Here is a 72,089-nt window from a genome sequence, read left to right as displayed (position 1 = left end):
TCAGGCTGAATTAAACACCTGAATTAATTAAGTCACCACCTGAATTAAGCATTACTAAAAAAGTGAGACAATCTGACACTATGTGGTTCTCCAGGTGATAAACAGTATGAAGTCTGTAATATCACTTATGGCTGGGCAAAAATCTGAAACAGAATACAATCAAGTCTTTAGATCTCACTTCTAGACAACAAACAGGACTACTGACTCACTTTCTACAAGACATAAATAAAATAAGCTTCAGCTACCAAGATAATCACTTACCCCAGCATAAGAGCCCTGAGTTCTTCAACAGCCATAGAATACTGTTCCTGCTTTAGCAACTCAAATACCACAACCCAAGAGTTGTTGAGTAGAAGCATAAAGGTCAGAACTGAACTAGGCAAATGCAGCAACCTCAATGTAAGGGGCCAATTTCGACAGGGTACCTGCACCTACTTCACAAACCTGGTGTGGGCAGATCTGACATAGGACACACAAAAATCCATGTTAATGGTACAGCAGATACCTTTGTAGAACAATTCTGTTTCCAAGAAGATCTGTCCATCATTGACAGAAATAACATTCACTGGACTGTAACCAGACACATCAACAGCTTGTGCTTCTGGTAAAGAAGTCAAGAAGCCACCAACAAAAGAATCCTTCATTATGTTTGCTCTCTCCGGGAGGTGGGAATGTAGATCTAACACATCACCAGGCTGGGTCTCAAGAGTAGTAGAGTGGCCTGCGTGTCAGCAGAGGCACCTGACAATAAGCAACAGCCTGTTTATAGGTAACTCATTCATGGACAATCAAAGTATGTTTGCCATTGTCCCTAAAATACTCCCCCCACCCCCATAGGATGGTAAGAATAAGCAATCAGGTACTAATGTGGAGCTGTGTTAGAAGCAGAAGCTGAAACCACATTAGTGTATTCATGTTCTCCATGGCATCCACATCTGTTAAGTGTCTTCACCAACTGGGCAACGATGGATCTCTTTTGACCAACAGCAGTGTAGATATGTAATAGTACAGCTTCCTCTTTTCATCAGAAGAAAGTGAAAGTTGCTCAGTCATGTCTGACTCTTTAAGACCCATGGACTGTGGCCCAACAGGCTCCTCTGTCCATGGAATTCACCAGGCAAGAATACTGGAGTGGGTTGCCATTCCCTTCTCCAGGGGATCTTCCCAACCCAGGGATCAAACCTAGGTCTCCCACATTACAGGCGGATTCTGTACCATCTGAGCCAAGGTATCCTCCATTCTTGGAGAGTACCTCTGAAGTGCCAGTCTTCTGAAGACAAGTGTTAGGGGCATGGAGGTTCCTTTTAGCAAAAAAGGATGATCTCAAATTTTGAACATCAGCCTGGCCTGCCAAGGGAGGGTGTACAAGCCACACAGCCCAAGGATGTGTGCACAAACAGCATCTTTGCAGCTCTCCTTGGATGCTTCCTCTGCAGCTGCTATCTCTAGACTGACTCCCAAACACTAACCAGAAGAAATCACACTAATATTTTAAGATAGTATATAAGGATTATGAGATAATTATATGAGAAAATATATTTTTAAGAAAAATCCTTATTGTAAAGTCATAACAAAAATAAATAAAAGTATAATTCACTACGAACATAAAATAATTCTTATATAATTTTTCTTATGAAATTTTAAAACATAGACAAAAGTAGGAAATGGTATTCTAAGATTCAACCATTGTTCACATTCTGTCATATCAGCTTTATGATCACACATCCCAAAGATAACACTAGCAAAAAAAATGTTAATTGATTTTTTTTATTGAGGTAAATTGACATACAGCATTACATGTTAGGTGTACAACATAATGATTTGATATCTGTGTACACTGTGAAATGATCACAATAAGTATAGTTAACATGCATCACCAGAGTTATAGAACGTTTTTCTTCTGATGTGAGCTTTGATGTTTCATTACCCTCAGCAATTTCAAACATGCAATACAGTATTATTAAATATAGTTGCCATACTATACATTACATCCTGACTTATTATCTTATAAATGGAAATTTGTAGCTTTTAACTCCCTTTATCCATTTTGCCCACCCTCCAACCCCCGCCTCTAGCAACCAACAGTCTGTTCTATCTACAAACTTGGTTTCTGTCTTTTAGATTCCACGTGTAAGTGAGATCATAACCAGCAAATTTGTTTTAAAACATACATACAAAGGTATTTCCTTCAGCACTATTTGTTACAGCATAAAAACTGGAAACCAAACATTTATTAAAAAAAGGACTGGTGGCATGAATAGCCACCATGAAGTTCTGTGCAATGTTGGAAAAAAACTGGAAGACCTCTTAAATACTACTATGAAGTGATCTCCAGAATATATTTTTAAATGTATAAACTATGTCACAGACAATGGGTATAAAATGCTACCTTTTATCTAAGAAATAACTGAAGAGCAAAGCAAAAACTAAATGAAAAGCAACAACATTACAAACCACACTAGATATTATTATTATCAACAACTTTAACCCAATAAACTTGAAAATGGACAAGAAAAAAAATAGAGAAAAGCCAACTTACTAAAACTCACACAAAAAGAAAAAGTAAATCTAAATAACCCTATACCTATTAAAGAAAATGAACCCATAATTAAAGACCTTCCCCCAAAGAAATCTCCAAGCCGTATCACTTCATTGGTGACTTCTAAATTAACAAAGAAATAACATCAATCTTATAATGCTCTTATAGAGAATACTCTTCAACTTGTCTTATGACACCAGAATAAACTCAACACGAAAACTGAAGGACTTACAAGGACAGAAAATTACAGATTAACTTTTCCATAAATCTATTGATTTAAAAATCCCTAAAACAAAATAGTAGCAACTGAATCCAATAACTTACAAAAGATATAATACATTACAAACTTGAATGCAATGTTGGCTTAATATTTGAAAATCAATCACTGCATTTCACCATACTAAAAGAATAAAGAAAAACATGCAAACTGACAGGAATATAAAATAGAAATTAAACACTGGTACCCGAGTTGTATAGTAAATCTAAAACAAATGTGTGTGTGTGTGTGTGTGTATGTATATATACACACACACATATAAAATTCTTCCCAGGGAAATAGGTAGCAACTTGGTTTAGAATATTGCCAAAGAGTTACTCTCTCCTCTTGGCTAGGCCTTATTCTGTTTATAAGCAGCAATGAGATAAGTTTGGGGACATAGACAGAGATGGGCCAAAGGGTCCCTTTATTCTCTGTTTTCAAGACAATGCTTTATCATCCCTTTGCTGGAAGAATTTACCTTTTTCTGGTGTATGCATGAGCAGTTCAGGAACCCTACTCACATGATTTTACCAGTTTGCTCCTAATCTACAACTAAGTTTTCTGGGCACAGTGGAGTAAATGTCCTCAAAGGAGTGAAGTGTTATGACTGTTCTATTACCTACCCTGAGCATGAGGAAGTGTGGAGATATCCAATCACACCGCTACCAGTGAGAATGCAAAAAGGCACAAACACTTTGAAAAAATAGTGCACTTCTTAATATACTTGCTATAGGATCCAGTAATGCTACTCCTAGGTATTTATCCAAAAGAAATGAAAATTTATGTCCACAAAAAAGAATGTTCACAGCAGTTTTATCATAACAGTCCCAAACTAGAAATAGCCCAAATGTTTACCAACAGAAGAAAATGTAATCTGTGTTATATGCATACAATGAAATACTACTCTACATTAAACAAATTACTGATGCATGCAACAACATAAATGAAAATCAAAAATACTTTTCACTTCACTATGACTGAAAGCAGCCAGACTGGTTCCACTTATATGAAATTCTAGAACGGGCAAAAGTAATCTATGGCGGAAAAAACTGCATTGGGGGGGGGGTGGGGGGTTGGGATTTAACTAGGAACAGTATAAGGGGTCTTTCAGGTGTGATTTTAGTGTCATATATTAACAGTTAACAGGCTAATGCATTTGTCAAAACTCAGCTAAAGTGTGTTAAAATATGTGTATTTTACTTTATATAAATTTTACATCCAGAGAAGAAATTTTAAACACTGAACTCTAGTTAATGACACAAATGTTAAAGCACTTAGCAAAAAGTGGGTGAAAACTGTAATTTGCTTCAGCGAACATAAAAAAAGAAAATGACTTAATGGGTAGATATGGCAGACTATAACAAAAAAAACTAACAGTAGAATCTGGATGGTGGACATATTCTTTCAACCTTGCTGTATGTCAGAAAGTTCTGTAATAAAAGACTGAAAATAAATTTAAAGCTCTGTTGCCTCCTCTGAAATAGGTTCAGTAAGAAAGCTTTTCTCAGGTGGACACAGTAAGTAGCAAGTAAGCATAATTTGAAGAAAGAAATTTGTTACAGGACTTTGAAAAATACAAATCTTCATTCCTTTTAAGCAGTATATATAACTTGTCTTCACAATACTTTTGAAAGAACAGTCTTTTGTTGTTTTTGGTCACTAAGTCGTGTCTGACTCCTTGCAACCTCCTGGAATACAGCACACCAGGCTTCCCTGACCCTCACTATCTTCCTGAGTTTGTTCAAATTCATGTTCATTGAGTCGGTGATGCCATCCAACCATCTCATCCTCTACTGCCCCCTTTACCTCCTGCTCTCATTTTTTCCCAGCATCAGGGTCTTTTCTAAAGAGTCAGTTCTTTGAATCAGGTGGCCCAAGTATGGAGCTTCAGCATCAGTCCTTCCAATGAATATTCACGGTTGACTTCTTTTAGGATCTCCTTGCAGTCCAAGGGACTCTCAGAGTCTTCTCCAGCACTGCAATTTGAAAGCATAAAATCTTCGGTGCTCAGCCTTCTTTATGGTCCACCTCTCACATCTATATATACTGGAAAAACCATAGCTTTGACTATATGCGCCATTGTCAGCAAAGTGACTTCTGTTTTTCAATACACTGTCTAGGTTCGTCATAGCTTTTCTTCTAAGGAGCAAGCATATTTTAATTTCATGGCTGCAGTCACCATCTGAAGTGATTTTGGAACCGAAGAAAATAGAATCTGTCACTGCTTCCACTTTTCCCCCCTTCTACTTGCCATGAAGTGATGGGATCAGATGCCATTATCTTCATTTTTTTTAAAGTTAAGTTTCAAGCTAGCTTTTTCACTCTCCTCTTTCACCTTCATCAAGAGCTCTTTCTCTTCACTTTGTGCCATTAGAGGGGTATTATCTGCATATCTGAGGTTGCTGGTATTTCTCTTGGCAATCTTGATTCCAGCTTGTGATTATCCAGCCTGGCATTTCGCATGATGTACTTTCCATATAAGTTAAATAAGCGGAGTGACAAAATATAGCCGAGAAGGGTAATGTCAAAGAATGTTCAAACTACCACACGGTACTTAGTGTGACTTAAAACTATTAGTTGATAGTCATATTTAGACAGTGCCATGTTTCCTATAAAAAATGAGAAATGATTAATTGCACAGTAAGGGTTAAGTCTATAAAGAAAAATTTAATCAAGGAGCTCCCAGAACATAACTTGAATTTATTAGTAAAGTAGGTGTATTTTAGTTTCTTCAACCAATCTGAAGGGAGATAAAAGTCCTACCTGGCTTGTCTGGTATAGAATTTTGTTACTCTCCTTGCTGCTGGTTCAGTTCAGTTCAGTTCAGTCGCTCAGTCATGTCCAAATCTTTGCGACCCCAGAGACTGAAGCATGCCAGGCCTCCCTGTACATAACCAACTCCCCGAGTTTACTCAAACTCATGTCCATTGATTTGGTGATGCCATCCAACCATCTCATCCTCTGTCATCCCTTTCTCCTCCTGCCTTCAATCTTTCCCAGTATCAGGGTCTTTTCAAATAAGTCAGTTCTTCGCATCAGGTGGCCAATGTATTGGAGTTTCAGCTTCAACATCAGTCCTTCCAATGAATATTCAGGACTGATTTCCTTTAGGATGGACTGGTTGGATCTCCTTGCAGTCCAAGGGACTCTCAAGAGTCTTTTCCAACACCACAGTTCAAAAGCATCAATTCCTTGGTGCTAAGCTTTCTTTATAATCCAACTCTCACATCCATATATGACCACTGGAAAAACCATAGCCTTGACTAGATGGACCTTTGTCGGCAAAGTAATGTCCCTGCTTTTTAATATGCTGCCTAGGTTGCTCATTACTTTTCTTCCAAGGAGTGTCTTTTCATTTCATGGCTGCAGTCACAATCTGCGGTGATTCTGGAGCCCAAAATATAAAGTCTGTCACTGTTTCTACTGTTTACCCATCTATTTGCCATGAAGTGACAGGACCAGATGGCATGATCTTAACTTTTCTGAATGTTGAGTTTTAGGCCAACTTTTTCACTCTCCTCTTTCACTTTCATCAAGAGACTCTTTAGTTCTTCTTTGCTTTCTGCCATAAGGGTGGTGTCATCTGCATATCTGAGGTTATTAATATTTCTTCCAGCAATCTTGATTCCAGCTTATGCTTCATCCAGCCCAGGGTTCCTCATGATGTATTCTGCATATGAGCTAAACAAGCAGGGTGACAATATACAGCTTTGACTGACTCCTTTCCCGATTTAGAACCAGTCTGTTGTTCAATGTCCAGTTCCAACTGTTGCCTCCTAACCTGCATACAGATTTCTCAAGAGGCAGGTCAGGTGGTCTGGTATTCCCATCTCTTGAAGAATTTTCCAGTTTGTGGTGATCTACCCAGTCAAAGGCTTTGGCATAATTAATAAAGCAGAAATAGATGTTTTTTCTGGAACTTTCTTGCTTTTTTGATGATCCAGTGGATGTTGGCAATTTGATCTCCAGTTCTTCTGCTTTCTCTAAAACTATCTTGAACATCTGGAATTTCACAGTTCACGTACTGTTGAAACCTGGCTTGGAGAATTCTGAGCTTTACTACTTAGCAGCAGCAGCAGCAGCAGCATGTGAGATGAGTGCAATTGTGCAGTACTTAGAGCATTCTTTGGCATTGCCTTTCTTGGGGATTGGAATGAAAACTGACCTTTTCCAGTCCTGTGGCCACTGCTGAATTTACCACATTTGCTGGCATATTGAGTGCAGCACTTTCACAGCATCATCTTTCAGGATTTGAAATAGCTCAACTAGAATTCCATCACCTCCACTAGCTTTGTTCGTAGTGATGCTTCCTAAGGACCATTTGACTTCGCATACCAGAATGTCTGGCTCTAGGTGAGTGATCACACCATCGTGATTATCTGGGTCATGAAGATCTTTTTTGTATAGTTCTTTTGTATATTCTTGCCACCTCTTCTTAATATCTTCTGCTTCTGTTAGGTCCCTACCATTTCTGTCCTTTATTGAGCCCATCTTTGCATGAAATGTTCCCTTGGTATCTCTAATTTTCTTGAAGAGATCTCTAGTCTTTCCCATTCTATACTTTTCCTCTATCTCTTTGCACTGATCACTTAGGAAGGCTTTCTTATCTCTCCTTGCTATTCTCTGGAACTCTGCATTCAAATGGGTATATCCTTCCTTTTCTCCTTTGCTTTTTTCGCTTCTTTTCTCTTCACAGCTATTTGTAAGGCCTCCTCAGACAGCCATTTTGCTTTTTTGCATTTTTCTTGGGAATGATCTTGGTCCCTGTCTCCTGTAGAACGTCATGAATCTCCGTCCATAGTTCATCAGGCACTCTATCTATCAGATCTAATCCCTTGAATCTATTTCTCACTTCCACTGTGCAATCATAAGCAATTTGATTTAGGTCATACCTGAATGGTCTAGTGGTTTTCCCTACTTTCTTCAATTTAAGTCTGAATTTGGCAATAAGGAGTTCATGATCTGAGCCACAGTCAGCTCCCGGTCTTGTTTTGCTGACTGTATAGAGCTTCTCCATCTTTCGCTGCAAAGAATAATTCATCTGATTATGGTGTTGACCATCTGGTGATATCCATGTGTAGAGTCTTCTCTTGTGTTGTTGGAAAAGGGTGTTTGCTATGACCAGTGCATTCTCTTGGCAAAACTCTACTAGCCTTTGCTCAGCTTCATTCTGTACTCCAAGGCCAAATTTGCCTGTTACTCATATGTTTCTTGACTTCCTGCTTTTGCATTCCAGTCCTCTATAATAAAAAGGACACCTTTTGGGGGTGTTAGTTATATAAAGTCTTGTAGGTCTTCATATAAACGTTCAATTTCAGCTTCTTCAGCATTACTGGTCAGGGCATAGACTCAGATTGCCGTGATATTGAATGGTTTGCCTTGGAAACAGATCATTCTGTCGTTTTTGAGATTGCATCCAAGTACTGCATTTCAGACTCTTTTGTTGATTATGATGGCTACTCCATCTCTTCTAAGGGATTCTTGCCCACAGTAGTAGATATAATGGTCATCTGAGTTAAATTCACCCATTCCAGTCCACTTTAGTTTGCTGATTCCTAAAATGTCAACATTTACTCTTGCCATCTCCTGTTTGACCACTTCCAATTTGCCTTGTGGCACATTCACAACTGGGTCCTGTTTTTGCTTTGGCTCCATCCCTTCATTCTTTCTGGAGTTATTTCTCCACTGATCTCCAGTAGCATATTGGGCACCTACCGACCTGGGGAGTTCATCTTTCAGTGTCGTATCTTTTTGCCTTTTCATACTGTTCATGGGGTTCTCAAGGCAAGAATAGTGAAGTGGTTTCCCATTCCCTTCTCCAGTGGACCACATTTGCTGCTAGTAGCAAATTATTAGAATTCTGTACATTATTTTTCTTCTTAAAGAAAAATGAAAACAGCTCTGCCAAAAGTCATACCATGAATGTAATAGAAGTTAAGAAACAGTTTTTATCAACTTCAAAAATGTAAAATATTTTTAATAGAATATTTTGAAAAATCAACTTCAAAATAGCATTTTTTTATATTAAAATACATAATGCCTTTTAACTGGGATTAAAAGTGTGATCATGTCCTATTTAACTTATATCCATCTATCATAATGTATTTGTTACATTAAATACCATTTAAAGATAAAAACATTTGTCTCCAAATCCCTAGAAAACAACTAACAGAAGACCATAGAGAATGAGGAAAACATGAAAAATCACTCCTATTTACTCGTATTACTATCCTTGAAACATACAGTGGCATCTCACAGGTTTCATCTACTACAAGGAGTTATCTTCCAGAAAATTTCTTAGTTCCTTACACAAATGGACATGGGTCACATCACCTCTGTTTTGAGATATGTCTCAATTCTTGGAGTTAGCAAAGTTTTTGTTCTTTTTATTTTTCTATATATTATCAGTAATAAAAATGAAATGTGGAAAGATACAACTCAACAGTATAAAACACACTATATTTAGTAATAAATATAACAAAACACATATAAAACCTCTCTGCAAGGCAACTTATAAAAGTTTACTGAGAAACATTAAAGAAAATCTTAATAAATTTTTAAGAGTTACCAAATTGTGGAAAGAAAGATTCAATTAAAGATTTCAGTTCCTTCCAAATCAATTTATAATTTGATCTTATTCTGAAAGCTTTTGTTTTTAAGCTGCAAATCATTACACGTTAAACTGAAATAACAGGACTTCTTCCCTGGTGGCTCAGCGGTAAAGAATTTGCCTGCCAAAGCAGGAGTCAACGAGTTTGATCCCTGGTCAGGGAAGATCTCACATGTAATAGAGCAACTAAACCCATGGGCCACAACTACTGGCCTGTGCTCTACAGCCCAGGAGCCGCAACTACTGAAGTCTATGTGCCCGAGAACCCCTGCTCCACAAGAGAAGTCCCTACAGTGAGAAGCCCATGCACTCCAACGAAGAGTAGCCCTGCTCACCACAACTACAGAGAAGCCGGAACAGCAATTTTAGACCCTGCCAGCCAAAAATAATAAAATTTAAAAAAAATAACATACAAATTCATTTGTAATTCATTTAATAAACATTTACTATGTACCAGCTACTGTGCTGGGAACTAGGAACCTGACGGTCTCTGAATATACAGAAAAGCCTCCTATTTTAGAATGGTAGTGAGAGAAGGTCTTTCTGTAGAAGTGGCTTTCAGTTAAGACTTAAAGAAAGAGAAGCCACTCGTGACAGCTGGGAGAAGGGAATCCGGAGGGAACAGTGTGAATGAAGGACTAAATGCATGAAGCAGGGACCACAAGTGATAACAGGATTCCAAAGAAAGGGGCAATCTCTTGAGGCTGGGAGTGGAAAGCCTGGAATACTAAGTAGGGAAAACCCGACAAAGATATTGGGGAAAAAAACTGTACTCAAACCAGAGAGAGTAAGGGGAAGGGTTTCCAAGAAAGCAAATAGAAAAGAACAAATCAGGACTACATGATATAAAACAGGGTAGTCAAAGCCTGACAGCAGAATTGTTTCGTAGTTGTGACTTCTTTAGGGCTGGGCTTCATCTGCTTGGAATCCCAATGTGACATTGTAAGATTGTAATGGGTCCCAGCCGTGCCTATTATCATGGGACGTTATTTCACGAAGCCAGCACTCATGCCTTATCATCAGCAAGAAATACTAGCTTTGCACAGGCAAAGAATACTTTCCATCTGGCCTTCTGGGTTGCGAAGAAATCAGTTCTCTCCACCTTGGCATCAGTATATGTGAAGTGAAGACTCCCTGGAGAAAGGTGTAAAAAGTAGAGCTTATTTATGTCCTCTCCAAGTTCATTATTTCCCTGATAAAGTTAACAGAGCCCTAATCGACAGGAAGAAAAACTTCCTCCTTTTAGAGCTGTGGCCTTGGCTTCCTTTTCAGCCTCAGGAAAAGTTTCTTTCTAGAAACAGAAGGCAGAGTGGCCACTTTTGCGGTCTCTGGGCCCCTAAGCTAACACTCTGTGTCAGAAGTCACTTGTTTTAATCAAAAAAAGAGCAACCTTTCTTCTGCTTTAACCATGGTTATTCAGCACTGTATTTAAACTTAACATTGTTTTTAGCACTTGATATTTAGGGGAAAAGATAAAAAGAATTAAGCCACGTAAAGAGAAAGCTATTTTTACTTGAAACTATCAATATTCATAGCAACTTCCTGGAAGAGTTTATTTCCAAGCACCATTTAGTTATTTCCCAAGGCAGAAAAAGTAGCAGCCTATAAAGAGAGAATAAACTACATAAATATGTCAATCCTCCAACCCCCAACTTCTGACTGCCTTTCTCCTCCAACTGTGTCTTTGCCTGGAAGCTAAAAGAAGGGCATTTTTAGCTAAAATGCACTGTTAAAGTTCACAACAAACATTCTTTACATTCATTCTACTTTTAAATACATCAAATTCAGGGGAAGGCCAGAGAACCCTTTTATTTATACAGGATGAGTACTAATGAAAATGCTAAAAAGATGAATTCTATGAAAAATTTTCCTCACTTCTCCATGGAGAGATTAATTCCAGGCTGGTAATCAGTGCAAGGACCATGTACAGTGAGCAGAAATCATCCAGAGACAGAAAACAGGTGGACTCAGAGCTTTTGCAATTTAAAATACTCTCAATAACTTCCTACATGGCTCAGTGGTAAAGAATCCGCCTGCCAAAGCAGGAGGATGCAGGTTCAATCCCTGGGTCAAGAAGATCCCCTGGAGAAGGAAACGGCAACCCACTCCAGTATTCTTGCCTGGCAAATCCAGGCAAAATTCTTGCATGGAGCCTGGTGGGCTACAGTCCTTGAGGTCGCAGAGTCGGACACGACCGAGCATGCACACACATACTAGATACTGATGGAGAAGTGCCCTAAATTCCATGCTGGACACACAAAAAATGGCCCTAACGGGAAGACTGAGCAGATTCTATTCACCCTAGAGAATATGCACCAAGTTGATTCCTCCCTTCTCTTTAGTCCAAGATGTGATGTAACAGCCGCTATCGTGACAGGCTTGTTCATAAGCTCCCAAATACTATGGTGTGTGTTCATCTCCCGTTATTCACAAATGGCCCAGTCATCCTGGGCCATCAGCCTGGGTCGGAGCTACCACCAATGCCTGGGAGCCCAGCACCTACTGTGTGATGCCTCTTTAGACTCTATGCACTTTGTTGACCCAGGCATTTGAGGACAGTGAGGAGCTCTCTCCTGGATCACAACAGAAAAGTCCGTAGGTCCAGGGGACAAGATAAGAGGAAGAAGGGAGAATGCTTGAGCTTACTTAAGCCAAGATTCGCAGAACAGCTGATAAGGCACAGTGACCAAGAGCACAGACCCTATAAACCAACCCTTCTAGGTCTGAATCTCTGCTGAACAGCATAAAAGATCTGTGACCAGAGCCCTCATATCCAGCTTCTCCATACCTTAGTCCCTCACCTACAAAATGGGGATTAACAGAACCTACCTCACAATGCTGTTTTGAAGATTAAAATAAGACATTGTACATGACGGCACAGTGCAGGGATCAGCCCTTAGTAGATGTTCAGTGTTACTGTAATGATATCATCACATGAGGGATATTATTAAAAATAAATTCTCCAAATCCTTCCTCCCAGAACACACTGTGGTTTTGAATAGTTTTAATACACAACGTGTAGAGCCTCTTTCAAGAGGCAGAGGCCAGTGGCCCTTTTTACCTGGCAGAGATCCCCTTTCTGGGCTCTCCTGCTTCAATTATCCACTCAAGGCTTCTGGCCTGAAACTCCCAATTCCAATCTCAAGAAAAGACTCAAAAGGGAATTTTTTTTTCCTCCTTTCAAACTCTGAAGATGCAAAAGCAAACAAAAAGCACATTTATCTCAAAATTGAACATAATCTGTTATGGGTAAATTTCCAAACACCAATGGTTCAAAATGTTTCCTCTCCTCAAACTTTGCTATTATACCTCACATCACCTTCCCATTTAAAGAGAATCCTCAGAACCAAAGTTTACTTCTTGGTCTGAAAAAAAAAAAATCAGTATTAACTATTAATGTCTAATTGATATGAAATAGTAAAGAAAGAGTGGGTGGATGACTGAATTAAACACTCCAAGAAAGCTAAATGAAAAATGATTTATTTAAATGAATAATGCTAATCAACACTCAAAAAGAAGCAACATGAAGTAACATTTGACCTAATAAAGACTTACTGGAAGCCCTAAATTCATTCTGGAAAGATGTCTGAAAGATACTGACACTAATAAAAAAAGATATATATATACATACACACACACACACACACACGCTTGAATATTACTCAGCCATTAAAAACAAAGAAATAATGCCATCTGCAGCAACATGGATGGACCTGAAGATTATGATCATACAAACTGAAGGAAGTCAGACAAAGGCAAAGACCGTATGATATTGCTTATATACAGAATCTAACAAAATGATAAAAATGAATTTATTTACAAAACAGAAATATACTCACAGACTTACAGCATAAGCTTATGGTTAACAGGAGGGAAGGGTAGAGGGGGAGGAATAGATTGGGAGTTCGGGATTGACATGTACACAGGGCTATGTTTAAAACAGATAATCAACAAGGACCTACTGTACAACACAGGGAACTCTGCTCGGTACTCTGTAATAACCTAATGAAGAAAGAATTTGAAAAAGAACAGACACGTGTATAACTGAATCCCTTTGCTGGATACCTGAAACTAACACAACACTGGTAATCAACTATGCTCCAATGTAAAATTAAAATTTAAAAAAAGACTCAACAGTAAACTTCAACTTGAGGGAACAAATCTAGGAACCACTTCCAATCACAAACCTCAGAATTCGTTCCCATCAATCCCCAAGTTCAGACTCTTCTAATCTGAATGAGGCAATCTTTCATTTTTCTCTTTTGAAACAGCTATTGGAAATTGATGGAATAAAACCCAAAATTATCTAAAATTCCTTTTAATCACTTACCATTTATTAAAAGAACAATCATCATTAAAGAAGAAAACTTATAACACTTTAAAGTACAAATAATACATTTTATTTCATCCCTGAAAACAAAAACAAAAAATGTACACATCTAATGAGAGACTGAACAACTATTCCAAACTTCACCTGGAAACGGTATGTAAATAATTTCTTCACATAATGGCAGGGTACAGGGAAGAGTTTGCAAAGATACCTTCAAGAAGTATTTTCTCATACTTACTTTAATAAACCAGTATAATTATTGCTACCACGTCTGGTAGCACATTGTAATAATGAACAATACAATTTCCAAAACTAAATACAATACAGTCTAAATCTAGAAGCTAGCTGCACTTAGAGAATAAATACTATGAAACATAGGGCACCATATGGCAATTAAATTTGCAACAAGGAAAATTTAAATAAAGGTGTACTTTGCTCTATACCAGAATTACCCAAGATTGAGCTCTCTTGTGCTATATATAGAATAGCTGTTTTCCTGAAAAGATAGTCCATCTTCATAATTTAAATTACATTTTAAATGCTCTTATTTTTAAATGGTCACTACATAAAATGAATATCTACTGTATATCATACAAATCCAACATTTCATAAAGAGTATATATTCTATATACTATAATGTTAACATTTTCCAAACAATTTAATGCAACACAAATACTTTTATTATACACATCTGGCTAAAGTCCTTAAGAGTTCCAGTCTCACAAATATCTCAGTTTCCCGCTTCCTTGTCAATATAATAAAAGCAAAAATTACCCAAATATGGAAATAATGTGCTTTCTTGACAGCATAATCAAAGTGTTATATTTTTAAATTAACATTCATCTATATGAAAAATCATGAATTAATATTTAATCTCATCATAAAAATATCTTTTACTCTTCAGAATACAAGTATATAAGAAAATGTTACATATGAGATTGGAGATTACTATTTTAATGTTATTTAATTGCCCCAATGTTTAGAATAGTTTACAAACAGTGGCTACTACCCATTTCAAGATTATACTCTTACAAATGTAATTTTTTTTAATATACAATAATTAACCTTCAGTTATTCTGAAGGGATAGTGCAAATGAAGACATTCTTTGGGTCATCATTTCAAAACACTATTTTCAATATTATACTTCCTTTCTCTCTGCTCATAATCTGAATAACAAAATATAGTAAGTACTGGAAGTAAGCACATTTTCTAATAGTATTAGTCCAACATTCACATCTATCCATAACAAATGACAAAACGATTCAATAACAATATTCCTCATTTGTCTAAAAAATGTTATATATTTAAATAAATATTTTGTAGAAATGAATCCGTCTTTCAGTGTTTTTGTTTCAACTTGGTCTCAAACACAAAGATTTATACAAAGATCACCTACCTGCTTACTACATCAACCATGTTACCAAATTCCCTTTAAGGCTATAGTACAGCATTGAAGAGATGTGCCTGAAAGCAAACTAATAACTTTTAAATTATATACAGAATTAAAGTTCCATGAATCCAGCATATTCCTTGAAAATGCGCAGAGCTTTTATTGTAAAGTATTACTCTATGCTAGCCAGTGATTTTCTGCCATAGGATATAATCCATGGTGAATGTAGCAGCACGAGGTGATCTTCCACTGCTATCTAATGCTGCCTGATGCTTTTACCCTTTTATTTGTGGTCAGTGGCACTGGGTTCCCACTAGTACCACTGGTAGTGCTAGCTGCTGAGCCGTTCACAACAATATAGTCGACTTTGTTCTCCAGCTTTACCAAACGTTGTAAAATGTCATCCAAAAGGACAGCAATTGTTCTTCTTAGATCCGCTAGGGGGAAAAAATGAGAATAAATCATAATAAACAGTGATAGAGCACTTAATATTTGTGCTTTCATAGTTTGACGGGAAACATGAACAATTATTGAATCATCTGAAATATACTAGAAAGAAGTACTCAAACCACAAACAGGAAAAGCCTCAGTATTTTAATCAATAGTATCACATACAGAGCTTCTTATAGGAATAATTTCAGTTATAAATGTGGGGAAATTCACTTTTCTAATGCAATAAAACAGATTTAAGGGCTAGTTTAAAATGTTAGTCCCTCTGTAAGAAATCCATTTACTTTGAGATTCTTAAGCAGTCTGTAAAGATGATGTGGGCTAGGCAGCTAAGGTAGAAAGCTAGCTAAGCAAGAAACTCAATGAAATGTAGAAATAAAAAAACCTAGAACCTCCACAGGCTGAAATGTGGGGGGAACCCAGGAACCAGAGCAGAGCCAGGAACCTGGTTAGTGCAGTACAGATAGTAGTTCTGACTAGCAAATGATAGGGGAACTATCTTCTAATCTCTCCGGGAGGTTACAATGATGTCAGCAGAATTTACCTGGCAAGAATGAAATTATGCGAAGTAAGTCAGAAAGAAAAACACCAATACAGTATATTAACGCATACATATGGAATTTAGAAAGATGGCAATGAAAAAAAAAAAAAAAAGAAAGATGGTAATGATGACCCTATATGCGAGACAACAAAAGAGATACAGATGTAAAGAACAGTCTTTTGGATTCTGTGGGAGAAGGCGAGGGTGGGATGATTTGACAGAATAGCATTGAAACATGTATATTAACATATGTGAAATAGATCGTCAGTCCAGGTTTGATGCATGAGACAGGGTGCTCAGGGCTGGTGCACTGGGATGACCCTGAGGGATGGGCTGGGGAGGGAGGTGGGAGGGAGGGTCAGGATGGGGAACACGTGCACACCCATGGCTGATTCATGTGAATGTATGGCAAAACCACCACAATATTGTAATTAGCCTCCAATTAAAATAAAAAGAAAAAAAAGAGAATGAAATTATGACCCTCTGCTTCATTTTAAGTCTTTTTACTCAGGATTCCCAATGGCACCTAGCACATATTAGGTATTCAGTCAGTGACATCTAATATTGTTACTTTTTGTTGACCCTGGACCAAAAATGGCACCTCAACCCCTATCTGTGATCAGAGAAAAAATCATTTCAACAACAGCTCATGAAATTGCTAATGGTTCTGTTAGTAAGTCATCAGAAAAAAAAAATAGGTAGAAGAAAAATAAAATAGGTAAATTGGACTTCATCAAAATTTAAAACTTTTGGAAATCAAAAGATACTATCCAGAAAGGGAGATGACAATCTACAAAATGGAAGAAAATATTTGCAAATCATGTATCTGATAAGGGCTTAATATCAAGAGCATATAAAGAACTCCTAAACCCAACAATAAAAAGATAAACAACTCAATTTTTAAAATCAGCAAAGAACTTGAAAAAAACATTTCTTCAAAGATATGCAACTGATCAGTAAGCATGTGAAACAATACCAAACATCACATGATACATCACTTTACACCTGCTAGGATGGCTATAATCAGAGAACGGGAAAATAACAAACACTGGCAAGAACATGAGGAAGTTAGAATCCACATATACGGCTAGTGGGACTATAAAATGGCATAGCCATCATGCAAAACAGCCAGGCAGTTTCTAAAAAACCTAAACATACCATGAAAAAAGTAAAAGTGAAAGCCGCTCAGTCGTGCCTGACTCTTTGCGACCTCACTGACTATATAGTCCATGGAATTCTCTGGCCAGAATACTGGAGTGGGTAGCCTTTCCCTTCTCCAGGAGATCTTCCCAACCCAGGGATCAAACCATATGACCCAGAAATTCCACTCCCAGGTACATACCTTTAAAAAGTGAAAGAGACTCCAAGAGGTACCTGTACACCAGTGTTTATTTCAGAATTATTCACAATAGCAAAAAGGTGGAAATAACCTAAGTGTCCATCAGTAGGCGACAAGATGAACAAAATGTGGTATTCACACACAAGAGAATATTATTTAGCCATAAAAAGGAACAATGATCTCTAATACACGATACAAAATGGATGAACCTTAAAGATATTATACAAAGTAAAATAAACTTCCATACCTATATGTCTCTATCTTGATTTATCTCTTTTTTATATCCCAATAGGTTTTACTATTTGTATAAATGTGAGGAGAGGCAGATACAAATAAAATTAATCATGTGTACACAAAAAAGAAACACAATTATAGTAAAATGCAAAAATGACTAATGAAAATAAAACACATTAAGTGTTTAAAATGTAAGTCAAAAACTTTTCCTTATTAATATTTTTCAAATTCAAATGAATATTTTACTGCCACTAAAATCTGCTTAATTGTACAAGGGAGAAAAGTTAGAAGTCACTTCTTGATCAAAGCAAATTACTCACTGTAAAGTTTTATTATGAAGCCAGCAACAAAACAAGAATGCTTCCTAAGAACTAAAAGCTAATTTAAATATCAGAGCAAATAGCTAGGTAAAAATCATTTCAAAAGCCTCATAAACTCTGTAATTAAGTGTACATTAATTGTTCAGTCTTTTACATTTTTAATACAGCTACCCTCTCCCACTGAGTGCTGAATAAATTATATCATTCAACAAATATTTTATTACTTCCCTACTTAAGAGTGCAAGGCACACTGTTTAGATCTCGTGAGTAGATCAAGAGATGTTCTCATCAAACTTCACATACAAATTAAATGCCTAGGTACATTAAAAAAGCCTAGTTTTTAAGCGAGAAAAGAAAAGCTATATAATGATCTAAGTGCAAGAAGTAACAAACACAAGATTCCAGTACCCTTTACCCAGTTTCCCCCAATAGTGACATCTTGCAAAATCACATAACACATCACTACTAGAGTCTATACTGGTACAGTCAAGATGCAGAGATTTCCTTCACCACAAGGATTTCTGGGTTGCTCTCTTACAGTAACCCTCTTTCTTTTCATTAACCTTCTACTATGATGGATTAAGCTGACTGCTTTTTGAAAATTAAAACAGACTTGCATCCCTGGAATAAATGCCACTTGGTAACAGTAATTAATTCTCTGTATATGTTGTTGAATTCCACTTGCTAAGTTTTTCCTAAGGACCTGCACATCTATACTCATGAGGGATACTGGTCTTTAGTTTTTATTACCAATGCAGTCTTTGGTTAAGTTAATACTAGCCTTATAAATGGACTGGGAAGTGTTCTCTCCTCTTCTATTTTCTGGAAATGACTCTGTAAGATTGATACTAATTGCTATTAAAATTTTTGATAGAATTCTCCAGTGCAACCACCTGGGCCTGAAGATTTCTTTTTGGAAGTTCTTATAGTCAATTTCCCTAACAGTTACAAACATTATCTCACTTTGTAAATACTGTGATTTTTTTTTTATACAAATTGACAGGTTGTGGCAACCCTGTGCCAGGGAAGTGTATCCGTGCCATTGTTCCAACAGCACTTGCTCTCTTCATGTCTCTGTGTCACATTTTGGTAATTGTCGCAATATTTCAAACTTTTTCATTATGGTATTTGTTATGGTGATCTGTGATCAGATGTGCAGGTATGTGAAAACAGTATGGGGACTGGAATTCGAAGTGGAGTCTGATGATTGTCACTGAGTTGATGCAATCTCATGACAGAAAAAAAAATTAGCAAACAAAAAAAACCCTTTAACAAATGAGGAGTTGCTTCTTTAAGGAATGAGTAAAGTAACTGGTTTACTGACATGGACTCTACTCCTAGTGAAGTTGCTATGAAGACTTGCAATGACAAAAAGAGAAAAAAAAAAATTAAGAATATTACATAAACTTAGTTGACAAGGCAGCAGCAGAGTTTGAGGACTTATTTCAACTCTGAAAGAAGTTCTACTGTGGGTAAAACACTATCAAACAGCATGGCGTACTAGAAAGAAATCATTTGTGAATCAGTCAACTGATGTGGCAAACGTCACTGCTGTTTTATGTTAAGAAATTGTCACAGCCTGCCAACCTCAGCAACACCACCCTGACCAGTCATCAGCCATTGACATCAAGGCAAGACCAGTTTAAAAAAAAAAAGTATGACTTGCTGAAGGCTCAGATAATGGTTAGCATTTTTTAGCAATAAAGTATTTTTAATTACAGTGTGTACATTTATTTGGTTTCTTGGATAATGCTATTCCTATTGTACACCTAATAAACTACAGTGTAAATGTAACTTTTACATGCACTGTGAAACCAAAAACTTGGAATGACTTGCTTTATCTCAGTGGTCTAGAACCAAGTACCTCTGAGCTATGCCTATACAGAGCTATTCGAATTACTTATTCCATACTGCGTGACTGTGCTAGTTCACAGTTTTAGAGGTACCAACCCCTTTCATATAAGTTCCTATGTTTATGGGTAGAGCTGTTCTTAGTCTCTTATTATTTTGATATTTGCAGTGTCTGTAGTGACACTGCAATTTTTCTGTCAGTCTTATTAGAAGTTTGCCAGTTTATTCCCCACTCTTTCAAAGGAAAAGCTCTTTGTTGCATTGATTTTCTCTACTGATTTTCTTTCAATTTCATTTATTTCTGTTCTTATTTTAATCATTTCCTTCTTTCTGCTCTGCTCTGGGTTTATTTAGCTCTTCTTTTTCTAGGTTCTTGAGGTGGGAGCTCAGATTATACATTTAAGACTTCTCTTTTCTAAAGTATGTACTTTTCTAAAGTAAACTTCTCTCTCAGCATGGCTGTAGCTGTGTCCCACAATTTTTTATGTTGCACTTTCATTTGGGGATTGTCCTATTACCACTCTTTTATTTCTATTTTGAGTTCACTGCAGTCACAGAATACACTTTATGATCCCAATTCTTATAAATTTGTTGAGGTCTGTTTTATGTCTTAGGATAACTATTTTTGTAAATGTTCTATGGACTGTTAAAACCCATGTATATCCCCTGTGTTGACTTCTATTTTGGAGTGTGGTAGCTATGTTAAAGATTAACTATTTGGTCTCATTGAAGCCAACACAATGCTCCTGTGTTTCTTCTTCAATGATAAATAAAATGCTTACAGAATTTGAAAAAAAAATGTTATCTTGCTGTTATTAATGGAGCTTCCAAATATGTAGGAGTCCATTGCTTAGACTGTGTTCTTCAGGTCTTTTATATCTTTGTAGATTTTCTGCCTAGTTTTATCAGTTTCTGAGAGAGCAGTGTTTAAATTCTCAACTATAATTGTGGATTTATGCATTTTTATTTTCAGTTCTATCATTTTTGTAGATACATTTAGGACTGTTATTTCTTCTGGGTAGATTGATCCCTTTATGATTATATAATGTCCTTCTCTAACACTGGTAGTTTTCTTTCCTCTGAAGTCTACTTGATCTGTTATTAATGTAGACATCCCTGCATTCCTTTGACAAATATTTGCATGAAATATCTTTTCCAATCCTTCTACTTACAGCCAGCCAGTATCATTAAGTTTGAAGTGAGTTTCTTGTAGACAGCACATACTTTGTCATGTTTTTTAACCCAATCTGCCAATGTCCTCAAACTAGTGTATTTATAACACTAATAATTAATGTAATTCTGGTATATTAGGACTTAAGTCTGAAATTTCATCTTTTGTTTGTTCTGTTTTTTCACTTCCCTGTTTTCCTTTTCCTGCCTTCCTATGGGGTACTTGAGTACTTTTTAGAATTTTTTTTTTATTTTTCTGAAGGGTTTTTAAATGTATCTCTCTGCAAGTTTTAGTTGTTCTGGATATTACACCTTATACACAATGTACGATAGTCATTTTACCAATCATAGTGATATACAGAAGCTTTACCTCTCTTAACCATCTGTGATCCAGCAGATCCAGCAAAGGGACTGAGAATCCCCAGGGAATTTGACTTTGAAGGTCAGTGGGATTTGATTATAGAACTTCCACAAGACTGGGGAAACAGACTCTTGGAGGGCACAACAAAAACCTTGTATGCACCAGGAAGCAGGAGAAAGGAACAGTGACCCCACAAGAGACTGAGCCAGATTTGCTGCTGAGTGTCCTGGAGCCTCCAGCACAGGTGTGGGTTGACAGTGGCCTACTGCGTAATCACGGGCACTGACTACAACAGTCATGGGAGCCACAGCATCCTGGCATAAATCCTTTTGCAAGAGGTCACCATTACCCCTAACATAGTTTGGCCTAAGGCCAAGATACAGGGAGGGAACACAGTCCCACCCATCAGCAGAAAATTGGATTAAAGATTTACTGAGCATGGCCTCCCCAAACAGAGTAAGGCCCAGTTTCCCCACAGCCAGTTCCTCCCATCAGGAAGCTTCCACAAGCCTCTTATTCTTACCCATCAGAAGGAAGACAGAATGAAAACCACAATCACAGAAAACAAACCAAACTTATCACATGGACCACAGCCTTGTCTAACTCAACGATACTATAAGCCATGCTGTGTAGGGCCACCCAAGATGGTGGGTCATGGTGGAGAGTTCTGACAAAATGTGGTCCACTGCAGAAGGGAATGGTAAATCACGTCAGTACTCTTGCCTTGAGAACCCAATGAACAGTATGAAAAATGCAAAATGATATGACACTGAAAGATGAACTCCCCAGGTTGGTTGGTGCTCAAAATGCTACCGGAGTAGAGCGGAGATATAGCTTCAAAAGGAATGAAGAGCCAGAGCCAAAGCTTAAAGAAGCCCCAGCTGTGGGTATGTCTGGTGGTGGAAGTAAAGTCTGATGCTGTAAAGAACAATACTGTATAGGAACATGGAATGTTAGGTCCATGAATCAAGCTAAACTGAAAGTGGTCAAACAGGAGATGGCAAGAGTGAATGTCAACATTTTAGGAATCAGTGAACTAAATGGACTGGAATGGGTGAATTTAATTCAGATGACCATTATATCTACTACTGTGGGCAAAAATCCCTTAGAAGAAATGGAGTAGCCCCCATAATCAGCAAGAGTCCAAAATGCAGTACTTGGGTGCAATCTTAAAAACGACAGAATGATCTCTGTTTGTTTCCAATGCAAGCCATTCAATATCACAGTAATCCAAGTCTATGCCCCAATCACTAACATTGAAGAAGCTGAACGGTTCTATGAAGACCTACAAGACGTTCTACAACTAACACCAAGAAAAAAAAATGTCCTTTTCATCACAGGGGACTGGAATGCAAAAGTAGAAGTCAAGAGATACCTGGAGTAACAGGCAAATTTGGCCTTGGAGTATAAAATGAAGCAGGGCAAAGGCTAACAGAGTTAAGCCAAGAGAATGCACTAGTCATAACAAACACTGTCTTCTAACAACACAAGAGACGACTCTACACATGGACATCACCAGATGGTGTGAAAACAGACTAATTATATCCTTTGCAGTGAAAGATGAAGAAGTCCTCACAGTCAACAAAATAATCCAAAATGCAGTACCTGGGTGTAATCTCAAAAATGACAGAATGGTCTTGGTTAGTTTCCAAGGCAAATCATTCAGTATCACAGTAATCCAAGTCTATGCTCCAACCACGAACGCAAAAGAAGCTGAAGTTGAACGGTTCTATGAAGACCTACAAGACCTTCTATAACTAACACCCAAAACAGATGTCCTTTTCATTATAGGGGACTGGAATGCAAAAGGAGGAAGTCAAGAGATACCTGGAGTAACGGGCAAGTGTGCCATTGGAGTACAAAATAAAGCAAAGCAAAAGCTAACAGAGTTTTGCGAAGAGAATGCACTGATCATAGCAAACAGCCTTTTCCAACAACCCAATATACATATACACACTACTAAATAGAAAATAGAAAATAAGGACCTACTGCATAGCACAGGGAACTCTATTCAGTAATCTCTAATGACCCACATGGGAAAAGAATATAAAAAAGAGTGGATATATGTATCACTGATTCACTTTCCTATGCACCTGAAATACAATATTATAAATCAACTAAACTCCAATAAGAATTTTTTAAAAGATTAAAAAAAAAACCATCCCCAAGAAAAAGAAATGCAAAAAGACAAAATGGTTATCCAAGGAGGCCTTACAAATAGCTGAGAAAAGAAGAGAAGCGAAAGGCAAAGAAAAGGAAAGATATATCCATCTGAATGCAGAGTTCCAAAGAATAGCAAGGAGAGATAAGAGAGCTGTCCTAAATGAATAAAGCAAAGAAATAGAGGAAAACAACAGAATAGGAAAGCCTAGAGGTCTCTTCAAGAAAATCAGTGATGCCAAGGAGGCATTCCATGCAAAGATGGGCACAGTAAAGGAGAGAAACAGTACGGACCTAACAGAAGCAGAAAAGATTACAAACCGGTGGCAAGAATACACAGAAGAAATATACAAAAAAAGACCTTAATGACCCAGATAACCATGATGGTGTGATCATTCACCTAGAACCAGATATCTTAGAGTGCGAAGTTAAGTGGGCCTTAGGAAGCATCACTACCAACAAAGCTAGTGGAGGTGATAGAATTCCAGTTGAGCTATTTCAAATCCTGAATCTAAGATGATGCTGTGAAAGTGGTGCACGCAATATGCCACCAAATGTGGAAAACTCAGCAGTGGCCACAGGACTGGAAAAGGTCAGTTTTCATTCCAATCCCAAAGAAAGGCAATGCCAAAGAATGCTCAAACTACCATACAATTGCACTCATTTAACATGCTAACAAAGTAATGCTCAAAATTCTCCAAGTGAGGCTTTAACAGTACATGAACCAAGAACTTACAGATGTTTAAGCCGGATTCAGAAAAGGCAGAGGAACCAGAGATCAAATTGCCAACATCCACTGGATCATAGAAAAAACAAGAGAATTCCAGAAAAACATCTACTTCTGCTTCACTGACTATACTAAAGCCTTTGACTGTGTGGATCACAACAAACTGTGGAAAATTCTTCAAGAGATGGCAATACCAGACCACCTTACCTGCCTCCTAAGAAACCTGTATGCCAGTCAAGAAGCAACAACAGTTAGAACCAGACATAGAATAACAGACTGATCCAAAATTGGGAAAGGAGTACACCAAGGCTGTATACTGTCACCCTGCTTATTTAACTTATATGCAGAGTACATCATGTGAATGTCTGGCTGGATGAAGCACAAGCTGGAATCAAGATTGCAGGGAGAAATATCAATAACCTCAGATATGTAGATGACACCACCTTTACAGCAGAAAGTGAAGAGGAACTAAAAAGTCCCTTGATTAAGGTGAAAGAGGAGAGAAAAAAAGTTGGCTTAAAAGTCAACATTCAAAAAACTAAGATCATGACATCTGGTCCCATCACTTCATGACAAACAGATATGGAAACAATGGAAACAGTGACAAATTTTATTTTCTTGGGCTACAAAATCACTGCAAACAGTGACTGCAGCCATGAAATTAAAAGACGATTGCTCCTTGGAAGGAAAGCTATGACCAACCTAGACAGCATATTAAAAAGCAGAGACACTACTTTGCTAACAAAAGTCCATAGAGTCCAAGATACCATTTTTCCAGTAGTCATGTATGGATGTGAGAGCTGGACCACAAAGAAGGCTGAGCACTGAAGAATTGATGCTTTCAAACTATGGTATTGGAGAAGACTCTTGAGAGTTCTTTGGACTGCAAGAAGATCAAACCAGTCAATCCTAAAGGAAATCAATCCTGAATATTCACTGGAAGGACTGATGCTGAAGCTGGAACTCCAATACTTTGGCCACCTAATGTAAAGAGCTGACTCACTGGAAAAGATCCTGATGCTGGGAAAAACTGAAGGCAGGAGAAGGAAGCAACAGAGGATGAGATAGTTGGATGGCATCACCAACTCAATGGACATGAGTTTGAGCAAGCTCCAGGAGATGGTGAAGAACAGGGAAGCCTGGCGTGCTGCAGTCCATGGGGTTGCAAAGAGTAGGACACAACTGAGTGACTGAACAACCATCATCTGCGACGGTTCATTTTGTGTCAATTTGGCTAGGCTATGGTATGTAGACAAATCTACCAGTCTGGATATTGCTGCGAAAGTACTTTTTTGATGGGATTAGCAAGGCCCAGTGGTAAAGAATCCACCTGCAACGCAGAAGCCATAGGATACTCAGGTTTGATTCCTGGGTCAGGAAGATCCCCTGGAGGATGGCATGGCAACCCACTCTAGTATTCTTTCCTGAGAATCCCATGGACAAAGGAGGCTGGCAAGCTACAGTCCATAGCGTCAAAAGAGAGTCAGACATGACTGAAGCAACTTAGCACAGCATTTAAGCCAGTAGATTTTCAGTAATGTAATTACTCACCATAATGTGAGTATACTTCATCTAGTAAGCTGAAGATCTTATGAAAAGACTACGGTTTCTGGAACAGGAGGAATTTTGTCCCCAGATTGACTGCCTTCAGACTCAGGACCTAAACAGCAGTTTTTGCCAGAATTTTCAGCCTGCCCTGAAGATTTTGGACTTTCCAGGCTCCACAACTGCATAAGCAGCGAATTTCTTAAAGTCTATCTCTCCCTTCTCCTTGATTTGTTTTATTCAGATTTAAAAATCTGAATATGCCATCCTTTTACCAATTACTTCATTTATAAGATACTGCCTTAAATATTTCCTCTACATAAATTTAGAATCACATCAAGCAGTGTTATAATTTTTCCTTCAACAATTTTTGCTACAGTTTAGAAAAATCAAGAAGAAAAAGAATCTAGTGACCTACCTTTATTTTTATGCACTGTGTTTTTCTTTCCTTCCTGATTGTTCCAAGTTTCCTCTATTTTTAACATTTCTTTTCCAATGAAAGAACTTCTTTAGCTATTTCTTAGTGTGGGTCTGCTGGTAACAAACTCTTTTCCTTCATCTAAGAAATACCTTTGATTTCCCTTAATTCCTAAAGGATATTTTCACTGGGTATAGAATTCTAGATTAAGAGTTCTTTTCTTTAAGCATTTAAAACACAATATGCCAGAAACCAACACAACATTGTAAAGCAATTATCCTCCAATTAAATATATATATACATACATATGCCACTTATTTCCAGACTTGATGGTTTGTGATGAGAAATCCACTATCATTTGACTTGTCTTCTCACCATTAAGTGTTGCTTTTCTCTAGGTGCTTTTGAAAAGTTTTTTTTTTTTTTTTGGCCATATCACACAGTTTGTGGGATCGTCCTTGACCAGGGATTGAAGCCAGGCCACCACAGTGACAGCCCAGAATCCTAAGGTCACCAGGTAAGTCCAAGTGTTTTTTTTCCTAAGTTGCTCTTTTAAGTTTTCAGACGCTTACTTATGATGTATCAGGGCATGGACTTTTTTGACTAATCATTCTTGGGGTTCACTCAGTTTCTTGAATCTGAGGTCTGTGTCTCTTGAAAAATTTGGAAAAGTTTTTGGTCATAATTTTTTTGAATTATTTTTCCAGCTCTGCCCTCATTCTCTTCTTCCACAAAAGTTACATCTGTTGTTATAATCCTACAGGTTGCTAACGTGCTGGAATTTTTTTTAAGTCTATTTTCTCTCTGTTGTTCAGGTTAGGTAATTACATCGTTCTATATTTCAGTTCACTGATACTATCCTCTGTTCTCTCCTTTCTATTTTTGAGTCAATCTGCTAACTCATACTTTTCATTTCAGTCATTGTATTTTTCAGTCCAAAATTTTCCATTTAGTTTTTCTTTATATGCTCTATTTATCTCCTAAGACTTACTGTTTCCCTGTTGAGCCTTTCTGTTCTTTCATTCTGTTCTTTGTGCTCATTAATTCCTCACTGAAGCCTTTAATCCTGACTGCTTTAAAATCTTTTTCAGATAATTCTAACATTAGTCATTGGTTATCTTTCTTCATTCAGTTTAAGATTTCCCTAGTTCTTGGTATGACAACTGATTTATATTTGTAACCAGGACATTTACATATTTTATTATGAAAGTCAGGATCTTATTTAAACCTCCTATGTTAAGTAGTATTCTCTGATACCACTGTGGCAGGGCAGAGGGGTGTCACCTTGTTACTGCCAGGTGGAGGCAAAAATCTAGGTTCCCGCTTAGCCTCCACTGCCACCTGAAGGTGGTGAGCTCTTTGTCACTGCTGGACAGAGGGAGGAGTTCCAGGCGCCCTCCCCATACTCTTCACTGACACTGTGATGCAGACTGCTCCTTACCACTGGGCAATGGTAAGTCCTCACTCTCCACACGTCACCCCTGAGGAAGGGAGGTGAGCACCTCATTACTGCGTAAGGGTAGAAGTTCTGGCTCCCCATGTGGTCTCCACGTGGTGTAGGGGGAGTCTGGATGCTCTGTTATAGCCTCACAAGGGTGGGAGTCTGTGCTCCTCACTTGGCCTTTGATAACGTGGGTGGTATAGTGGTAACTTTCTTTTGTGGTGTCTGGTTAGAGGAGAATGGTTTACTGTCTAAAAGTTTTTATCTTGCTAGGCTGCCCCTCTTTGGCTACAGAGAACAGGCTTCTGTTGGGGTTTTGCTTGTTTTGTCTCTGTCTATGCCTGGTTGACAGTTCTTAATTCTCAGAATAGCATTTAAATATTAACACTAAACTGTTCTCCAATTCTCTGAAAATATTTGGTGGAGTCCATTTTTCAGCAACAACAGAGGTGAAACCAAAACTCTTAAAAGAAAGTAAGGCCAGACTTTGGGTGGAAAAGCCTGAGGTGAAAAAAGATGTGTTGCTGTACATTCAGGTGTAGAAAACCACAGGTCAACTGCAAATGTTCTCTAATAGTCACTGGGCATCAGAACAATAACCCCAAATTCACTGCTCTGCACAAATCACAGAATCCAAAAAATGTTACATGGGAAGAAACGTAAGTTTTTTTTTTTTCTTAGAGAAAACTAAGAATGTTAAGCAATATTCTTAGATATCTTTTAAGATATCTTAAAAAGAAATGATGATATCTTAAAAAGAAAGTACAAGTTACTCCTCAAAATTTACAGACAGTAATCTTAAAGCCGAATTGATCTGTCCATGGCTCTTGCAATAGTAACAATTCATTGTAGACCAACATTTAAAAAAATATATTACCTTGTGTTTTGTTTGCCAACTGGGAAAATCACATTATATAGCTCAAGGGAAAACCATTCAATAAATATTATTTTGACTGACTAGACTTTTTATATGGTAGCAACTAGAGGCTAAATGGTTTCTATCAATGGCTTAAAGTTCAAGTTCACCAGAACTCACGAAATTCTCACCTTACTGTAATTTATATTGCCATTCCAGATTACTGGCACAAGGACAGAATTCAAATAATGAAACTGAAATAACTGGCTACCTAGTCTGCAAAAAAGAACCAGCATCTCTTACTGTTTGCACCAGAAATCTCAACTGTATTACAGACTTGTGTGTGTGCTTGGTTGCTCAGTTTTGTCTGACTCTTTGTGACCTCATAGACTGTAGCCTGCCAGGCTCTTCTGTCCATGAATTTTCCAGGCAAAAATACTGGAGTGGGTTGCCATTTCCTCCTCCAGGGGATCTTCTTGACCCAGGGACTGAACCTGAGTCTCCTACATCTCCCACACTGGCAGGCAGATTCTCCACCACTAGCATAACCTGGGAAGACCATATTACAAACAAAAATGTTAAAAAAAAAAAAACTGCACTATATTACAACGCGTTTTAGAAAAAAAAATTTTAAGCATATAACTAAAGCATAAAAGATGATAGACATGTTTTACCATATAAATTTTTAAAAACAATATACCAAGTTATTAGACAACTGATGAACAGAGCAAAACCATATGCTACATATACTGACAGCGTGAATGTCTTTAATAAAAAATCAGTCAAAAAGTAATTTCCCTGCAGAAAAACTGACAAAGGATACAAAATATTCCCTCTTGTATGTATAAGAAATACAAATAGCCAACAAACTAGAAAATCTTTCAACCTCTCCTGTAAACACAGAAATGCAAAAGCAAACAATTAGATACCGTTTAAAAGTAAACTGAACTGGTGCAGGGTGTAGAAACTGGCACTTCCACAGTGGTGGGAGAGTGGAAACAGGAGTGCACACTGGCAGCACAACCCTGGAGGGCAACTTGACACGTGTCTATTAAATTTAACATGCATACCCTTAGCCAGAAAGTTTCATTTTGAGGAAATTCATCCTGCTGAAACAGTCACACAAACATAAAATACCCACAAATGTATTATTCACACATATATTTCATGCTGCTAAGTCACTTCAATTGTGTCTGATTCTGTGCGACCCCATAGACGGCAGCCCACCAGGCTCCCCCGTCCCTGGGATTCTCCAGGCAAGAACACTGGAGTGGGTTGCCATTTCCTTCTCCGATGCGTGAAAGTGAAAAGTGAAAGTGAAGTCACTCAGTCGTGTCTGACCCTCAGTGACCCCATGGACTGTAGCCTTCCAGGCTCCTCTGTCCATGGGATTTTCCAGGCAAGAGTACTGGAGTGGGGTTCATATACACACACTTATCACAGCACTAAATCCAACATACAAGGTTAGCAACAAATTATCCATTACTACAGAATAAGCGGAGAAAAAAGGAGCCTTTTAAAATGAAACAATATTAAGTCACTAAAAAGGATGAAACAGACTATCTGTAATAACATGGAAAGATATCTATAATCAAGTGAAAACAAGAAAGTTGCAAACTAGTATATATACAGTACAATCCCATTTTTGTTCAAAATGTGCTGGATGATATGTCTGCAAACTAGAGCTGGTTGGTTATCTGTCTTTGTAAAAAAGTTTTACTGGAACATAGCCATGCTCCCCAGAGAAGGCAATGGCACCCCCACTCCAGTACTCTTGCCTGGAAAATCTCATGGATGGAGGAGCCTGGTAGGCTGCAGTCCATGGGGTCGCTAGGAGTCGGACACGACTGAGCGACTTCACTTTCACTTTTCACTTTCACGCATTGGAGAAGGAAATGGCAACGCACACCAGTGTTCTTGCCTGGAGAATCCCAGGGACGGGGAAGCCTGGTGGGCTGCTGTCTCTGGGGTCACACAGAGTTGGACACGACTGAAGCGACTTAGCAGCAGCAGCAGCAGCAGCCATGCTCCCTGGTGGATCCCGGGTGGCTCAGATGGTAAATCATCTGCCTGCAACTCGGGAGAGCCAGGTTCAATTCCTGGGTCAGCAAGATCCCCTGGAGAAGGAAATGGCAATCCACTCCAGCACTTTTGCCTGGAAAATCCCATGGAGGGAGGGGCCTGATAGGCTACAGTCCATGGGGTCACAAAGAGTCAGACGCGACTGAGTGACTTCACACGAAAGCAAGCAAGCCATGCTTATTTACTGAAAAGAAGACCAAATGACCCACAAAGCTGAAAATACTTAACATTTAGTCCTATAAGAAAAAGTCTGCTAGTCCCAATATATACCAAATTAATTGACATTCTCTCTCTCTGCTCTTTTACTTATCTATGGCGCATATTTCTGTAATATTTGAATGCTTTTATTTTTTATAACCAGAAATAAGTAAAAAAAACATTTCAGATCACTGGTTAAATACCATGTGGCCATTAAATGATGCAGATATATATTAACTGACATTGAACTAGCTCCACCATATATTTTAAAATATAGTTTAAAAGATACCATGTGTATGAGTCTCATTTTGCTCTTGTAACTGAGTTGTTACATACAGCTACCCAGCATAGAACATTGAAATTAAAAGACGCTTACTCCTTGGAAGAAAAGTTATGACCAACCTAGATAGCATATTGAAAAGCAGAGACATTACTTTGCCAACAAAGATCCGTCTAGTCAAGGCTATGGTTTTTCCTGTGGTCATGTATGGATGTGAGAGTTGGACTGTGAAGAAAGCTGAGGGCCGAAGAATTGATGCCTTTGAACTGTGGTGTTGGAGAAGACTCTTGAGAGTCCCTTGGACTGCAAGGAGATCCAACCAGTCCATTCTGAAGGGGATCAGCCTGGGATTTCTTTGGAAGGAATGATGAGGAAGCTGAAACTCCAGTACTTTGGCCACCTCATGCAAAGAGTTGACTCACTGGAAAAGATTCTGATGCTGGGAGGGATTGGGGACAGGAGGAGAAGGGGACGACAGAGGATGAGATGGCTGGATGGCATCACTGACTCGATGGACATGTGTCTGAGTGAACTCCAGGAGTTGGTGATGGACAGGGAGGCCTGGCGTGCTGCGATTCATGGGGTTGCAAAGAGTCAGACACAACTGAGTGCCTGAACTGAGCGTAGCACAGAACAGCTACCTTTAAAAATATCAGTTATTCTGCTCAAGCAGAGAAATTTTTTTCTCGTTCCAAAAGAATTGCTTCTTCACGTTTCTATCAGTGTCCTTGGACTAAACAGAATGCAAAACAATGTAACATTTAATCTGCACCTGCCACTAGTACTGCCATCTCAGTTTATACCAACTCCATCTCTGCTGCTGCTGCTGCTGCTAAGTCGCTTCAGTCGTGTCCGACTCTGTGCAACCCCACAGACGGCAGCCCACCAGGCTCCCCCATTCCTGGGATTCTCCAGGCAAGAACACTGGAGTGGGTTGCCATTTCCTTCTCCAGTGCATGAAAGTGAAAAGTGAAAGTGAAGTCACTCAGTCGTGTCTGACTCGTCGTGACCCCATGGACTGCAGCCTACCAGGCTCCTCCGTCCATGGGATTTTCCAGGCAAGAGTACTGGAGTGGGGTGCCATTGCCTTCTCCGAACTCCATCTCTAGTCAACGATATTTGATTCTCAAGAGCCAATGCAGACTAACCCTCATCACTTCATTAAAAATCATCATAAAGAGAATAAAAAAGTGTCCAGGGTATTCCCAGATAAAAATAGTTAAACTCAATAAAGGCACTTAAGCCTTTGCTGATTCTAAATAGTCCATCAAAACAGTAAAGGTGATTCTTTTTCACGCTCTATTTTATGCATACATGAATGAGGCCAAAGATAACAAGAAAGGAGACAACAGCAACAAAATTCCAGAAGCTGGAAAGCAAATGGATGAGACCTGGGGCTTCCCAGGTGGCGTCAGTGGTAAAGAATCTGCCTGCCAATGCAGGAGACCAAGAGATGCAGGTTCGATCCCTGGGTCATGAAGATCCCCTGGAGAAGGGCATGGCAAACCACTCCAGTATTCTTGCCTGGAGAATTTCATGGACAGAGGAGCCTGGTGGGCTACAGTCCATGGAGTCAGAAAAAGTCGGACACAACGGAGCATGCACCCACAGGGGAGAAATGGCTACCTTGTGTCCTAGATAACTGACTTAGCATACCTGAAAAACTTGGATCTTGAAAGAGAAACCAAAAAACAATTGAAAAAATAAGAGAAAACAAAAAGCAATTCATTTTTCTCCATAGAAACGCAGCCCAAATGGCCCAGAAATTGCTGTATCAGGTACTAATGAAAATAGGAGTAAAAAAGGAACCAAAAACTGAAGGACTGGATAAAAACTGATTTATAAAGAAATCTGATTGCTAAATTTTCTCTACCACTCCAAACTGGGCAATGGCCCCTCCACCACTGCAGAAAATCTTGAGAGGCATTTTTTGAAGCCAGTGAAACAGCTGAAGGCCTGGGCACCACACTGAAAACTGGAGGAGGAAGTCAGAGTTCTCATAGTGAGTACTGAGGCCACTCCTCCCGCCGCACCCTTTTCCCCTGGCTCAGAGAACAAGTGTTCACTCCCATAACACTTGGATGCATAGTGTTGGAAGTGTTGGAAGCCCTTCTCTAAGGAGTCTGACCAGCTCAAGAGAAAAGACCTAAACATACTGATATTCAATTCAGTTCAGTTCAGTCGCTCAGTCGTGTCCAACTCTTTGCAACCCCATGGACTGTAGCACACCAGGCTTCCCTGTCCATCACCAACTCCTGGAACTTGGTCAAACTCATGTCCATAGAGACGGTGGTGCCATCCAACCATTTCATTCTGTCATCCCCTTTTCCTCCCACCTTCAATCTTTCCTAGCATCAGGGTCTTTTCAAATCAATCAGTTCTTCACATCAGGTGGCCAAAGTATTGGAGTTTCAGCTTCAGCATCAGTCCTTCCAATGAATATTCAGGACTGATTTCCTTTAGGATGGACTAGTTTGATTTCCTTGCTGTCCCAAGTACTCTCAAGAGTCTTCTCCAACACCACAGTTGAAAAGCATCAATTCTTCGGCACTCAGCTTTCTTTATAGTCCAACTCTCACATTCATACATGACTACTAGAAAAACTATGCTGCTGCTGCTGCTAAGTCGCTCAGTCGTGTCCGACTCTGTGCAACCCCATTGACAGCAGCCCAGCAGGCTCCTCTGTCCCTGGGATTCTCCAAGCAAGAATACTGGAGTGGGTTGCCATTTCCTTCTCCAAGAAAAACCATAGCTCTGACTAGATGGACCTTTGTTGGCAAAGTAATGTCTCTTTTCCATATGTTCTCTAGGTTGGTCATAGCTTTTCTTCCAAGGAGCAAGCGTCTTTTAATTTCATGGCTGCAGTCACCATCTGCAGTGATTTTGGAGCCCCAAAAAATAAAGTCTCTCACTGTTTCCACTGTTTCCCCATCTATTTGCCATGAACAGACACTGATACTATAATTAAAAAACTGGGGCACTTCCCAGGTGGTCCAGTAGTTAGGAACCCATCTTCCAGAACAGGGGATATGGGTTCTATTCCTGGTCCAGGAGGATTCCACACGCAGCAGCAAGGCAGTTAAGCCCGTGCACCACAACTACTGAGCCCACGTGACGCAACTCCTGAAGCCCACGCACAGCAACAAAAGCCCCAGCACAGCCAAAAATCAATTCGTTAATTATTTTTTAAAAAGGGAAAGAAAAATTTAGCTGGCCTTTGTCCCAGGATCCTGGGAGGCAGACTCTGAATGCCAGGAAGTTCCTGGCTGATTGTCTTTGTTATTCATGGTGGGCCCAAGGAATTGCACTTGATATTAACATATTATTGACCAGAGACGGATTAGCAGGAGGGGCATTAGTTTCTGCAAAAACCACCCCGGGTCAATAATGTGTTAAACTGGGACTCTTGGTGCACCCTAGATAGTGTGTACCGAGGTGACTCAGAATGGGGGCAAGCCATACAAGACCCATCTTGTGAGTAGAGGGTAAGGGCTTTCCAGTAGGCGAGCAGTGAGGGAGACTGGGAAATTGAGCTCAACCACGTGGCTAATGACTCAATCGATCATACCTCCACAATGAAACATCAATAAAAACTCTGGACATCGAAGTTTCGGTGGGCTCACCTCACTGGCAATGCTCTTAATACTGACACACGCTGACATGCCAGGAGGGCAACGTGTTCTGATTTCATAGGGAGAAAACAACAGAAACTTCGCACCTGGAATCCTCACAGACCTGCCTTGTCTCTCCCTTTGGCTGATTCTGATTTCCATTCTGCTGTAATAAAACTGTAGTATAGTACTTTCAGTGAGTTCCATGAGCTGATCTCATGCATCATAAACCTGAGAGGATAGTAGGAACCCTGGAACTTGTAGAGAGCTGGAAAAAAAGTGGAGATGATATGAGGACACCCAAACTTACGGCTGGTGTCTGAAATAAGGGCAGTATTGTGAAGGATTATGCCCTTAAACTGTGAAATTTGGCCAAGAGTCGGACACGACTGAGCGACTTCACTTTCACTTTTAACTTTCATGCATTGGAGAAGGAAATGGCAACCCACTCCAGTGTTCTTGCCTGGAGAATCCCAGGGACCAGGGAGCCTGGTGGGCTGCCGTCTATGGGGTCACAAAGAGTAGGACACGACTAAAGCGACTTAGCAGCAGCAGCAGTAGCAATAATCAGAAGTCATTGTAAATATTAAGGATACTCCCAAACAAATGACCCAGTCAGATCTTCTGAGTGAACACCACTCAGCAACTCAGCATTTCCCATCAAGGTTTTAGTGTCTCACTCTTTAAGAACACTTCAGAAAAGTTATCACTAATTAACCTTAGGGAAATAAAAAAAAACGGAGCTCTTAGCAGTTAAAAATGAAAGAGACAAAATGAAAAATTCCATACAGAACTGAAAATACAGCTGAGGAAAAACTTCAACAAATAAAGCAAAAAGACAAAAAGGTGGAAACTAGGAAAGCAAATAAAGGGGAATTAGTGGAAAATTCTGAAAGAGATGGGAATACCAGACCACCTGACCTTTCTCGTGAGAAACCTGTATGCAGGACAGGAAGCAACAGTTAGAATTGGATAGAACAATAGACTGGTTCCAAATAGGAAAAGGAGTATGTCAAGGCTGTATATTGTCACCCTGCTTATTTAACTTATATGCAGAGTACATCATGAGAAACACTGGGCTGGATGAAGCACAAGCTGGAATCAAGATTGCCAGGAGAAATATCAATAACTGCAGATATGCAGATGATACCACCCTTATGGCAGAAAGTGAAAAAGAACTAAAGAGCCTCTTGATGAAAGTGAAAAAGGAGAGTGAAAAAGTTGGCTTAAGGCTGAACATTCAGAAAACAAAGATCATGGCATCCGGTCCCATCACTTCATGGCAAACAGATGGGGAAAGAGTGGCTGACTTTATTTCTGGGGGGCTCCAAAATCACTGCAGATGGTGACCGCAGCCATGAAATTAAAAGACACTTACTCCTTGGAAGGAAAGTTATGACCAACCTAAACAGCATATTAAAAACCAGAGACATTACTTTGCCAACAAAGGTCCGTCTAGTCAAGGCTACGGTTTTTCCAGTGGTCATGTATGGATGTGAGAGTTGGACTATTAAGAAAGTTAAGCACCAAAGAATTGATGCTTTTCAAGTGTGGTGTTGGAGAAGACTTTTGAGAGTCCCTTGGACTGCAAGGAGATCCAACCAGTCCATCCTAAAGGAGATCAGTCCTGGGTGTTCATTGGAAGGACTGATGTTGAAGCTGAAACTCCAATATTTTGGCCACCTGATGGGAAGAGCTGACTGATTTAAAAGACCCTGATGTTGGGAAAGATTGAGGGCAGGAGGAGAAGGGGATGACAGAGGATGAGATGATTAGATGGCATCACCGACTCAATGGACATGGATTTGGGTAGACTCCGGTAGTTGGTGATGGACAGGGAGGCCTGGCGTGCTGTAGTTCATGGGGTCGCAAAGAAGTCAGACACGACTGAGCGACTGAACTGAACTAAGAGGACCAGTTCAGAGGGCCCAAATGTTGAATAACAATTCCAAAAAGAAAGAATGAAAACAATGTGCAGGAAAAAATGAAATAAATAATTTTGGAAAAATATTCCAGAATAAAGGACGTAAGTTTCAGGATTTAAAGTGCCCGCTGAGCTTCCAGCACATGAATCTATACCAAGGCACATCATCAAGAAATCTCAAGACAACAAGGTTCTACTTCATAGCACAGGGAACTATATTCAACATCCCGTGATAAATCATAATGGCAAAAAAATGAAAAAGAACACATGTATATATATATATATATGTATATGTATATATATGTGTGTGTTCTTTTATATATATGCTGCTTCTTAGGAATTCACAGATGTTCTGCAATTGACGATCTACAGTGATGTGAAACCCCTGGAGTAGGAAATGGCAGCCCACTCCATGTTCTTGCCTGGAGAATCCCATGGACAGAGGAGCCCGGCGGGCTACAGTACATGGGGTTTGCACAGAGTTGGACACAACTGAAGTGACAAAGCAGCCGCAGTAAAGTGACAATCAGGAAAAATGCAAATATGAACTAGGGATGACCACAGCACTGATTATGCAGGAAAAGTCATTGTATTAGGGATACATACAGAAATATCTAGCAGTAAAATGCCACATTTTTTATAATTTAAATATTTTCCAAAAATTGGACAAAGCAAATATTGCAAGATGTTAGAATTGTTAAGACCTAAGTGATGGATTATTTGGGTATTTATCAGGTTTCTATTTTTCAGTACATTTGAAATTTTTCATAATAAAAAGTCAAGACAAAATTACTTTGTGAACACCTGTGCATGAAGCAGTGCGTTGGATCTCCATGATTACAATTAAATGGGGACAGGATGAAGAGGAGAAAACCAGGAATATTCTATGGTTATCTTACCATATCCTGCCATAGAAGCGCCATTCTCGACATCCATTGTGTTCTTATTTTCCTCTGCTAGGGCTTTAACATATTTTTTGCTTAAATCTAGTATCTGCTCACGTAACTTGACACTGCTTTGATGTCTTGGTCGTTGAAAAATATAGTGCAGTAACATCAATCCCCAAAGGAGTCCAAATACAAGCAAGAGTAAACTCAATTTCTGGGACATAGATTTTCTTGAGATTGTAAAAACCATTTCTGAGGAACCACACAGACTCAACTGAAAAATGGTACCCAGAGGCAAGTCACCAAGCAATCAAGACGTGAAAGAAAAAAATCTCCTCCTCTAATGTATATTCTTCATCTTCAGCAAGGTTGCCGCCAACTCACAATTAACTCTGTAAAATTGAGAAGAAAAAAGGCAATTAGTCTTAACTATATCAGTAATAGAATAAATAATGGTAGATTAAAGAAGAGATTGTACAAATAGTTTTCATTTAGAATTGTATTGTCTTCTTTTTGATAATTTTCTCTATCACTAAATAAGCTTCCTAGTCTTTTATCAGCTCTGTTTTCACAGCTCTTTAAAAATTTAAACTAGAAATAAATGTCAGTTCATTAGAACTACCTGAAAGAAACGCCGCCATGGTCATGAAACTCTGAATAACTTCTCATTGTCTGTAAATAAAACAATGAATATATAAGATTTAGAGATATCAGTCTCTTCAAATACAAGTCACCAACCTAAATGTGTGAAAGCAATTCCTCCTTTTCCTTTAAAAAAAAAAAGTTGATTCCAAAATGAAAGTCAGAAATAGGAAAGGTGAAACAGACTGGAAGATCAAAACAGCTGACTGAAGAACAAAACAGAACCCACAGTAAGCATGCCAATGTCACTAGAAAATACTACTACTGACAACAGGTAATCTGAAAAAACAACCAACCTAAGATGCCAAATAAGTCATAATTTCTAAGTTTATACTTTTAAGTATATGCCAGACATGACAAGCACTAACTTCCTTTTTTTTACCTTTCCAAAATTTACAATTCTAAACAGGAATGTATTTTTATAATTTGAGGAAAAACTGAAAAGTTATACTTCAGTTTTTAAAAGAGATAAAGTAACAACAATCAAGGAATCATAAACAGCGTAACAGTAATAATGTGCCCAAATCACCAAAGGGTCCAATGAAGAAAACTCTTCAATTATGTCTAACGGGATAAAATTCTTCAGGGAGAAATATACCTAGAGTCCAAAAAATTTCATTGCACAGCTTAATGAAAATAATCACTAAGAACGTTTTAACTTCTTAAAGTAGTATGGGCAAATAAAACACACTAATTCCAACCTACTTAACTGAAGTAATAAAATCTAGTTTGAGGATAGTAAGACTAGAAATGAATATAGCATCAATGAAGGTAAAGCATTCAATCACTCTCAACACACATTTATGAGCCAGCATATATGATAAGCAGCAGGAAAATCCTGTTTTGCCCTAGGAATTTGATTTCTAGCATAGGTGCTTTCAAACCTTTTTGAAAATAAATTAAGAAAGTATTTACTCAATGATCTTATACAAAATATCAAAATATAAAACACATATAATCAAAGTTTTTTTTTAGCTAATGCATGTGTGTTGAGGTATGCTTAAGGGGGAGATCTACTGCCCAGCCAATTTTGGTTCAGAAAATTCCCATTCTTACTTTACTCCACCCTGCCACCCAGTCCCTGACACACATTCAATAAATTCTGGAGCTTCAAGGTTTGAAGGACACCCATCTACTCTAACTGAAGTATATTTATCTTTCCAAACCTCACTACAACCAAGACTACACCACCAACTAGGTATGTTAATAACTATGTAAAGCAATTAAAAATTAAGGAATTAACTCATTTTCTAATTTTCTTCTACTTCTGCTTTTTTCTTCAGTTACCATGCACACAACAAACTCCTTCAGAGTTCACTGAAACAATATCATTAATATCAATATTGGATTACTAAATTTTGTTTAACAAAGTAAAGTAAACATCACCTAATATTTTTTTCTACAAAGATTTTTACACTTAAGTTCAGAAAAAGTAGAAATTCTGGGTTCCCAAGCAAAATTTAAAAACATTCTTTCACATATATAAACCTTCCTTCACACATCTTTCCAGGTGCTATGTCTTTTCAAGCTTGACCTGAGTGCTAGATTATCCAACCCAGTACCCAGTGGAAAAATCAACTGGGAATCTGTCCTGAAGCAGTCACAGCAGGGTTCTAAAGGTGGCGTGCCCACAAAGCCAGAAAAGTGACATCACCAGAGAATAGAGAACATAGACCTGAAGGTATTTTGGCAGATGAAGGTTAGAGCCTAGAAAGCTCTAGGCTACTATACCTGTCCAAGGCCACAAAGGAAGAGACTCAAAACCAGAAGCAAGAGGATACTTCAGTTAAATAACAGCAACAATCATTACTACACTTACTTACTTCATACCAGATTCTACTCTAATCTCCCTACCTAAATTAGCTTATTTAATCTTTACAATATCCCATACTAATAATATTCTGACTTGAATACTTGAACAGTTGAAAAAACTGAAGCAAACAGACATTAAATAAGTTGCCCAGTTCAAGAGGGTGGGGACATATGTACACTTATGGCTGATTCATGTTGATGTATGGCAGAAACCAACACAATATTATAAAGCAATTATCCTTCAATTAAAAATAAATAAATTTTTTAAAAAGAGAGATATATATCCTACATTAAAAAAAAAAGTTACCCAAGATCAAACAACTAGATAGTGGGAGAGAGAGCATTCAAAGCTCAGGCTCTTAACCACTGCCCTCTTTTACAGCAATGGCATTCATTAAAAGAGCAGCAGCAGCAACCACTGTGGTGAAAGTACTGAATCCTTATCACCGGTCCAGACTGAAATAAACACTTTACAAAGGTTATTTCATTTAATATTTATATAACCTCAAAAAATAAATGTTGTTGTTCCCACTCCAAAGATGACTAAAGTAAGGCTTTACGAGGTTAGCCTGCTTAAGATTTTTTAATACCCAGGACCACTCACTTCATTTGCCTCAACTTTGACAAGGATCACCAAGTCCACAAATTCAGAATCTGTATCTCCATTCAGGGTCTCTTCTTTCCCTTAAAAGGGTCCTTGCTGCTTCTGCTGCTGCTGCTAAGTCGCTTCAGTCGTGTCTGACTCTGTGCGACCCCAGAAACAACAGCCCACCAGGCCCCCCCGTCCCTGGGATTCTCCAGGCAAGAACACTGGTGTGGGTTGCCATTTCCTTCTCCAAAAGGGTCCTTAAACCCAGCCATATTAGAACTCCTAGGTTTTATGAAACTCCACAAAAGTAACAAATCCCAAAACTGTAAATGGCATTAGGAAGAGAACAGGAGGTTCATGGGTAAGGAAGCCGGAATGACTAGGGAAGGAGAATAGTTAAACCCAGGGAGCCTAACCCATAAGAGGTAAAATCCCTCCAAGGAGGTACAAGCTTAAGGATGAGAGGCTGGGGAGTTCTCTGGTGGCCTAGTGGTTAGGATTCTTGGGTTTTCATTGCCATGGCCCAGGTTCAATCCCTGGTCAGGGAACTGAGATCCCACAAGATGCGCAGTGCAGCCAAATAAATTAATTAAAAAAAAAAAAAGGAATGACAGACTGCTCAGCATCATGAACACAAACTCTGCTTAGAGGCAGTACCAACACCAGACACAGCGAGAAAATCCTGGGAGGAGACAAGGCAGAAGCAGGGCTGAGGAGGGTATGTCCCCGGAGTAATAAATCCCGGGGAACAAGGAAGCCAAGTTTCTCAGTTTGAGGGACCCAAAGAAGCTGCAAACATTAAATAAAGAACCCCCCTTTTGGTTCTATACTGTGTATGACCCAACTGTACCACAGATTCAGAAAAGAGGCTGTCATGAAACGTCTCCGTAGCCTTAATTCTACATGGAATGTGTCTACTCACCATTGCCTACAACAAAATTAGAGCAGACCATCTCAGAAGGAAGTGTGAAAATTATACACTGTGTAACTTGCTTGTGTTTCTTACATGGTTTTCTATAGAGATAAGAAGTTTTACTATGAAAAGGTTTTGTCTCTGGGAATAGCAAAGAGATCAGAAGTTGGGAGCAGTTAATCCCTCAAGACATGAGAGAACTACAAAAGGACACCAAGGAATAAACAAGTGTGGAAGACACCCTAGAGCCTTCTCTAAGCTGAAATGATGCCCCAGAGCCAGCTTCTGCATGACAAAGAGCTGAACAACTCAACAGCCCATGAGGATTCTCCACAGTGACCCAAGAAGACCTGAAAACTGTTACCTGAGAGTTCGTTTCCACAAGCTACTCCAAGCAAGCCCAGCAGAGGTGACTAAAATACCAAAAAGAATACACTTCTGCTTTTGGTCTCTTCTGAGGGAATACTTCACATTAAAACCACCTGGAAATTTTTTTTTTTTTTTTAATCCCAGTGCAGAGGAGCCTGGAGGAAAACCAGAATCCTAGCCACCAGACCAGCAATGGCTAGAGGCCAGAAGCTACTTCTCCCTGGAACTTTGCTCCCAGTAAAAAATACATTTATCACAGAGGCAGAAACTATAAATGCAGGTACTAGAGACATAGCACAAGTGGGAAAGCACACAGAGAAGCAAGGCAGAGACGTACACCCGGAGCGAAAAGGGTACAGGCACCCCCTAGTGAGGAGGAGCCCCATAAGGAGGCGGTTAAGTCATTTATATACCTCAGTTCTTCCCCATCTTTGTCTTCCTTCAGGCCAATTATTTGGTTTTTTTCTCCACACTTGACCTACCCTGGGACCCTGCCCTTGGTGCCCACACAACCCCCAGCCAATATGGATCTCAAAGTGAAGGCTTCTGGGAGAAGCAATCCTCTTTATCCCCTGACTTTTGACCCACCCACAAGGAGCCTTTCTGCGAATGTGTAGCATTTCCCTTGTCCCAAAAGAGCGGGGAGTAGAGATTCCTTAATCCTTTACTCAAATGGGTTTTGCCCCTCTTTGTCCTTGTCATGACTATTACCTTAAGGTGTTTACAAGAGACAAAGACTGGCTATTTACCTTGTTTCTGCTGTTACTTCCATTTTGGAGAGCAAACAGGAAGCTGACTGTAAATTCCTCAACTGCAGCCCATCTAACTCTTGTCTCAGGAAATGCTAGCAGTTCTAAGCATCAGGCCTGAAACCCACTTTTTCTTGCCCCATGAAATGCAAACAGGAGGACAGATGTAAACGTCTAACCTGGAGCCCTTCTATCTCCTGACTCATTTCTGTGCAATGTTCAAAGTTGCAAATGGCAGAGAACTTGAACACTGAACTCCCCAATTTTCCTTTGTCCTTCAAGTACCAGTTCAGCTCCTGAAAGGCCACCTAGATCAGGACAGAGACAATAGTTAGAAACCTAAAGGCCTGCACTGTCACTGGGGACTTATGGCTACAATCCAGCATAGTATTCGTCCTCCACCCACACAGTCTAAAACACAAAAACTTTTCAATCTTAACTTCTAGGCCCCCTATATTAATTTCTTACTAATTACTTTAAAAAGTAAAACTTCAAATATGTCCCAAGTAACAATTGGAGTTTTTAAAGGCAAAAATAAAATCATTATGGAAACTGAGCAGGCCCCAGTGGGGACCTCCTGGATACAAGTCCTTTCTCTGTCCCCTGTTTCTTGTTTTTAGGGAACAGACTTCATTCAGCCTCCTAGACCTTTCCTGAGTTCCAAAGGATAGAGTCAAATTGCTAATCAGCAAAGTAAGGGAATGCAGAAACAAAAAAGAAAGAGTCAAGAAACAACAGTGCAGTGATAGGGACACTTCCCCAGTGGCCCAAGTGGTTAAGATGCCTCGCTTCTGCAGGCAGCATGGGTTCAGTCCCTGGTCAGGGAACTGAGATCCCACATGCCACATGGTGCAGCCAAAAAAAACAAAATAGTGCAGTGTTGAGGCACGGTCCTGGTTCCTCCCCAAAGAATATTCACAACACACCTCTGAGTTCTTCTGCAGGAAAAGTCCCCACACAGGTAGGAGATGGTAACTTCAGGCTGAGCACAAGATGACCCTGTTACCTCACCACCAACCAGTCAGAAGAAAGTCACACACCATACAGCCCTCATCCCAAATTTTGTCTATAAAAACTTTCTCCAAAAAATGGACTTTTTGAGCATTATCTGTCCCAGACAACTGATTCCGTTCAGGGCCCCACAGGCCTCTGTGTCCCCCATTTCTTTGATTATAAGAAACCACCTTCATTCAGCCTCCATGCCCTTCCCTGAGTTCCAATGGGGCAGATACAAGCAGATGTTAATTAGGGAAGGGAGAGCACATGAAACCAGGGAGAAATAGTCAGGAGCAGCTTTGGGGCAAGGTCCTGTTTCCCCACCTAAGGATACACACAATGTCTTTAAGCTATGGTATGCTTCCCACAAGCAAGCAGACTCCAGACCAGCTGGACCTCAAGTTTGATGATGGTGACTCCTACCTACCTCACCACCAGCCCTTCAGAAGAATACCCACAGAATGACCATACCCTCCTTAAACATTTACTATAAAACGTATTATCTTCCCCAAGTGAGAATACATTGTTTCGAGGGCAGGAGCCCACTGTCTCCCGCCTTTGCCTGGCAAAGCACTAAAGCTATCCTTTTCTACTTCACCGAAAATTCTGTCTCTGAGATTTGATTTGGCACCAGTGTACAAAGAAGCTGAGCTATCAGCATCACAACTTGTACGGCACCTTACAATAAACACTGTACTTTCCTTCCCAACAACACAGGGTCAGCAGATTAGCTTGGCTTTACTGCATGTGGGCAGATCACAGTTTTGGTTCAGTAACATATTAGCTTCATCATCATTATTTTGACCTAAGAGAGACAGACTTCTGAATATTTTTAGGATTCCCAGAGGAAAGTTCTCACCCAACTGCAGAAATTACAAAAGGAATTACACTCCATATGGCCCAAAAGTAGGAAAATTAAGGAGAGGAGACAACTTAAAATGAAGTATCTGTAAAGTACTAGACCTGAAGAAGGGCAACAGAATATGCTCCAAGTACCATCATCTCCAACTAAAGTACTGCCGCTACTTCAAGTGACTTCCTAGATTCTTCTCCAACCCCACTTCAAGCCATTGTCCTCAGAGCAAAACAAGCCATGATCTGAACAGTCACAATTTTAATTTCTTCCTCCAAAGGAAATATGCAAATTGTCAATAAGCACATGAAAAGGTACTCAAACTACTAATCTTCAGGGAAAAGCAAATTCAAACCACAATGAAATACCACTTGACACCATCAGGATGGCTATGAAGGGCATCAGAATGTGTCACCCCAAAATATCCACTTTGGTATAAGGATTATTTTCAGCCGAAGATAACTGAAAAACAGCAGATGCAGTAAGGCCTCCCTGATCTCCCCCTTTCTACCTGAAAGCAAAACATGAATTACTTACGAGAAAGATGAGAACACTCTTTATCACAGGAGACAGGGCACTGATGCTGAGACAAATCTGTACAAACACACCTTACTAAAACAAATCTTATCTTTCATTAGTTACCCCTATGTATTTACCTTCCCACAATTTACTGACTCCAGAAGCTCAAACTCCTTTCCTTTGTCTTAGCACACTTCCATAATTTATGGCTCTTTGTTTAAATGGTATACACACTCTCAGCACTAACTGCTTCTTTTATTTTTTAAGTTCATTTCTGTGATGTGAACCATTTGTACATGAAACAACCTTTCTCTCCTGTTAATTGATCTTTCGTCAGTTTAGTTTGCAGAGTCCTGGGCACTGAACCTAAGAAAGTAGATGAAAACGTTTTTTCTTCTACAGCAATTATTAAAAACAAAACCAAAACTGTTGGTACAGTTGCAGAGAAATTGAAAGCCAATACAAAATGGTGCAGGTGCCGTGGAAAGCAGTATTGGCAGTTCCTAAAAAAAATTAAACAATTTGACCCAGCTATTCCACTTCTGGGTGTAATTACAAAAGAACTGAAAGTGTTACGGAACACAAGTTCATGTGAGTGATGCATAGTAAGGCCAAACCAAAATGTGGGAGTTTGGAGCAGAGAAAGGTTTATTACAAGGCCAACGAAGGAGAACAGGTGGCTCATGCTCAAAAACCTTGAAGTCCTTGATGGTTTTCAGGGAGAAATTTTCATCGGCAAAATCTGGAATGAGGGCTGTATGGTATGTGACTCCCTTCTGAATGGTTGCTGATGAGGCTAACAGGACGGTATTCCAGGCATCTTGTGCTCAGCTGAAGTTAACCATCCTTATCTGTGTGGGAATCTTAGTTCCTTCAGAAAAACTCAAAGATATTATATATATATTCCTTGAGGAGGAACCAGAATACTACTTTAATTGCTGCAATATAGTTTCTTGATGTTTCTCCTTTGTTTCTGCATACCCTTACTTGCCTGATTAGCAACTATTTGAATCTGCCCTTTGAAATTCAGGGAGGTCTAGGAGGCTGAAGCCTTCATCCTGCAAGAAAGAAATGGGGGGCTTGGAAGGGCTTCTGTACCCAGGTGGTCCCCCCTGGGTCCTGCTTGGTTTCAGAAGCAGGGACTCAAAGAGGAACTTGTACAGCCATGTTCATTGCAGCACTGTGAGGTGGAAACAACAGGTGCACAGCTGAAGGTTTTGTTCAACGTGGTATATACACACAATGAAATATTCAAGATAAAGGAGAATAAAATTCTGATACATGCTACAATATGGATCAGAATTAAAACCTTAGAGGCATTGTGCTAAGTTAAAGAAGCTAACACAAAAAGACAAATATTATATGATGCCACTTGTATAGGCACCTAGAAGTTAGTCAGAGATAGAATGTAGAATGGTAGTTACCAGAGGCTAGTGGGAGGAGAGAATGGAGAGTTATGGTCTAGAGTACAGAGTTTTATAAATACTCTGGGACGAAGAAAAACTTCTGGAGATGTAAGGCAGTGATAGGAAGGAAGGAGGTAGATTGACTCCTGGGCTAACACAGAGCTAACATATGACCCTGCAATCCCACTCTGGGGCATACATCCAGAGAAAACCATAATTCAAAAAGATACATGCACCCAAATGTACACTGAGGCAGTATTTACAACAGCCAGGACATGGAAGCAACCTAAATGTTCACTGATGGATGAATGGATAAAGAAGATGTGATATATACATAGAACAGAATATCGCTGCTGCTGCTGCTAAGTTGCTTCAGTCGTGTCCGACTCTGTGTGACCCCACAGACGGCAGCCCACCAGGCTCCCCTGTCCCTGGGATTCTCCAGGCAAGAACACTGGAGTGGGTTGCCATTTCCTTCTCCAATGCATGAAAGTGAAAAGTGAAAGTGAAGTCGCTCAGTCATGCCTGACTCTTCGAGACCCCAGGGACTGCAGCCCACCAGGCTCCTCCGTCCATGGGATTTTCCAGGTGAGAGTACTGGAGTGGGGGGCCATATATTACTCAGCCACAAAAAAAGAATGAAATAATGTCATTTGCAGCGACATGGATGGACCCAGAGATTGTCATACTGAGTGAAGTCAGACAAAGAAAGACAAACATCATGTGGTATCACTTATATGTGTAATCTTAAAAAATGGTACAAATTAACTTATTTACAACACAAGAAAGAGTCACAGATGTAGGAAACAAACTTACAGTTACCAAAGAAAACTCTTCAATGGTTTCCCACTGCACTTGGAATAAAATTAAAACTATTTACTGAAACCAAGTAGGAGCCAGTGGAGCACTCCTAGGTACAAACGCCTTTCTGTGCCCCCTATTTCTTGTTTGTAAAGAGAAGGCTTCAGCAGGTTCACACAGATACTGATCACAGAAGGGAGAGAACGCAGAAACAAAGGAGAAGCCGTCAAGATACAACAGTGATGAGCACACGACTCCTGGAGTTCCAGGTTTCTGAGCAGGAGCTGCCCATTCTCCTTTCACGCTTGTTGCAATAAACCTTTCCTTGCTCCAAACTCCCATTTTGGCCTCTTTGGCCTCACTGTGCATGAGGCACACAAACTTATGTTTGGCAACATGGCCATAGTCGAGAAGGTTCTGCAGAGCTGATTTCACCATTATCTCTGTCTGTCCTAATCTCACACCACTTTCCCCTTGCTCACTGTACTACAGTCAAGCTAGGCAAAACACACCAAATTCTTTCTGAACTCAGCAGCAGTACAACTGTTATTCCCTTGCTTGAAATGCTCTCCCCATGGCTTATTCCTTTTCCTCCTTTAGTATTCCTCCTTTACTCAAATGTCACCTCTTCAAAAAGTAGCACTCCCACTCCTACCCCACCTTCAGCCTCAAGGTACTCTCTATCAATCTCCATACAAAATTACATACAGTAAGATCCTGCCTCAGTATCTGCAGGGGTTGGTTCCAGGGCCCCTAATGGATACCAAAATCCAAAGATGCTCAAGTCCTTCTTATAAAGTGGTATATTATGTACATATTACCTATGCACATCCTCCTGTATACTTTAAACCATTTCGAGATTACTAATAATATCTAATACAAATGTAAATGCTATATGTTGCTGCTGCTACTGCTGCTAAGTCACTTCAGTTGTGTCCGACTCTGTGCGACCCCATAGACGACAGCCCACTAGGCTCCCTCGTCCCTGGGATTCTCTAGGCAAGAACACTGGAGTGGGTGGCCATTTCCTTCTCCAATGCATGAAAGTGAAAAGTGAAAGTGAAGTCTCTCAGTCATGCCCGACTATTCACGACCCCATGGACTGCAGCTTACCAGGCTCCTCCGCCCATGGGATTTTCCAGGCAAGAGTACTGGAGTGGGGTGCCATTGCCTTCTCCGAAATGCTATATGTTAGTCAGGTCCGATTCTTTGTGACCCCATAGACTGCAGCCTGCCAGGCTCCTCTGTCCCTGGGATTCTCCAGGCAAGAATACTGGAGTGGGCTGCCATGCCCTCCTCCAGAGGATCTTCCCAACCCAGGGATCAAAACTGAGCCCCTTCCATTGCAGGCAGGTTCTTTACAGTCTGATCCACCAGGAAGTAAATGTGATATAAATAGTAGCAAATTCAAGTTTTAGTTTTTGGAAGTTTCTGGAATTTTTTTTTCAGTATTTTCAATCCACAATTGATTCCACAGATGCAGAATCCGCAGATACAAAGGGCTAACTATGTTCTATCTTTAAAACCTTAAGTTATTTTATCTTCCTAAACCCTAAAGTCTCACTTACATCATGGAGATAACAGTACCTACCTAACACTGGTGAGGATAAATGACATCTTATACTACTAATGTCAATAAATATTAACATTTATTAGTAGTATCAGGTACTTACACAGCAATATTGAGTAACTTGAGTTAATACAGGGCATGTTTTACTAGACGACTTCCCAGGTGGCGCTAGTGGTAAAGAAACTGCCTGCCAATGCAGGGCACATAACAGATGTGGGTTCGATCGCTGGGTCAAGAATATCTGCTAGAGGAGGAAATGGCAACCCACTCCAGTGTTCTTGCCTGGAAAATCGTATGAACAGAGGAGTGTGACGAGCTACAGTCCATGGGGTCGCAAAAGAGCTGGACACAACTGAGCGACCAAACAATTAAGATGACTTAATAGCATGTCATTGATGAGAACAGTTCCTCTTCCATATGGCCTAAAATGAGACTAGAGTATCTGTTTAAATGCCACCTGTATGAGAAGGGTCTTAAAACCTTATAACCTTATTCTAGTCCACTTTCACCTCCTTCTCTCACATCACATTACTTTATACCAACTGAGGCTTGTTTCTTAAAGTCCCACGTGCCTTAAGGGCAAGAGTAACATGCCCTACACTGCAGCCATAACTTCCACAGAGCCTGGAGAACAATCAGCAGAAATTTACTTTAAGCACACCCTCAGCCTAACCCCACCAACTCCCCTGAGCACCAATGTGACCTCCCTGCAGTGTTTCTGAGGGGCAAAGGTGCAGAGGAGAAGAGAATTTCAAGATCAAATTACAGTCAGTTGAGTTCCACATCCACAGATCCAACCAACTGCAGATAGAAAATATTTAATGAAAAGGAAAAAAAAAAGAAAATATTTAATGAAAAGAAATTCCAGAAAGTTCCAAAAAGCAAAGCTTGAATTTGCCATGCACTGGCAACAATTTACACAGCATTTGCATTGTATTAGGTATTATAAACTATTGAGAGACGGTTTAAAGTATACAGGACAATGTGCGTAGGTTATTTGCAAATAACATGCCATCTTATTAATACATAAGGGATTTAAGCATCCCAAAGATTCTGGCATCCATGGTCACAGGGCAGTAAAGGTAGAGGTGGACCTGGAATCAATGCCCTGCAGATACAGACACAGATACAGAGGGACGACTGTATTTTCAATTACCTGAGCAGAAATCTGATTTAATCTTCTCACATTTCAGATGTAGGAACTAAAGCTCAGAGATGTTAAGTGTCTTGCCTAAAATGGAGGCAATGAGTTAGTAGCAGAAACTGTATTGGCCTTGAACACAGGTCCTGACTCACTATTTAGGTTTTTCTCTATACCACACTACCTCCCCTACCTCCAGGAGAAAAGACTATAAGTACTAAATGAACTATAATATTAAGTGGACTTTGTCTTTTTTGTTTTAAAGGAATGTAACAAGAAAACAGTAATGGCAGTTTAGGTCAATGATACTAAAAGTTCTGAAGATATGTAGTTTGGACTATTCTTTAAACTATCAGGTTAGCATATTAAAGTTTCAAATATGTTGATTGACAGAAATCAAAGTATTACAAAGTTGCTACAGGAAGAACTTAAGAAATTGTAGATCTTTATTTTTTTAACATAAGCAAAAGAACTAGAAAAAATATACAAGGTCTTCTGGATGTAGGTATCTTCACCATGATCAGCAAATACAATGATAAGAACACATTTCCAGAAAAAATAAAGGGAGGGTGGGGGAGGGATGATGCAGAAAGAACTGTATTCGAACACAACCTTTACTACATACAGTTTCATTTAAGCCTGAAAGACCTTGGTTTATTCATTCATTTGCTCACTTATTCATTCACAATATTTATTAAAGCACCTACTATGTGCCGGGAACAGGAGATGTGAATGGAAACAAGCCAGGATTCCTGCTCTTCTAAAGATTATGCTTTAGTAGAAGTCAGATAGTAACAAGCAAACACAGAAACAAGCTAATTTCAGCTTGCAATAAATTGCTACGAAGAAAACAAACAGACTGAGAAAAAATTAGAATTTGGAGGAGCCAAATGAGCTATGAGGTCAAGGAAGGAGGTCTGACCTGAGGAAAGAAATGGAAGTATGAAGTCTGGCTCCAATTTCCTTCTAACCAAAACCTTGAGAATTCTAACCAGAATCTTGGGAGGAGACAGTAAATTCCTTTTTTCTATTCTCCTCAGTACAAACATATGAGAATGAAAGGAATCCCAATCCCCACATGGAATGGCCTCGTTTGGAGAAACTGTCCAAAATGAACAAAAGGAAACCCATAAGCAAAGAAAACTCTGTATTCCCTTTTCTTATGAGAATGGCAGTTTCGCTGTTTGGTAACATACGAGCAGTAATGATCTGACGTGGTGGTCTTTACACAGGAAAACATTTTTTTTGACCTTTTCTAATATGAAAAGGGCAGTGCTATCTGGCAATGTGATGGCATGTTAATTTGTAATTGCTGTTAAGCATTTTAAATACAATTTTTCAAACTCCAAAATATTGCTCGTTACAAAATACTAAAGTAGAAAAACAAAAAACACGGGGACATTTTTTCTGAATTTATATATTTATTGTATTACAGACCTTAATATATTCACTCCAATTCACAAGATTTACACATGAACAAAGATTTTTCAAAGCTCTTGCCAAACAGCAAACATGCTGCTGCTGCTGCTAAGCTGCTTCAGTCGTGTCTGACTCTGTGCGACCCCATAGACAGCAGCCCACCAGGCCCTGCCGTCCCTGGGATTCTCCAGGCAAGAACACTGGAGTGGTTGCCATTTCCTTCTCCAATGCATGAAAGTGAAAAGTGAAAGTGAAGTCGCTCAGTCGTGTCCAACTCTTAACGACCCCAGGGACTGCAGCCTACCAGGCTCCTCCGTCCATGGGATTTTCCAGGCAAGAGTACTGGAGTGGGGTGCCATTAAGTAACTACATATCTAAGCTATTTTTCAGTGGTTTCTCCCTAGCCAAAGACCTAAAGACGAATACATTACTCCAACATTATTACTAGGGAAAAGTAAAGATAGAGGATCAGTGAATACTTAAACTAGAAGATCCTCATTTTAAAGACAAGGAAGGACTTCCCTGGTGGTCCCGTGGCTAACACTCCATGCTCCCAATGCAGGGAACCTGGGTTCCATCCCTGGTCAGGGAACTAGATCCCACAAGCTGCAATTAAGAGACTACAAGCTGCAACTAAAGATCCCATGTGCCACAACTAAGAGATGGTGCACTCAAATAAAGAAATAAATATCTTTTAATAAATAAGTAAAGATAAGGAAAGGGAAGCATAAGGAGGATTAATGACTACCCAATGTCAAACAAATGGGGAAATTAAGCATCTAAACTCTCAGCCCAGGACTCCAGCGTTTTTTCAAAAGCAAGGAACAAGAATCTACTTTTCAACTTGCCCTTTTCAAACAAGATGAAACGCAGAACACTTCCCTGGTGGTCCAGTGGCTAAGAATCCGCCAATCAATGCAGCGGACGTGAGTTTGATCCCTAGTCCAGAAAGATCCCACAAGCCAAGGGGCAACTAATACCATCCACCACAACTACTGAAGCCCAGCGCCCCCTAGAGCCTGCTCTCCACAAGAGAAGCCAGCGCACCACAGCTAGAGAGTAGCCCCTCCCACAACTAGAGAAAGCCCGACACATTAACCAAAATCTAACATAGCCAAAAATACATAAATGAAATAGAAATTATCAGAGTAGACTGTACAGAATATAGATTTTATTTTGTAAAACTTTTTTCAGCTTTCTATACACTTATATACTTCTTTCATACACACGCACACAGAGTTATATATCCATGGAGTCTGTAGGTTAAAAGGCCCCTTTCTATGGGCTGCAGTCAAAAATGTTAAAAACACTGCATTTCACACTGCCGATCTTGAAATACTTCCTTGTATTTTTATGCAAACGTTGCAATAGCAAGACTAAAAACTTCAATGGATGACCAATCCTACCTTGGAACTCTCTACTTCAAGTCCCATTTTTGCATTCATTTAGGGCTCTACTTTTGTGCCGTTATGAATATATAACTAAAGTAACTATTAGCAGCAACTAGCAAGCACAGAAGCTCTCATTCAGCCAAAGGTGCGCCAAGAATCACTGCCTGTTGATCTACAGAATTTACAGCTGGAAAAGCAGATCTTTATTACAAAAAGACACAGTATGTTCTCACTAGAGCTCAGAGGTTCAGATAGTTCTCTCCAAAAAAAGAAATAAGTACGCCACAGACTTGCCTTTGAATGTAATTTCAGGAGAAAAGCTCATTCCTAAAATATTTTCTAGTTTCTCTACATAATATTGCCTGAGGCTAACAACTAGGGGAAAAATTTAACATAGAACACAGCCATCCACTACTAATTAGGTCTAAGACTTAAAATGTGAACTGCCTTGGAAGAAGCTACACTATAATTCCAGCTAAGACACAGAAATATCACATCTCAAGATCTAAGATCATTTTTAGATGGAATATTGGGGAGAGGCAAAAGACGACGACAGCTCTGGAGAGGACAAAGACAGATCGAAGACAACGGATAAAAGAAGTGAGGGTGACGAGGAGAATGTTAGAGCAAAAGGGAAACTACTCAAGCACTACACACAGTCAAAGTGTAATCCAAAATACATCACGCCCTACTAGATATTTCAGGCACAAAGCCTGACCTGCCCACTGACTCAGCCAATCACGGTTTGCGCCACACGACCCCACCTCCCCCTCCACAGCTGACCAGACCAGGACTGGGCACCTTTGCCTGAGACTTCGCACAAAAAGGCCCCTAAAAAAAAAAAAAAAAAAAAAAACAAGCTGTTGGGAGTAAAAATAATAAATAAATAAATAATACATATAAGTAATAAATAAATATCACAAAAAGAAACAATGAGGTTGAATTAGGGGGACTGAGAAACCCAAGTTATACTGTTATTTAGTTGCTAAATCCTGTCCCCACTCTTTTGGGCCTCCATGGACTGTAGCTTGCCAGGCTACTCTGTCCATGGGATCCCAAGTTATATAAAAGCAGGGATAACAGATAAAGAGACTGTGACTAAAGAAAAGAGATACAGAGTACGGAGGAAGAAAACTAACCATGTCAAAAATGCAGAGAAAACATGTGCAGCTCCTGAAAGAGGGATGAAGAGAGATTCTTGTTTATGGCAGCTTTCTATTCTTTCATGTGTACCCGTTCCCCAAGGTGGGGGAAAAAATACCCTAAGACACAAATAAATTACTAAAAGGGTTGACATCATTTTTTTCCCACATTAAAAAAGAACTTGTCACTGAAAGGTCTGAGTTAGAAGAATCCCTGGAATCAGACCAATTCTCTATTTGAAAGATGAGGAAGTTGAGAACCACAAAGGAAACTAAGGTCATACAGAGTGACAGACCCAGGACAAGAATCAAGGTCTCCTATTTCCAGTCACTATTCTGTCCTATACACAGCACTAAATGACGTCACCAGAAGAGAAACATTTTTTCCTAAAGACGAGTATTTCTGCCACACGTTTCTTAATGAATAAGAAATCTTTATGTGCACTATGCCATCTCCCACAGTTTAAATACGTTTTTCACATATTTACTCTCTGGTTCTCTGATATCCTGATGAAATACATTCAGTAGATTTCTCCTTAAGTAATTTTTTTTCATATATGTGTCACTCAAGACATTACACAAAATTCACCTTGCTCCACTGGCTTTTCCCCCACCATAACCATACATTCAAAAACAGCTTAATGTAGAGAACTTATTTCAGACTGCACAGTATTTGAACTAAAAGTAGTACAGAACACACATTTTAAATGAAAACAATTTCAACAAAGGACCATAAAGATTTCCATGAGGAAAAACTCAACACCTATGTCAGTAAAATTCAGGAGAAAACAGTGCAAGAACAATCATAACTAAAGAAGGACTAATGTGAAATGCTTCAAATCATCTTATAAAATGTATTGCTAACATTGGATTTATCCTGAGAACAAACACTACAACTTGGAAACAAAAAGCCCAAAAGTGAAAATTACTGAACAGTAGAAAAGTACAGAGAGAGGGGGAAGAAAAAAAAGCTGGCATAATGTAAAGATGGTGAAGCCCCAGGTTAAAGACTGCAGAACACCTAGATGCTTATTCTGCCAAAACACTTAAGCTCCTCCAAGAATCCCCTACCAAGCACAGCTGGGGATGGGGGTGGGGTAAATCCTCATATCTAAAGCGGACCCACAAAAAGCAGAGTCATCAATTTTCCAAGAATGTTCTCAGCCATCTTAAGACGGCGAAAATTGAAAACACAGCACATTTTAAAGAATCCTTTACTTAGGTTTAAGGTGAACAAGATATATAAAGTGAAGAATATAGAACCTAGAGTGCCAATGATTAAACAAGGAAAACACAAAACTCACCAATCTAGGGGCCACTTCAGTATAGCTAATGTAAGTATCACACTCAAAGAATTTTTCCAAGTGAAGAATTTGTGACGTTGTAAGCATATTATTTCTTATTCTAGCAACTTAAGAGATGTGTACTGTTATGGCCATTTGATTGGTGAGAAACTGTAGGCTTAGAGCCTTAATTAACCAAGGTCACTAAAGCCAGGCAGAGTCGATCAGGATTGGAAGCCAGGCTGTTTTAATAGGGCTTACGAGATTATAAGCCACAGTCGACATAGCCGTTTAAATTCATCCTTACCACTTATCCAGCAGCTGAGTTTTGGAGAGGGAATTTAAAAAGGGCATCTGACTTTCTCTCTCAAAGTAGAACAGAACTGAGCTGTCAGAAACGGAAAAAGAAGTGAGTGCGGCTGCCGCGCGGGCGCTCCAACCCCGCAGCTCAGGTCCGTCGCTCCCCCGCGCCAGCGGCCACGGGACCCAGCCCGCCCCACCTGGATCACGCAGCCCGAGCCACGCTCGGTTCTCTGCCCGGGGCCCAGGGGCCGCGGTTGTCAGACCTGGAGCAGCAGGGACAAAGACCCTCCTCGGCCGTGGCCCGGAGCTGCGGGTCAGCGCTGGAGCGGGGTCTTCGCCGACGCCCCGCGGCAGCGGCCCCGATGGGGCGGGAGGCGGGGGGCGGGGCACGGCGGAGGAGAGGTGGCCCCCGGCCCGAGGGGCTCCGGCAGAGACGCGAGCCTGATGGACAGAGACGCCTCCAACCGCGGCTTCCCTCTCGCCCCCTCCTCATTACCTTGCCTTGTGGGCTTCTCGTCTCTGTTGCCGACGCCAACTGGCTTCCGAGCTGGGGCCGCGCAAAGAAAGCCGTTTAGCGGGCGTCAGCTGCGTCCCGCGCTCGCGAAGCAACCTCCAGGTCGGGATGAAAAAAGGCCTGAGCTGGGAATCAGCAACAAGGTTGGTTCCCGGCTTGTGGGGATTTTACTCTTGTCCCTCACACTCCGCTTCCGCTCCGCCTCCTTGCCCGGCCCTTCCCCCGCTTGGAGACCTGCGGCCCGCAGCGCGACGCATTGTGGGGGATGTAGTCCCGGAATGCGGAAGAGGCGGCACGTGCTTCTATGCGGCTCGCACCTACTCCGGGTCAGGAGACGCCGTTGCGTGGCAACCAGAGGGGGCTGCCAGCTCCTTCCTGAGAATTGGAAGGCGAGCTTCAGGGAGGCTTACTCTCTGGTTTAATTCGCTGCAAGCGCTGAAAGGAGAGCGTGGGTGTCTCACACTTTCCAGCTGGGAACCAACAATTACACGCCGTTGGCTTGAGGCAGAGGGCTTAGTAGTGATTAAAAGTGTACTACTGGCAAGAATGCCCGTTATTGCCCCTGAATGTCCTTAGCCAACGGAGTAAGGGGGAAAAAAAGACTAAGAACAGGAAGAAACAAAGTCGGTATTTTTCGTAGATATTTATGTGGAAAATCCAAAAGAATCTGCAGGTAAATTGTTACAATGAATGAATTTAACAAGATTAATAGAAAGAAAAATAGTGTCTTTCAAAAATAATACTTTTTTCTATAGTCTTGGAGAAGGCAATGGCACCCCACTCCAGTACTCTTGCCTGGAAAATCCCATGAACGGAGGAGCCTGGTAGGCTGCAGTCCACGGGGTCGCTAAGAGTCGGACACAACTGAGCGACTTCACTTTCACTTTTCACTTTCATGCATTGGAGAAGGAAATGGCAACCCACTCCAGTATTCTTGCCTGGAGAATCCCAGAGACGGCGGAGCCTGGTGGGCTGCCCTCTATGGGGTCGCACAGAGTCGGACACGACTGAAGCGACTTAGCATAGTCTAGAGGAAAAGGCTAAGGAGATCAAACCAGTCAATCCTAAAGGAAATGAGTCCTGAATATTCATTGGAAGGACTGATTTTGAAGCTGAAACTCCAATATTTTGGCCAGCTGATGCGAAGAACTGACTCATTTGAAAAGACCCTGATGCTGGGAAAGATTGAAGACAGGAGGAGAAGGGGACAGAGGATGAGATGGTTGGATGGCATCACCGGCTTGATGGACATGAGTTTCAGCAAGCTCCGGGAGTTGGTGATGGACAGGGAGGCCTGGTGTGCTGCAATTCATGGGGTCGCAAAGAGTTGGACACGACTTAGCGATTGAACTGAACTGAGGGAAAAAGAAAATTTAAGTTAGAGTATTTGAAGCTCACAGTACCTTTAAACAAATATCAAATATCTAGAAATAAATCAAAGAAGTGCAACACCTATATGAAGAAAACATTTTAAAAACACTGAAGATGACCTAAACAAATAAGAGATAATAGCGTTCACAGACTGCAAGATTCAATGGAAAATATCAAATCTCCCCATATTTATCTATCGATCCAATGCAATTTCCGATAAACTTCAGTAGGTAGGAGTGTGTTTGTGAGAGAAACTTAACGAACTAATCTAAAATTTTCTGGAAGAGCAAAGACAAGTATATATGAAATATGAGAAAGAGGAAGAAGTAAAAGAAAGACCAGGAGGAAGAAGACGTGCAATCAGATATCGAGCTTTCTTATAAAGCCATAGTCATTAAGGCAGTGTGGTACTGGATCAGGAATGCACCAATAGACCAATAAGACAGAATAAAGAGCCCACGGATGCCCTACTGTCCCCACATGAGTCTGAGTCTGCTAACACCTCCCCTAGGAGACAGTTGCTGTTGGCCAGCCCCTGCTATTAAAAAAATAAAGAGTGCAGAAAGTCTCATCTATACGTGGGAATTTGATTTATGTTGTCATGAGGGGATGCAGAGCAATGCCTAAAGAATAGTTTTCCATGATTGGTGTTGGGACAAATAGATTTCCATTTGGAAGGGAAAAGATGAAATTGGCCTCTTTACACACAAAAATGAGTTTCAGGTGGATATTAGACATAAATTTGAAAGGCAAAACAATAAAGCTTTTAGAAAATAAAGTAGGAAAATATATCCAGGATCACAAGTGTAGGGGACAGATTTTTTAAATTAATCAAAAAACACTCAATATAATTGAAAAATAAATAAATTAACTACATTAAAATATAAGACTTGGTTTCATCAAATGACACCATTAAAAGAACTAAAAAGCAAGCCTCAGAGTCAAATAAATTACAGGATTATGCTGTACAGCTTAAATTTATACAGAGCTATATGTCAATTATATTTCAATAAGCTTAAGCAAATCTCAGAGTCAAATAAGAAATTACAATATTGCATTGTACATCTCAACAGTTATTTCTCAATGAAGCTGAAAAGACATTTACAGCATGTAGAGAAAAGAGAAATCTTATACCCAGGACATATAAAGAACTACAATCATAAGAGAAAGATTTGAACAGGCACATTACTAAGGAAGAAATCCAAATAGCCAGTAAACATGTGAAAAGTGTCAATCTCATAATGGCAAAGGAAATTGGAACCACAGCAAAATAATACTACACCACCCAACAGAATGGCTAAAATGAAAGAGACTGATATTATAAGTTGACTAGGAGTGGAGAAACAGGAATTTTCACTTACTACAGGGAGATTAAAAGAGCAGTTTGGAAAAGTTGTTTGACCTTATCAAGTAAAGTTGAACACAGGCCCACACGTGACCAAACATGTCACTTCCTGGTATATACCCTGAGAAAGGGTCATCTGCACCAAGATACATGTGCCAGAATGTTAACAGCAGTACCGTTGTTACAGCTAAAAACTGTCAGCAACCCCATGTCCTCTATCAACAAAAAAATGGACAGATTGTCATATGATAATAGAATATGATAGAGAAATGAACAAACTACATGCAATAATATAGCTGATCTTAAAAATATGTTAAGAAACTGCTCACAAAATAATATATACTATGTTATTCCATTTTTATAAAGTTCAAAAACACGAATAAAGAATGCATAGGGACTCCTCTGGTAGCACAGTGAATAAGAATCTGCCTGCCAATGCAGGGAACTGGGATTCGATCCCTGGCCAGGTAGATTCCACATGCTTCGGAGTAACTAAGCCTGTATGCCACAGTTACTGAGCTCTCACTCTAGAACCTGTAAAACACAACTACTGAAGCCCGTGCACCCTAGAACCCCGTGCACCCTAGAACCCCGTGCACCCTAGAACCCCGTGCGCCCTAGAACCCCGTGCTCTGCAACAAGGGAAGCCAATGCAGTGAGAAGGCCGCTCGCCACAACAAAGTGTAGCCCCTGCTCACTGCAACTGGGAGAAAGCCCAAGCAAAGCAACGAAAATAAAGCAGAGCCAAAAATAAATAAACAAAATTATAAAATTTTAAAGTAAAGACTGTCTAAAAATTTTTTTTAATGAAAGAAGGCATACTTAGGTGCTGAAACAGTAAAGAAGAACAAGGAAATAGTTACCATAAAAAAGGTGGTAACTTCTCTGGTGGTCCAGTGGTTAAAGACTGCGTGCTTCCACCGCAGGGGGGTCTGGAAAAAAAAAAAAAAAGGAGGTTAACGGCTACCTCTAAGACAGAAGGTACTTTGTGGGGAAGGGGTTAAGACTGGGAATTCTCTTATGGTAGGAGGAAGGGAGAGAAGATAAATAAACAAAAAGCCACAGCAGAACATGATACCTGCTATGATGGTTTAGCCACTAAGTCGTGTCTGACTCTTGCAACCCCGTGGACAGTAGCCCACCAGGCTCCTCTGTCCATGAGATTTCCCAGGCAAGAATACTAAAATGTGTTGCCATTTCCTTCTCCAGGTGATCTTCCCCACCCAGGAATCTAACTGAGGTATCCTGCATTGCTATCTGTAGAGAAAAAAAAAAAACATATTTTTTTGAGGAAAAAACACTTCCATCTGAGTGGGAAAAGTCTGTCCAGTAACCAGGTACAAATGAGAAGGAGCAATACAGGTCATGTATACAAAACACAGACTACCTGGATACAGATTACCTGAGCTGTCCAGTAATGTCCGATAGCCATTAGACCCATTTCCTATATTAGGTTGTAAACACATTACTATTCACTGTTTCCCAATACTGGTAGAAGGCACTCAGTAAATATATGATGAATAAATAAATAACTCTTCCCACTGGCCTCATACACAACTCTCTGGACACCTGGATGCCTCATACACAAATCACTGGACATATATATTTAATAACTGCTGTTTGATAGAGGTTTCCCTGGCCAAAAAGATTCATCTACTATTATTTTCAAGATTTCTCATCACCTCCATTCTGTCCCACATCTTGGTAGACAAAGAGTAGATTAATTTGGAAGGTTGAAAATAATAATTATTATTATATTTTATAACCCTTTACAACTTAGAAATAATTTTCTTAGAGGTAGTGGAATGTATTGCCAAACTCTGCCCACTCTTCTGACAAAGAGAGACCTAGAGTCAAAAGAATGTAATCAGTTGCTCAAATAAATTTGATCAGAATTGAAACCATTCCTTCTTGAAATCAAAGGAAAACTATAGCCAACTAGTTCTAGACCTCAGTTTGGAAAGTGCCTCATTAGCAATATAATAGGTGGTGGTATTTAGTAACTAAGTCGACTCTTGTAATCCCATGGATCATAGCCCACCAGGCTCCTCTGTCCATGGAATTTCCCAGAAAAGAATACTGGAGTGCGCTGCCATTTCCTTCTCCAGGGGATCTTCCCAATCCCGGGATCAAACCCACATCTCCTGCGTTGGCAGGCAGGTTCTTTACCTCTGCTGCCACCAGGGAAGCCCATGTAACAGGTGAGAAAGTAGTTGATTCCTAAAATATATTGCTAGTCATATCATGTTAACAACAAAAGTAGACTTTTCTGAGGTTAATTGTGTTGTCTCTGAGGAAAAGAGTGAGAAACTAAAGTAGGAGAAGGAATTGGAATTGGAGTACTTAATTCTGCCTCTCACATGAGGCAGAGCATGACACAGCTTGGGCCTGAAGTATTGCTCAGCTCTGCTGAAACCATGAAAAGGACTCTGGGCTAAACCTGTGGGAAAACGGTGGCTCTCTGCTGAGTTTGAAATGCGGACGGCAAGACGAGGGAGAGACAGGTCAGAAATAAAGGAAGCCTCCCTGAAGGACACCATTGTTGGGAAGGCCCAAACCTGGAAGCACCTTCCACTGCGCTTTGAGGGGGTACATTCAAGTCAACAGAATCTTTGTTTCTTCTACATCGTGATAAGTTTCTGTGTCGTACCTAACCCTTTGTGGACTATTCTACTTTTCCATACAGTGGTCCAAAGGGTTTGGTCTGGGGGAGTCTGACAGGCTAGGGAAGGGACCCCCAAAGCTGTCCCTCTTCTTTGAGGTCTGGGAATGCAGGAGGAGCCTGCTAACCACAGGAAGAGATCCTAATCAAAAAGGTAATAAACAGTTTGGGCCAACAAAGGGGACTTTTTAAAAAATATACAATATGGTATGTTTTTTATTTAAGAATGTGTCTTTGTATATGTATATATCATTTAACATTGTGTAAAAAATATCAAAATAAAAACAACGTTTTGGCTTTTTAAATTTTATGTGGGAGTACAGTTAATTAACAATGTTGCGTTAGTTTCAGGTGTGCAGCATAGTGATTCAGTTATACATATACACGTGTCTACTTTTTCAAATTCTTTTCCCATATACGTTATTACAGAGTATTGAGCAGAGTTCCCTGTATACAGTAGATCCTCATTCGTTATCTATTTTAAAGATATCAGTGTGAACATGTAAGACAGGTATTTTAATTCTCTACCCCTAAGCTACATGGCAAATAGATGGGGAAAGAGTGGAAACAGTGACAAACTTTATTTTGGGGGGCTCCAAAATCACTGCAGATGGTGACTTCAGTCATGAAATTAAAAGACACTTACTCCTTGGAAGAAAAGTTATGACCAACTTGAAAAGTGAAAGTGAAAGTGAAGTTGCTCAGTCATGTCTGATTCTTTTCGACCCCATGGACTGTAGACTACCAGGCTCCTCCATCCATGGGATTTTCCAGGCAAGAATACTGGAGTGGATTGCCATTTCCTTCTACAGGAGATCTTACCAACCCAGGGATTGAACCCAGGTCTCCCACATTGTATGCAGACACTTTACCATCTGAGCCACCTAGACAGCATATTGAAAAGCAGAGACATTACTTTGCCAACAAAGGTCCATCTAGTCAAGTCTATCGTTTTTCCAGTAGTCGTGTATGGATCTGAGAGTTGGACTACAAAGAAAGCTGAGCACTGAAGAATTGATGCTTTTGAACTGTGGTGTTGGAGAAGACTCTTGAGAGTCCTTTGGACTGCAAGGAGATCCAACCAGTCCATCCTAAAGGAAATCAGACCTGAATATTCATTGGAAGGACTGCTGTTGAAGCTGAAACTCCAATACTTTGGCCACCTAATGCAATGGCACCCCACTCCAGTACTCTTGCCTGGAAAATCCCATGGACAGAGGAGCCTGGTAGGCTGCAGTCCATGGAGACGTGAAGAGTCGGACATGACTGAGCGACTTCACTTTCACTTTTCACTTTCATGCATTGGAGAAGGAAATGGCACCCCACTCCAGTGTTCTTGCCTGGAGAATCCCAGGGACGGGGGAGCCCGTGGGCTGCCGTCTATGGGGTCACACAGAGTCAGACATGGCTGAAGCGACTTAGTAGCAGTCTCAATGCAAAGAACTGATTCATTGGAAAAGACCCTGATGCTGGGAAAGATTGAAGGCGAGAGGAGAAGGGGATGACAGAGGATGAGATGGTTGGATGGCATCACCAACTCAATGGACATGAGTTTGAGTAAACTCCGGGAGTTGGTAACGGACCGGGAGGCCTGGCATGCTGCAGTCCATGGGGTCAAAAAGAGTCAGACACGACTGAGTGACTGAACTGAACTGAAGCTAAAAACTCATCATATCTTGCCCAATTCAAATTTAGGCCTTCCTTTATAGAAAGCACATCTTATTTCTTTAAACTCCCATATGTAAACTGCAAAAATGCAAAGATGAACATTCAAAATACCAAGATCATAATGACAATTATATCTCCTAGCAGGTGCTCATACACACTCAGGAAGATGGATTTTAACCTTTCACACCAAAATGTACAAATATGTATCTTTTTTTGGAGGGGGGTGGGCTAACCTGCCTAACCACAAAATTACCTATATTTTGTCCATTATTATAAAATTCAAAACAATGACCCCATTAAAGTAAATCAATTGATGAGTGCTATTACATTCAAAGCTCATTAGTATATATTTTTCCACATAAGGCGCTAGATTTAGAAACTGAAGCCTCCAAATATTCTAAATTAGATTAAATGGATTCAATTTTTAATAATTGTGTTTGATAAATCCCAAGGATTAAGCCACTTTCCTTGGCTATGTCTTAGTTTATCCATTTGTTAAAAAAAATGTTTAGGTATCTCTCTACTTGCACTTATGCAAATAGATTATGCAATCTTGTCAGTCAAGATGTATGACATTGCAAATTTGAAGAAAAGAAGTGACATGGTGCAGAGCTGTATTAATATTTTGGTCTAAGCATTATCCAACTTTATTGTATTTTAATTCTTACAATCCCAAGAGCTTTGTCTGTCATGAGTTACATTTTAACATGTTCTATAAAATTCACACATTCCAATACATTCCCCACTGTAGACTACTCAGATCAATCCTTTAGCAGAACAGATAGATGCAGCCTTGAAACACTAGTCCCTGTCGAATTCATCTACTTCCACCCACATTCTGTCAGCCATCTCTCTCAGATTCCATAAAAAGTGAGAGGGAGGCTTCCCTACTGGGAACCATTTCAAGACAACACTGCAGGCTTGAGAGAGTAAATAAAGTGTTACTGAGATTATCTGGGCTGTACTGCATGTGACTGAGCCCCATTAAGTCGTCTTTATAAACTCCTAAGATTCTGGGGAGTGGATGCAGAGAGCCACTGTTTTCAGGCACCCAAGTAAGACAGTTCACTTGTTAAAACTGCCACCTATGAATCTGGAGTGATTGGCCTCTGTCTTCAGTCTCTCCTTGCCCTCCGTTCAGGGGATCCTGTTTGGGATTTCACGTGGAACTCTTGGAGTTTTGAATCAAGAACAGATGTGGTTCCTGGGGGAGGCTGCAGTGACTGGAGTGAGTCATCACCACATGATTCTGCTCCACCTGCCTCTCATTCTGCTGAAAGAGAAATCAAGCCCTGAGCCTTTGGCGTGGGAGCACTGACTCCAAGATCCTAGACTACCAGAGAACTAAGCCTGCTGCTGCTGCTGCTGCTAAGTCACTTCAGTCGTGTCTGACTCTGTGCGACCCTATAGACGGCAGTCCATCAGGCTTCCCTGTCCCTGGGATTCTCCAGGCAAGAATACTGGAGTGGGTTGCCATTTCCTCCTCCAATGCATGAAAGTGAAAAGTGAAAGTGAAGCCGCTCAGTCGTGTCCGACTCTTAGCGACCCCATGGACTGCAGCCCACCAGGCTCCTCCATCCATGGGATTTTCCAGGCAAGAGTACTAGAGTCGGGTGCCATTGCCTTCTCTGGAACTAACCCTAGGGAGTATCAAATACTGAGAATTCACACAAAAGAAACCACTGGAACACAGGACCCTGCATCACCCAACCACCAGTAGCACCTTGTGCAGGATGCCTCATCTAAGAAAACAAAAATACAAACCCAGTCATCAGCGGACAGGATTACCACCTCACTCAGCCTTGCCCATCAGAGGAAAAACAAAAAAATAAACAAAATTTAAAAAAAAAAACACACACACAGCACAAATCTCACCTTATACACAAACCACTGGACCAATCTTAGGAGGGCAGAAACCAAAAAGAAGAGAGAACTCAACCTTGAAGCCTCGGAAAAGGAGACCTCAAACATGATAAGTTAAAAACAATAATGAAAAGGCAGAGAAATACTGCACAAATGAAGTAATAAATTAGAAACACAGAAGTCCAAATAAATGAAGAAGAAATAGGTAAACTATCTGAAAAAATTTCAGAATAATGATAGTAAAGATGATCAAAAACCTTGAAAACAAAATGGAGAAAATACAAGAATCAATTTAACAAAGACCTCTTGCCTGGAGAATCCCATGGATGGAGGAGCCTGGAGGGCTGCAGTCCATGGGGTCGCTAAGAGTTAGACACAACTGAGCGACTTCACTTTCACTTTTCACTTTCATGCATTGGAGAAGGAAATGGCAACCCACTCCAGTGTTCTTGCCTGGAGAATCCCAGGGACAGAGGAGCCTGTTGGGCTGCTGTCTATGGGGTGGCATAGAGTCGGACACAACTGAAGCAACTTAGCAGCAGCAGCAGCAGAAGAATTAAAGAAGACAGAGACAAACAACATAATTACTGAAATTAAAAATATTCTGGAAGGAATCAATAGTGGAATATCTGAAGCAGAAGAATAAATCAGTGAGCTGCAAGATAAAACAGTGGAAATAACTTCTGAAGAGCAGAATAAAATAAAAAGAATGAAAAGAACTGAGGATAGCCTCAGGGAACCTCTGGAATAATATCAAATGCACCATTATTTGAATTATAGAGGTCCCAGAAGAAGAAGAGAAAAAGAAAGGGAATGAGAAAATTGTTGAAGAAACTATAGTTGAAATTTTCCCCAACATGAAAAAGGAAATAGTCAATCAAGTCCAAGAGGCATAAAGAGTCCCATACAGGATAAACCCAAGGAGAAACACGCCAAGACACATACTAATCAAACTAACAAAGACTAAACACAAAGAAAGAATATTAAAAGCAGCAAAGGAAAAGCAATAAGTAACATACAAGGGAAAACCCATACGATTAACAGATGATCTTTCAACAAAAAACTCTACAGGCCTGAAGGGAATGGCAGGATATATTTAAAGTACTGAAAGGGAAAAATCTACAACCAAGATTACTGTACCCAGCAAGGATCTCATTCGAAGTTGATGGAGAAATAAAAAGCTTTTCAGACAAGCAAACATTAAAAGAATTCAGTACCACCAAACCAGTTTTACAACAAATGTTAAAGGGACTTATATAGTCAAGAAATACAAGGGAAGAAAAAAGAGCTACAAAATCAACCCCAAACAATTAAGAAAATGGCAATAGGAACATATATATCAATAATTACTTTACATATAAACGGACTAAATGTTCCAAGCAAAAGACACAGACTGGCTGAATGGATACAAAAACAAGACCCATATATATGCTGTCTAAGAAAAACCCACTTCAGACCTCAAGACACATATAGACTGTAAGTAAGAGGATGGAAAAACATACTCCATGCAAATGGGAAGCAAAAAAAATAAAGCTGGTGTAGCAATCCTCATATCAGACAAAACAGGTTAAACTCAAGAAGATTACAAGAGATAAGGAAGGCCACCACATAATGATCAAGGGGTCAGTCAAAGAGGAAGACATAACAATTGTAAATATATATGCACCCAGCATAGGACCACCTCAATACGTAAGACAAACACTAACAGCCATAAAAGGAAAATTGACAGTAACACAATAATAGTAAGAGACTTTAACACCCCACTCACACCAAAGGGCAGATATTCAAAATGGAAAATTAATAAGGAAACACAAGTCTTAATGATACATTAGATGAGGTGGATCTCATTGATATCTTCAGGACATTCCATCCAAATACAGAATACACCTTCTTCTCAAGTGCACCTGGAACAGTCTCTACATCTTGGGTCACAAATCAAACCTCAGTAAATTTAAGAAAGTTGGAATCATATCAAGCATCTTCTCCGACCACAACGCTCTGAGCTTTGATATCAATTACATGAAAAAAAAAACTGTAAGAAACACAAACATATGGAGATTAAACAATAGGTTTCTAAATAACTAACAGGTTACTGAGGAAATCAAAAGGGAAATCAAAAAATTTCTAGAAACAAATGACAATGAAAACACTATAACTCAAATCTATGGGATGCAGCAAAAGCAGTTCTAAGAGGGAAATTTATAGCAATACAATCCTACCTCAAGAAACAAGAAAACATTGAATAGAAAACCTAAATTTACACCTAAAACAACTGGAAAAAGAAGAACAAAAACCCCAAAAATTAGTAGAAGGAAAGAAATCATAAAGATTCTAGCAGAAATAAATAAAAAGAAAAAAACCATAGTAAAGATTAATAAAACTAAAAGCTGGTTCTTTGAGACGATAAACAAAATTGACAAACTTTTGGCCAGACTCATCAAGAAAAAAAGAATAATCAAATCAACAAAATTAGAAATGAAAAAGGAGAGGTTACAACAGACAGTGCAGAAATACAAAGAATTCTAGGGGACTATTATGAACAACTATATGGTGATAAAATGGATAACCTGCAATAAATGGACGGATTCTTAGAAAAGTTCAATCTTCCAAGACTGAACCAGGAAGAAATAGAAATTATGAACAACCCTATTACAAGCACTGAAATTGAAGCTGTGATCAAAAAATTCCCAAAAGCCTAGGACCAGATGGCTTCACAGAATTCTATCAAACATTTAGAGAAGAGCTAATGCCTATCCTTCTAAAACTCTTTCAAAAAATTGCAGAGAAGGAACACTTCCAAACTCATTCTACAAGGCCATCATCACCCTGATACCAAAACCAAAGACAACACAAAAAAAGAAAACTACAGGCCAATATCACTGATGAACATAGATGCAAAATCCTCAACAAAATTTTACCAAACAGAATTCAGCAACATATCAAAAAGCTCATTCACCATGATCAAGTTGGCTTTATTCCAGGGATACAAGGATTCTTCAATATACACAAATCAATCAGTGTGACATACCATATTGACAAACTGAAAGATAAAAACCATATGGTAATCTCAATAGATGCAGAAAAATCCTTTGACAAAATTCAGCACCCATTTATGATTAGAACTCTTCAAAAAAATGGACATAGAAGGAACTTGCCTCAACATAGTAAAGGCCATATATGATAATCCTACAACAAACATTCTCAATGGTGAAAAACTGAAAGCATTCCCCCTAAGATCAGGAACAAGACAAGGGTCCCCCCTTTCCCCTTTTATTCAACATAGTTCTGGAAGTCCTAGCTCCAGAATCAGAGAAGAAAAAGAAATAAAAGAAATCCAGGTCAGAAAAGAAGTAAAGCTCTCACTGTTTGCAGATGACATGATACTGTACATAGAAAATCTGTTTCTGTTACTGAAAAATTACAAGAGCAATTTTTGTAACAGAAAATTATGAGAGCTAGTCAGTGAAATTAGCAAAATTGCTGGATACCAAATCAATACACAGAAATCACTTGCATTTCTATATACTAACAATGAAAAATCAGAAAGAGAAATTAAGGAATCAATCTCAGTCACCACTGCAACAAAAAGAATTGAATATCTAGGAATAAACTTACTAAAGAGACAAAAGAACTGTACACAGAAAATTATAAGACATTAATGAAAGAAATCAAAGATGATATAAACAGTCCATGTTCCTGGGTAGGAAGAATCCATATTGTGAAAATGACTATACTGCCAAATGCAATCTACAGATTCAATGCAATCCCTATCAAATTACCAGTGACATTTTTCACAGAACTAGAACAAAAACTTTCACAATTCATATGGAAACACAAAAGACCCAGAACAGCCGAAGCAGTCTTGAGAAAGAAGAATGGAGCTGGAGGAATCAATCTTCCTGACTTCAGATTATATAACAAAGCTACAGTCATCAAGATAGTATAGTACTGGCACAAAAACAGAAACACAGACCAATGGAACAAGATAGAAAGGCCGGAAATAAACCCATGCACCTTTGGGAACCTTATATTTGACAAACGAGGCAAGAATATACAGTGAGGCAAAGACAGCCTCTCAATAAATGGTGCTGGGGAAACTGGACAGCAACATGTAAAAGAATGAATTAGAACACTTCTTAACCCCATACACCAAACTCAAAATGGATTAAAGTCCTAAATGTAAGACCAGAAAGTATAAAACTCTTAGAGGAAAACATAGGCAGAACAGTCGATGACATAAATCAAAGCAAGATCCTCTATAACCCACCTCCTAGAGTAATGGAAATAAAAACACAAGTAAACAAGTGGGTCATGATTAAACTTAAAAGCTTTTGCCTAGCAAAGGAAACTATAAACAAGGTGAAAAGACAACCCTCAGAATGGAAGAAAATAATGGCAACTGACATTAGTTTCCAAAATACACAAGCAGCTTAAACAACTCAAACCAGAAGAACAAACAACGCAATCAAAAAGTGGGAAAAAGACCTAAACACACATTTCTCCAAAGAAGACATAGAGATAGCTAACAAACACATGAAAAGATGCTCAGCATCGCTCATTATTAGCGAAAAACAAATCAAAACTACAATATCACCTAACCTCACACCGGTCAGAATGGCCATCATCAAAAAGTCTACAAACAATAAATGCTGGAGAGAGTGTGGAGAAAAGGGAATGCTCTTGCACTGTTGGTGGGAATGTAAATTGATATAGCCACTATGAAAGACAGTATGGAGATTCCTTAAAAAACTAGGAATAGAACCACCATATGACCCAACAATCCCACTCCTAGTCATGTACCCTGAGGAAACCAAAATTGAAAAAGACGCATGTATCCTATTGTTCACTGAAGCACTATTTACAATAGCTAGAACATGGACTCAACCTAGATGTCCATCAACAGATGAATGGATAAAGAAGTTGTGGTACATATACACAATGGGATATTACTCAGCCATAAAAAGGAACACCTTTGAGTCAGTTCTGATGAGGTGGATGAACCTAGAAGCTATTATACAGAGTGAAGTAAGTCAGAAAGAGAAAGATAAATATCATATTCTAATGCATATATACAGAATCTAGAAAAGTAGTACTGAAGAATTTACTTATAGGGCAACAATGGAGAAACAGACATAGAGAATAGACTTTATGGACATGGGGAAGGGGAAGGAGAGGGTGAGATGTATGCAAAGAGTAACATGGAAACTTACATTACCATATGTAAAATACATAGCCAACGGGAGTTTGCCATATGGCTAAGAAACTCAAACAGGCTCTGTATCAACCTGGAGGGGTGGGATGGGGAGGGAGTTGGGAGGGAGGTACAAAAGGGAGGGGATATATGTATACCTATGGCTGATTCAGGTTGAGGTTTGCCAGAAAACAACAAAATTCTGTAAAGCAATTATCCTTCAATAAAAAAATTTTTTTAAAGTGAGAGGGAGGGAAAGAAGAAAAAGATTTTATTTAATGCAGGCATTAACAATGGTCTCTCCTCTTTTCCTGCCTCCCCACTCCTATGGCTAATGATAACACACAGGGCATGCACTCTGTTATCATAAAAATAACCTTATTCATTCAATCATTCCATCAACAGGTATTTACGGAGCACTAACTGCCCACTTTTATACCCAGTGCCTTGGAGAATACATGGCAAGCACAAAGCAGGCCTGCGATTAATGATTTTATGAGGACGTTGGACAAACAAGTTAACAAGGAAAGTATATCATATTACTAAATGATATGATACTAGTAATAAGTGTTATAAAAATTTAGGGTGATATAAAGTCTATAATGTGTTTAACTCAACCAGGTAATAGATGTGTAAAGTTTAATCATAAAAGGACTTAATTAACTTTTAAATTATATTATTTTGTTACTGTGAGTGTTGGAAACACATAACCAGAATGTTCTAAACAATGTACAGAAAATTTCCCTTTTTTGAGTTATAGTCCTCTGCTCCCTGCTGGCTATTCCAATCTTTGTAGGTATTCACAATTGACAGCTTTGGGTATATCTTTCTCAACTTGAACTGTGCACTTGAAGATATACTTTATCTTAAAAATAAAAATGTATGATCTTAAAAAATGTACAGAGGCTATAATTCAGTCGCTCAGTCGTGTTCAGCTATAAGATCTGTGGGAAAAACAGAGTAGCTGATATTTGTGTAATTTTCAAGGCATTTTTGCATTCAGTTCAGTTCAGTCGCTCAGTCATGTCCAACTCTTTGCGACCCCATGAATCGCAGCACGCCAGGCCTCCCTGTCCATCACCAACTCCCGGAGTTCACCCAAACTCACGTCCCTCGAATTGGTGATGCCATCCAGCCATCTCATCCTCTGTCATCCCCTTCTCCTCCTGCCCCTAATCCCTCCCAGCATCAGAGTCTTTTCCAATGAGTCCATTTTTGCATTACTTCTTCTAATTGTAATAACTCTCTGAGAGGTGCACAGAGAATACACTATCTCAGTTTTTTGTTGAGGAAATTAAGGCTCAGAGTAGGGACATGAAATGCCCAAGAAGACATACCCTGTAGGTGGCAGAGGAAAGGTTAGAAATTAGGTCTTTTGACATCTCAACTAAGACTCTACCCTTACCATAGTAGTGTGAGTCTGTTTTCCAGGTACTTGTAAAATGGAATGAATAAAGAAATAAGGTATCTCACTCCCTTTTCCTGTGTATGGGATTAACCACAAGAAAGTTAGAGATCTTTACTTTTCTTTCCTACAGTCTCTTAGCATCTACTCCAATGCCTGGCTCCTGTTAGGTGGCCTCAGGAAACATTTGTTGAAGATGTCAACTCTACACAACATTTTGGGGAAAGCTTGATTTGTTTAAAGCAGAGGTTCCCAGAAACCCGTCTATAGGTTAGTGCTTGGCTAGCTAAATATGCGTTTTATTTAAAAAAAAATATTTATTTTTGGCTGCATTGGGTCTTAGTTGCCACACAGAAGATCTTTCTTTGTGGCTCTCGGGTTCAGTAGTTGCCTCAAGGCATGTGAGATCTTAGTTCCCTGACAAGGGATGGAACCATAGTCTTATGCATTGCAAGGTGGTTTCTTAACCACTGGACACCAGGAAAGTCCCTAAATCTGCATTTAAAAATTACATATCTCAGAGCCCCATCCGTGGAAATTTTAACACAGGCGGTCTTGAGTGACTGCCTTGAGTGACCAGGTCTTGAGTGACCAGGAATCAATGTTTTTAAAATGATCCTGTGATGATTCTAATGAGCCTTTGGATTT

The 72,089-nt window shown here is 39.6% G+C and overlaps 1 protein-coding gene across 5 annotated transcripts; it reads right to left on the bottom strand.

The window, feature by feature from the left end:
- Window positions 1-13,785: 13,785 nt before the first annotated feature.
- CCDC126 (coiled-coil domain containing 126) lies at window positions 13,786-56,144 on the bottom strand. 5 transcript variants are annotated; one of them, XM_005205280.5, is made up of 5 exons: window positions 55,919-56,144; window positions 55,427-55,507; window positions 38,147-38,196; window positions 37,537-37,916; window positions 13,786-15,566 (listed from the first exon to the last, which is right to left on the bottom strand). In XM_005205280.5, exons 4-5 carry the CDS (start codon window positions 37,772-37,774, stop codon window positions 15,382-15,384), a joined length of 423 nt encoding a protein of 140 aa, XP_005205337.1. In that variant the 5' UTR covers window positions 37,775-37,916; window positions 38,147-38,196; window positions 55,427-55,507; window positions 55,919-56,144; the 3' UTR covers window positions 13,786-15,381. The 5 variants fall into 5 exon arrangements, with proteins under 5 accessions (XP_005205337.1, XP_015324138.1, XP_005205336.1 ...); XM_015468652.3 differs by lacking the exon at window positions 38,147-38,196; XM_005205279.5 differs by lacking the exon at window positions 55,427-55,507.
- Between the last annotated feature and the right edge of the window lie 15,945 nt (window positions 56,145-72,089).

This window comes from Bos taurus, chromosome 4 (genome assembly GCF_002263795.3).
Source record: "Bos taurus isolate L1 Dominette 01449 registration number 42190680 breed Hereford chromosome 4, ARS-UCD2.0, whole genome shotgun sequence".
Classification (NCBI taxonomy): domain Eukaryota; kingdom Metazoa; phylum Chordata; class Mammalia; order Artiodactyla; family Bovidae; genus Bos; species Bos taurus.
This window is presented reverse-complemented; position numbering and strand designations above follow the sequence as displayed.

Bases quoted from the DNA above. Each gene is read 5' to 3' on its own strand.
- CCDC126 (XM_005205280.5), bottom strand. From the start codon at position 37,774: ATGGTTTTTACAATCTCAAGAAAATCTATGTCCCAGAAATTGAGTTTA. The intron at 15,567-37,536 runs GTAAGATAACCA...TTTTCCCCCTAG, and splicing joins CGCTTCTATGGCAGGATATG to CGGATCTAAGAAGAACAATT.